The sequence below is a fragment of the Oncorhynchus mykiss genome, chromosome 16, assembly GCF_057628025.1.
Source record: "Oncorhynchus mykiss isolate SJ-2025 chromosome 16, ASM5762802v1, whole genome shotgun sequence".
Classification (NCBI taxonomy): Eukaryota; Metazoa; Chordata; class Actinopteri; order Salmoniformes; family Salmonidae; genus Oncorhynchus; species Oncorhynchus mykiss.
In genome coordinates, this window is record NC_143037.1 from 77,418,043 (window position 1) to 77,490,131 (window position 72,089).

The 72,089-nt window shown below is 49.8% G+C and overlaps 1 protein-coding gene across 1 annotated transcript; it reads left to right on the forward strand.

The window, feature by feature from the left end:
* The first annotated feature begins 25,158 nt into the window (after positions 1 to 25,158).
* On the forward strand, positions 25,159 to 43,270 carry LOC110492699 (transcription elongation factor A (SII), 2). Its single transcript, XM_036947820.2, has 10 exons — positions 25,159 to 25,673; positions 26,453 to 26,515; positions 29,356 to 29,461; positions 30,198 to 30,294; positions 32,822 to 32,970; positions 33,210 to 33,266; positions 33,417 to 33,571; positions 35,343 to 35,489; positions 38,373 to 38,444; positions 42,319 to 43,270. Exons 1-10 carry the CDS (start codon positions 25,485 to 25,487, stop codon positions 42,325 to 42,327), a joined length of 1,044 nt encoding a protein of 347 aa, XP_036803715.2. The 5' UTR covers positions 25,159 to 25,484; the 3' UTR covers positions 42,328 to 43,270.
* The last annotated feature ends 28,819 nt before the right edge of the window (positions 43,271 to 72,089 follow it).

The following is a 72,089-nucleotide window of genomic DNA, read 5'->3' on the forward strand; positions in this document are numbered from 1 at the left end:
TGATGATGATGGTGGTGGTAGTAGTGGTAATGATGATGGTGGTGGTGGTAATAGTGGTAATGATGGTGGTGGTGGTAGTAGTGGTAATGATGGTGATGGTGGTGGTAGTAGTGGTAATGATGATGGTGGTGGTGGTAGTGGTAATGATGATGGTGGTGGTGGTAGTAGTGGTAATGATGGTGGTGGTGGTAGTAGTGGTAATGATGGTGGTGGTAGTAGTGGTAATGATGATGGTGGTGGTGGTAGCAGTGGTAATGATGGTGGTGGTGGTGGTAGTGGTAATGGTGGTCGTGATGGTGGTAGTAGTAGTGGTAATGATGGTGGTGGTGGTGGTAGTAGTGGTAATGATGATGGTGGTGGTGGTAGTAGTGGTAATGATGATGGTGGTGGTGGTAGTAGTGGTAATGATGGTGGTGGTGGTAGTAGTGGTAATGATGGTGGTGGTGGTAGTAGTGGTAATGATGGTGGTGGTGGTGGTAGTAGTGGTAATGATGGTGATGGTGGTGGTAGTAGTGGTAATGATGGTGGTGGTGGTGGTAGTAGTGGTAATGATGGTGGTGGTGGCAGTAGTGGTAATGATGGTGGTGGTGGTAGTAGTGGTAATGATGGTGGTGGTGGTGGCAGTAGTGGTAATGATGGTGGTGGTGGTAGTAGTGGTAATGATGGTGGTGGTGGTGGTATTAGTGGTAATGATGGTGGTGGTGGTAGTAGTAGTGGTAATGATGGTGGTGGTGGTAGTAGTAGTGGTAATGATGGTGGTGGTGGTGGTAGTAGTGGTAATGATGGTGGTGGTGGTAGTAGTAGGATGTTAATGTTGTCATGTTCTCAGAATGTAAGATGTTAATGTTGCCATGTACTCCGTTCTTCCCTCTACACCACCATGACCATCCCGGTACTCCGTTCTTCCCGCTACACCACCATGACCATCCCGGTACTCTGTTCTTCCCTCTACACCACTGTGACCATCCCGGTACCCTGTTCTTCCCGCTACACCACTGTGACCATCCCGGTACTCCGTTCTTCCCGCTACACCACCGTGACCATCCCGGTACCCCGTTCTTCCTGCTTCACCACTGTGACCATCCCGGTACTCCGTTCTTCCCGCTACACCACCGTGACCATCCCGGTACCCCGTTCTTCCTGCTTCACCACTGTGACCATCCCGGTACTCCGTTCTTCCCGCTACACCACTGTGACCATCCCGGTACGCCGTTCTTCCCGCTACACCACTGTGACCATCCCGGTACTCCGTTCTTCCCGCTACATCACTGTGACCATCCCGGTACTCCGTTGTTTCCGCTACACCATTGACCTGTTTTAATGATTCTCCTGAATCACTATGATCAATTCAATATTTTCTTGAGTAGAGATGACATTTTCTTCAAATGTGCATTCAGCTTGTTTCTTACACCTATCAAGTTGTTTCAGAATTCCACAAGTGCCTAGGAGGGAGGGGTTAGGGTGTCTTCAGGACAGGGCCTAACTATACTGGGGAGGAAGGGATAGGGTTTCTTCAGGACAGTGCCTAACTATATTGGGGAGGAGGAGATAGGGTTTCCTCTGGACAGGGCCTAACTATACTGGGTCGGAGACCTGGCAGTGTGGTGCCAGAATAACAACCTCTCCCTAATAAAAATCCAAATCAAATCCCTCAATGTGAGCAAGACAAAGGATATAATCATGGACTACAGGAAAGGGAGGGTTGAACACACCCCCCATTAACACAACGGGGCTGTATGAAACGGGTCGAGAGTTTCAAGTTCCTTCGTGTCCACATCACCAACAAACTATTTTTTAATTACCTTTATTTAACTAGGCAAGTCAGGTAAGAATAAATTCTTATTTTCAATGACGGCCTAGGGGATAGATTAACTGGGGGGTAGTGGGTTAACTGCCTGTTCAGGACAGAACGACAGATTTGTACCTTGTCAGCTGGGGGATTTGAACTTGCAACCTTTTAGTTACTAGTCCAACGCTCTAACCACAAGGCTACCCTGCCGCCCCAATATTTATCGCTGATGTTCCTTCGTGTCCACATCACCAACAAACTATCATGGTTCAAACACACCAAAGAGGGCACGACAACACCTTTTCCCCCTCAGGAGACTGAAAAGATTTGGCATGGGTCCCCAGATCCTCAAAAAGTTATTCAGTAGCACCATCGAGAGCACTGGTTGCATCACCACCTGGTATGTTATCTGCTCAACATCTGAGAGTTAGGTGCTACAGAGGGTAATGACTACTGATCAGTAGATCACTGGGGCCAAGCTTCCTGCCATCCAGGACCTCTATACTAGGTGGTGTCAGAGGAAGGCCCCCAAAAAATTGTCAACAACTCCAGTCACCCGAGTCGTAGACTGTTCTCTCTGCTACTGCACGGCAAGCGGTACCGGAGCACCACATCTAGGTCCACAAGGCTCTTTAACAGCTTCTACCCCCCAAGCTATAAGACTGCTGAACAATTAATCCAACGGCCACCGGACTATTTACAATGATACCCTTCCCTTTGTTTTTACACTGCTGCTACTGGCTGTTTATTATATATGCATATTAACTTTACCCCTACCTACATGAACAAATTATATCAATTACCCTGTATCCCTGAAAATTGACTTGGTACCGGTACCCCCTGAATCTAGCCTCGCCATTGTTATTTTATTGACCAACAATGTTGTTCAAGAAATAGTTAAGAAAATATTCACTAAATAAACCTGATTGAGAACCATACTTAGGTAGCCCTTTTTCCCACCTGTGTTTGTGGGAAGTTGACTTTGTTTAGGGCACATAGCCTTTAGCTTCACGGTTAGTTTTTGTAGTGTTTGTTGTTTTGTTCGGCGTCATTTTTCCAAATAAAGAGAAAATGTACACTCACCACGCTGCACCTTGGTCCTCTTCTTTCAACGGCCGTGACAGAGAAGAGGACCAAGGTGCAGCGTGGTTGGCGTACATTTTCACGGTCACGGTGGTGTAGACAACGATAGACAGCTGCCTCTGATTGAGAACCACAACCGGCCAAACACAAAGAAATAGAAAACATAGAAATAAAGAAACTAGAATGCCCACCCTAGGCAGAGTGCCTGGCCTAACCAAAATAGAGACTAAAAACCTCTCTATGGCCAGGGAGTGCCAGATGATGTATCAATACAACCAGTCACTGCAAAGATACAGGCGTCCTTCCTAACTCGACTCCCAGAGAGGAAGGAAACCACTCAGTGAAAAAGTATTTGCCCCCTTACACTCTATAACTGGTTGTGCCACCTTTAGCTGCAACGACTGCAAACAAACACTTCCTGTATATGTTGATCAGTCCACCTTTAGCTGCAATGACTCCAACCAAACACTTCCTGTAGTTTTTAATCAGTCCACCTTTAGCTGCAATGACTCCAACCAAACACTTCCTTTAGTTATTGACCAACCAACCACTTCCTGTAGTTGTTGATCAGTCTCTCACGTCGCTGTGGAGGAATTTTGACCCACTCTTCTATGCAGAGCTACTTTAACTCAGCGACATTTTAGGGTTTTCAAGCATCAACTGCTCTTTTCAAGTCCTGCAACAACATCTCAATTGGGATTAGATCTGGACTTTGACTAGGCCATTCCAACACTTTACATGTGTTGCTTTTTAGCCATTTTCTGGTAGACTTGATTGTGTGTTTTGGATCATTGTTGTTCTGCCAGAGAGGGAGGCTGAAGAAAGGAGACTGGGTAGAGTGGGAGGCTGAAGATAGGAGACTGGGATGGTGGGAGGTTGAAGATAGGAGACTGGGTAGAGTGGGAGGCTGAAGATAGGAGACTGGGTGGAGTGGGAGGCTGAAGATAGGAGACTGGGTGGAGTGGGAGGCTGAATGTAGGAGACTGGGTAGAGTGGGAGGCTGAAGATAGGAGACTGGGTAGAGTGGGAGGTTGAAGATAGGAGACTGGGTAGAGTGGGAGGCTGAAGATAGGAGACTGGGTAGAGTGGGAGGCTGAAGATAGGAGACTGGGTAGAGTGGGAGGCTGAAGATAGGAGACTGGGTAGAGTGGGAGGCTGAAGGTAGGAGACTGGATAGAGTGGGAGGCTGAAGATAGGAGACTGGGTAGAGTGGGAGGCTGAAGATAGGAGACTGGGTGGAGTGGGAGGCTGAAGATAGGAGACTGGGTAGAGTGGGAGGCTGAAGATAGGACACTGGGTAGAGTGGGAGGCTGAAGATAGGAGACTGGGTAGAGTGGGAGGCTGAAGATAGGAGACTGGGTAGAGTGGGAGGCTGAAGATAGGAGACTGGGTAGAGTGGGAGGCTGAAGATAGGAGACTGGGTAGAGTGGGAGGCTGAAGATAGGAGACTGGGTAGAGTGGGAGGCTGAAGGTAGGAGACTGGGTAGAGTGGGAGGCTGAAGATAGGAGACTGGGTAGAGTGGGAGGCTGAAGATAGGAGACTGGGTGGAGTGGGAGGCTGAAGATAGGAGACTGGGTAGAGTGGGAGGCTGAAGATAGGACACTGGGTAGAGTGGGAGGCTGAAGATAGGAGACTGGGTAGAGTGGGAGGCTGAAGATAGGAGACTGGGTAGAGTGGGAGGCTGAAGATAGGAGACTGGGTAGAGTGGGAGGCTGAAGATAGGAGACTGGGTAGAGTGGGAGGCTGAAGATAGGAGACTGGGTAGAGTGGGAGGCTGAAGATAGGAGACTGGGAGGTGGGAGGCTGAAGAAAGGAGACTGGAAGGTGGGAGGATGATTTTCACTTGACATGGATGAGATTAAAATGCCATTGTGTCTGCTGTGTGACCGCCAGGCCTTTCAGCACTCCGTCCTATACACACAGACACACACACGCAAACACACACACCCACAGCGCACTAGACAACAATGACATGGCACCAGTCTAGGACAATGAGGCATTCTGAAAGAAATATGTATTTCAAGTTTTTTTCTGGTACACTGCTATATACTAGTCTAAATAAAACAGACTTAACACTACGCTAGCAAGATCATCAGGAAGCAGAAGTGCTGAAACGTCCTTGATAAACCCAGCTAACAATTCTCGGGAGAGAGAACCTTTTTTTTATGTTACCTGTAGGGGAGAGTAGGGTAAGTTATTTCTAGGAAACCTACACAAAATTATTACATTTTACTAAATATTTAGGAAGAGGTCATTATTTCATGGAGTGTGTGAAGGAAGAAACCACATGGAAAAAGTGGTAAGCAAGTTTAAGTCCCAAAAAAACAGATTTTCACCAAGTCAAATAAATGTATTATGTTGGAGGTTTCATAGGTTGAGTCTATGGACATGGGGTAGGTTGAGGCTATGGACATGGGGTAGGTTGAGCCTATGGACATGGGGTAGGTTGAGTCTATGGACATGGGGTAGGTTGAGCCTATGGACATGGGGTAGGTTGAGCCTATGGACATGGGGTAGGTTGAGCCTATGGACATGGGGTAGGTTGAGTCTATGGACATGGGGTAGGTTGAGCCTATGGACATGGGGTAGGTTGAGCCTATGGACATGGGGTAGGTTGAGTCTATGGACATGGGGTAGGTTGAGCCTATGGACATGGGGTAGGTTGAGCCTATGGACATGGGGTAGGTTGAGCCTATGGACATGGGGTAGGTTGAGTCTATGGACATGGGGTAGGTTGAGCCTATGGACATGGGGTAGGTTGAGCCTATGGACATGGGGTAGGTTGAGCCTATGGACATGGGGTAGGTTGAGCCTATGGACATGGGGTAGGTTGAGCCTATGGACATGGGGTAGGTTGAGCCTATGGACATGGGGTAGGTTGGGCCTATGGACATGGGGTAGGTTGAGCCTATGGACATGGGGTAGGTTGAGCCTATGGACATGGGGTAGGTTGAGCCTATGGACATGGGGTAGGTTGAGTCTATGGACATGGGGTAGGTTGAGTCTATGGACATGGGGTAGGTTGAGTCTATGGACATGGGGTAGGTTGAGCCTATGGACATGGGGTAGGTTGAGCCTATGGACATGGGGTAGGTTGAGCCTATGGACATGGGGTAGGTTGAGCCTATGGACATGGGGTAGGTTGAGTCTATGGACATGGGGTAGGTTGAGCCTATGGACATGGGGTAGGTTGAGCCTATGGACATGGGGTAGGTTGAGTCTATGGACATGGGGTAGGTTGAGCCTATGGACATGGGGTAGGTTGAGCCTATGGACATGGGGTAGGTTGAGCCTATGGACATGGGGTAGGTTGAGTCTATGGACATGGGGTAGGTTGAGCCTATGGACATGGGGTAGGTTGAGCCTATGGACATGGGGTAGGTTGAGCCTATGGACATGGGGTAGGTTGAGCCTATGGACATGGGGTAGGTTGAGCCTATGGACATGGGGTAGGTTGAGCCTATGGACATGGGGTAGGTTGAGCCTATGGACATGGGGTAGGTTGAGCCTATGGACATGGGGTAGGTTGAGCCTATGGACATGGGGTATGTTGAGTCTATGGACATGGGGTAGGTTGAGCCTATGGACATGGGGTAGGTTGAGCCTATGGACATGGGGTAGGTTGAGTCTATGGACATGGGGTAGGTTGAGCCTATGGACATGGGGTAGGTTGTGCCTATGGACATGGGGTAGGTTGAGCCTATGGACATGGGGTAGGTTGAGCCTATGGACATGGGGTAGGTTGAGCCTATGGACATGGGGTAGGTTGAGCCTATGGACATGGGGTAAGTTGAGCCTATGGACATGGGGTATGTTGAGTCTATGGACATGGGGTAGGTTGAGCCTATGGACATGGGGTAGGTTGAGCCTATGGACATGGGGTAGGTTGAGCCTATGGACATGGGGTAGGTTGGGCCTATGGACATGGGGTAGGTTGAGCCTATGGACATGGGGTAGGTTGAGCCTATGGACATGGGGTAGGTTGAGCCTATGGACATGGGGTAGGTTGAGCCTATGGACATGGGGTAGGTTGAGTCTATGGACATGGGGTAGGTTGAGTCTATGGACATGGGGTAGGTTGAGCCTATGGACATGGGGTAGGTTGAGCCTATGGACATGGGGTAGGTTGAGCCTATGGACATGGGGTAGGTTGAGCCTATGGACATGGGGTAGGTTGAGTCTATGGACATGGGGTAGGTTGAGCCTATGGACATGGGGTAGGTTGAGCCTATGGACATGGGGTAGGTTGAGTCTATGGACATGGGGTAGGTTGAGCCTATGGACATGGGGTAGGTTGAGCCTATGGACATGGGGTAGGTTGAGCCTATGGACATGGGGTAGGTTGAGTCTATGGACATGGGGTAGGTTGAGCCTATGGACATGGGGTAGGTTGAGCCTATGGACATGGGGTAGGTTGAGCCTATGGACATGGGGTAGGTTGAGCCTATGGACATGGGGTAGGTTGAGCCTATGGACATGGGGTAGGTTGAGCCTATGGACATGGGGTAGGTTGAGCCTATGGACATGGGGTAGGTTGAGCCTATGGACATGGGGTATGTTGAGTCTATGGACATGGGGTAGGTTGAGCCTATGGACATGGGGTAGGTTGAGTCTATGGACATGGGGTAGGTTGAGCCTATGGACATGGGGTAGGTTGAGCCTATGGACATGGGGTAGGTTGAGCCTATGGACATGGGGTAGGTTGAGCCTATGGACATGGGGTAGGTTGAGCCTATGGACATGGGGTAGGTTGAGCCTATGGACATGGGGTAAGTTGAGCCTATGGACATGGGGTAGGTGGAGCCTATGGGCATGGGGTAGGTTGAGCCAATGGACATGGGGTAGGTGGAGCCTATGGACATGGGGTAGGTGGAGCCTATGGACATGGGGTAAGTTGAGCCTATGGACATGGGGTAGGTGGAGCCTATGGACATGGGGTAGGTGGAGCCTATGGGCATGGGGTAGGTTGAGCCTATGGACATGGGGTAGGTTGAGCCTATGGACATGGGGTAGGTGGAGCCTATGGACATGGGGTAGGTGGAGCCTATGGACATGGGGTAAGTTGAGCCTATGGACATGGGGTAGGTGGAGCCTATGGACATGGGGTAGGTGGAGCCTATGGGCATGGGGTAGGTTGAGCCTATGGACATGGGGTAGGTGGAGCCTATGGACATGGGGTAAGTTGAGCCTATGGACATGGGGTAGGTGGAGCCTATGGGCATGGGGTAGGTTGAGCCTATGGACATGGGGTAAGTTGAGCCTATGGACATGGGGTAGGTTGAGCCTATGGACATGGGGTAAGTTGAGCCTATGGACATGGGGTAGGTGGAGCCTATGGGCATGGGGTAGGTTGAGCCCATGGCAAGTTGGTGAAAATGTAAATGTTTTCTTCCCAGGTGTAATGCAAGGCATTATCTTTGCGATATGAGGTAACAACAGGGTTTATGTCAAAAAAGAAAAAAAAGAAGTACAAAGTGTTTATAAGGTGTAAAGCCTGTGTAAAAATATACTTAAAATGATTAAAATAAAAGGCATAAACTCACCCAGATCTAAACATGTTTTATAGAGGTGCTGACTATAAAACTATAAAAAGAAAGGAAGTCTCACACTAATTACGATCCAAAACATTTGATGGTATAGCAACCAACCCTTCTTAATTAAGGATTACATGGTTAAATGCTTGAACCAGGTTATGTAGACAAACAGTGAAATTAATGCAGCCAATGAACACAGTTGACGGGTGTGTGATAGTAATTAAGGTAACGAGTGATGAAAAAGTGGAACTGTAAAAAAAAAATTGCTATATATTTTACAGCATGTCAAGATGTAAATAACTGCCCCTTGTAATTCAACATCATCTTACATCAACATGATGAGACATAATAGAATACATAATGAAAAATAACATCAACCAATCACTAGACAATAAGTAGGCAATTCTTACTCATTGGTCAACTAGTGGGGTGGAGCCTGGAGACCAGCTAGCGGGGTGGAGCCTGGAGGACAGCTAGCGGGGTGGAGCCTGGAGACCAGCTAGCGGGGTGGAGCCTGGAGACCAGCTAGCGGGGTGGAGCCTGGAGGACAGCTAGCGGGGTGGAGCCTGGAGACCAGCTAGCGGGGTGGAGCCTGGAGACCAGCTAGCGGGGTAGAGTCTGGAGACCAGCTAGCGGGGTGGAGTCTGGAGACCAGCTAGCGGGGTGGAGTCTGGAGACCAGCTAGTGGGGTGGAGCCTGGAGACCAGCTAGCGGGGTGGAGCCTGGAGACCAGCTAGCGGGGTGGAGCCTGGAGGACAGCTAGCGGGGTGGAGCCTGGAGACCAGCTAGTGGGGTAGAGCCTGGAGACCAGCTAGCGGGGTAGAGCCTGGAGACCAGCTAGCGGGGTGGAGCCTGGAGGACAGCTAGCGGGGTGGAGCCTGGAGGACAGCTAGCGGGGTGGAGCCTGGAGACCAGCTAGCAGGGTGAACCCTGGAGAACAGCTAGCGGGGTGGAGTCTGGAGACCAGCTAGCAGGGTGAAGCCTGGAGACCAGCTAGCGGGGTGGAGCCTGGAGACCAGCTAGCGGGGTGGAGTCTGGAGACCAGCTAGCAGGGTGAAGCCTGGAGACCAGCTAGCGGGGTGGAGTCTGGAGACCAGCTAGTGGGGTGGAGCCTGGAGACCAGCTAGCGGGGTGGAGCCTGGAGACCAGCTAGCGGGGTGGAGCCTGGAGGACAGCTAGCGGGGTGGTCCGGAAGTGCTCAGGCCAAAGAGGAAGTGCTGCAGTCCCCAGCTGAGCCAGGTCAAGGTTGGAGAGAGGGATAGGAAGGGAAGAGGAGAGGAGAGGAGAGGAGAGGAGAGGAGAGGAGAGGAGAGGAGAGGAGAGGAGAGGAGAGGAGAGGAGAGGAGAGGGGTTAGGGAACATGGTCTGAGACTGCTGAGGAGAGAGGTGAGTGAAGAAAGGAGTGAGAGAATGATGTGCTGTGGAGCTAAAGAAAGAAAAGTGTGAGAAATGTGATAAAGGGAGATGAATGTTGTAGGAAGAGAGTTGAGGACTGTGTCCAACAGTATATCAAGTGAAAACCCTGTGCTCTCACAGCAGTGCGTCTTGTTCCAGATACTGGTTCTGGCAGTAACAACTCAACGACATCAACTCCATCATCAAGTTTGCTGACGACACCACGGCTGTAGGCCTCATAACCAACAACGATGATCCAGGGAGGAGGGAAGTGAACTGGCATTGTGGTACCTCTAGTTCCTAAGGAGGCTGAAGAAATTCATAGCTGACCAAAGTCGTAATGTTTGTATTCTTATCTTTTATTTTTTCTAATTGTTGTTGTCGAGAAGGAACCTGCACATAAGCATTTAATGGACTGGGTATCCTGTATACTGTCTATGCAACTTGAAACTTGAATGTTCAAAACGCTTTGATATTTTCTAGTGTGCAATTGGTTTTCTTTTACAATTACTCAAGACATTTAGAAGATGAGGATATGGGGCGTAACACTGATCGACCAAGGCAAGAGGAGAGGCTTTCTGGCGGCAGGGTAGCCAGCTACATAGGAGAGGATCAGTCTGAGGTGCGGTGGATATATACAGTGGCTTGTGAAAATATTCACCCCCCTTGGCATTTTTCTTATTTTGTTACCTTACAACCTAGAATTACAATTGATTTTTGGGGGGGTTGTATCATATGATTTACACAGCATGCCTACCACTTTGAAGATGCAACATATTTTATATTGAGAATCAAACAAGAAATAAGACAAAAAAAACAGAACTTGAGCGTGCATAACTATTCACTTCCCCAAAGTCAATAGTTTGTAGAGCCACCTTTTGCAGTAATTACAGTTTCTTGTGGTATGTCTCTATAAGCTTGGCACATCTAGCCGCTGGGATTTTTGCCCATTCTTCAAGGCAAAACTGCTCCAGATCCTTCAAGTTGTATGGGTTCTGCTGGTGTACAGCAATCTTTAGGTCATACCACAGATTCTCAATTCGATTGAGGTCTGGGCTTTGACTAGACCTGTCAGGGGTGCGTACTGGCGGCAGAGAAGTCAGATGCAGAAGAGCGAACCTGTGTTTCCAACGGCTAAGTTCAATTATCAAAACCCACCGGATACAGAATAATAAAATACATGGGTACATAACCCGACGCTCACCAGAACATAACGTGCACAAGCACTGACAACAAACAATTACAGACAAGGACATGGGGGGGACAGAGGGTTAAATACACAACATTTAATTGATGGAATTGAAACCAGGTGTGATGGAAGACAAGACAAAACCAATGGGAAATTAAAAGTGGATCGGCGATGGCTAGAAGGTCGGTGACGGCGACTGCCGAACGCCGCCCGAACAAGGAGAGGGACCGACTTCGGCAGAAGTTGTGACAAGGCCATTCCAAGACATTTAAATGTTTCCCCTTAAACCACTCAAGTGTTGCTTTATCAGTATGCTTAGGGTCATTGTCCTGCTGGAAGGTGAACCTCCGCCTCAGTCTCAAATCTCTGGAAGACTGAAACAGGTTTCCCTCAAGAATTTCCCTGTATTTAGCGCCATCCATCACTCCCTCAATTCTGACCAGTTTCCCAGTCCCTGCTGATGAAAAACATCCCCACAGGATGATGCTGCCACCACCGTGCTTCACTGTGAGGATGGTGTTCTTGGGGTGATGAGAGGTGTTGGGTTTTGCACCAGACATAGCAATTTCTTTGATGGCGAAAAAAGCTCAATTTTAGTCTCATTTAACGTAAGTACCTTCTGCCATATGTTTGGGGAGTCTCCCACATGCCTTTATGACGAACAACAAACGTGTTTGCTTATGTTTTTCTTTAATCAATGGCTTTTTTTTCTGGCCACTCTTCTGTAAAGCTCAGCTCTGTGGAGTGTACAGCTTAAAGTGGTCCTATTGACAGATACTCGTCTCTTTGTTGCCTCTCTGATGAAGTATCGGGATCGGCGTCCCGTCAACGGCACAGTTGTAAATCATGCAGCGGCTTTTGTCATCATTGCAGATCTTAAAGAAACAACAAATGTTGGTAAATTGAATTGTCTTATATCGGCTGAAAGCTTAAGTTCTTGTTAATATAACAGTAGCTATTACGGTAGCTATTACTGAAAAAAAATGCCATGCTATTGTTTGAGGAGAGCTCCTAACAACAAAACACTTTTTTTCACCGCGATATGTTTGATAAATTCACCTCTGAAGGTGAAATGTGTACTTACATTCTGAAATCTTGCTCTGATTTATCATCCAAAGGGTCCCAGAGATAACATGAAGTGTCGTTTTGATAAAATACTTTTTCATATCCTAAAAAGGTCCATATAGCATGATCAACTTTGTATTTCCACTCGTTCAATTATGTGACTTCTGAAGGTAATTGGTTGCACCAGATCTAATTTAGAGGCTTCATCGTAAAGGGGGTGAATACATATGCACGCACCACTTGTCGTTTGAATATTTTTTGAATTTTTGGAAAGAAGTTATTTTTTTCATTTTGCTTCACAAATTTGTAGTATTTTGTGTCCATTACATGAAATCCAAATAGAAATCAATTTAAATTACAGATTGTAATGCAACAAATTAGGAAAAACACCAAGGGGGGTGAATACTTTTGCAAGGCACTGTATACTTCCTTAGATTAGCATTCATAGATAAATATACTTCCTTAGTCCACTGACTTTCTGACCTCTGATTGGAAGTTATAGCTAGTCATTCCTTCCTCGTTATGTTACTGTCATTACCAGTCATTAACTTCCCATGAACTATTAGGAAAGATTGGAATGATATCCAGGAAGTAGCCAATGTTGACTCAGTGCTTTCTTCTGTAGTGCAACTCAACTAAATCCTGGACACAACATAAAAAAACATGTCTTGTCTTGTCTGATGTCTCTCCTGGCCTGTGGTCAGATGCTTCTCCTGGCCTGTGGTCTGATGTCTCTCCTGGCCTGTGGTCAGATGTGTCTCCTGGCCTGTGGTCTGCTGTGTCTCCCGGTCTGTGGTCTGCTGTGTCTCCTGGCCTGTGGTCCGCAGTGTCTCCTGGCCTGTGGTCTGCTGTGTCTCCTGGCCTGTGGTCTGCTGTGTCTCCTGGCCTGTGGTCAGATGTGTCTCCTGGCCTGTGGTCCGCTGTGTCTCCTGGCCTGTGGTCTGCTGTGTCTCCTGCTGTGTCACCTGGCCTGTGGTCTGCTGTGTCTCCTGGCCTGTGGTCTGATGTGTCTCCTGGCCTGTGGTCTGATGTGTCTCCTGGCCTGTGGTCAGATATTTCTCCTGGCCTGTGGTCTGATGTGTCTCCTGGCCTGTGGTTTGCTGTGTCTCCTGGCCTGTGGTCAGATGTGTCCCTGGCCTGTGGTCAGATGTGTCTCCTGGCCTGTGGTCAGCGTGATTGTTTTTACTTGTGTGTGTGTGTGTGTGTGTGTGTGTGTGTGTGTGTGTGTGTGTGTGTGTGTGTGTGTGTGTGTGTGTGTGTGTGTGTGTGTGTGTACCAGTACATGTGTTAGGAATCATGCTCTCCTCTCCTCTTCTCAGACATAGTTGACTCTAGACAGAGGAGAGGCAGGGAGGATAATGTCTCTTTGTTTCTCAAATCAGCTTGGATGTCTCCCAGTCCCTTTTAAATAATTCATGTAAAATCTCAGCTGAGTCCATTTACTGTACTGTTCTGTGCTCACATTTTAATCTACCGTACTGTTTCCACTGTATCAGGGATTAGAGAGCGGGAAAGAGAGAGAGAGAGAGTATTGTTTCCACTGTATCAGGGATTAGAGAGCGGAAAAGAGAGAGAGAGAACTGTGCAGATCCTTGTCAGTAAAAGCAGGAATGGTGAAAACAGAGCTAATAGAGCTTCTCCAAACCGCTGATTTAGGTGAGAAACCACCACTACGTAGCTTAAAACAGAAACAATTTTAGACAACTAAATCAATGACTAAATAGAAGACTTATCATCAGATACTCCACGATGATACTGGCCCATGATGGCAGTACTGGAGACTTGGTTGTGCGGGACACTATTTGTACAGTGAAGCTGTATGCCTGACCGGCATACTAATCTACAGCACCATACACTTTGTACGTCTATGTGAATGAGTTCAGTTCAGAACATGTTTTCTTTTCTTTTGGGAGACAGTTAAGCCCTCTATCCCTATAAAAAAAAGAAGCTTCAAGCTCCCTTATATATTTTGTTTTGGTTTTATGAGAGGGGGCTGCGGACATCGAATGTATTCTGTGAAACATGAACGCTCTCTAAAGAAAAAAGACTGGTCTGATTTCAATTTATCCGCCCCTGACTGTCTTTTTTTTGACAGAGAGCTTTGTTCATTCTCAGTGTAAAATCTGTCCTTGTACAGTAAAGGGGGGGGGGTGATCCCCTGCTGATTTTGTACGTTTGCCCACTGACAAAGAAATGACCAGTCTATAATTTTAATGGTAAGTTTATTTGAACAGTGAGAGACAGAATAACGACAACAAAAAAAAAACAGAAAAACAAATGTAAAAAAAAAATTTTATAAATTGATTTGCATTTGAATGAGTAGCAACTCTTTATCATATTCTATAAACTACACTGTCTTTTACAATAGCCTGAAGGTTAAGCACAACAACAACAAAATCACACACGTGATCAAGGGCAACATTGATGAGGGTGGTGGTGGCCACAAAAAAAAAAAAAGATGAACTCATCACGAGGCCGCAGTGTCTCGTGGGTCTGTATTACCCACGTCCAAACTTCTGAACCTTTTCTAATCACGTGTAACACCGTGTGGATCAGTGCGCGTATGTGTTCGAAATTGTCACACGAAAATAAAAAATAAAATAATTTGTCATGAAGAATCTGAAAACACTACCATCTAGTGGCGGAATGCAGTAACTGCCACTGGAGACCGTTCTGAAAGGACTGCTTGTAATTATTCCCAAGCATTCTGTGACATGTTTAAATGCCCCACAGTAAAAGTTGGCATAATAAAAAATGTCAACGTGCCAATAACTGTTCACGTAACAATTGATCGACCAGATCGTTTGATGGAGTCCAATACATTTAGATAAATGTATTACAATTTAGTCTACTGTAGGGCTTGTATTTATTTTTTACTTTTTTTTTAACAAGGCAAGTCAATTAAGAACAAATTTTCTTATTTACAATAACGACCTACATGGGAACAGTGGGTTAACTGGTCTAGGAACGGTGGGTTAAGTGGTCTAGGAACGGTGGGTTAACTGGTCTAGGAACGGTGGGTTAACTGGTCTAGGAACAGTGGGTTAACTGGTCTAGGAACGGTGGGTTAACTGGTCTAGGAACAGTGGGTTAACTGGTCTAGGAACAGTGGGTTAACTGGTCTAGGAACAGTGGGTTAACTGGTCTAGGAACAGTGGGTTAACTGGTCTAGGAACAGTGGGTTAACTGGTCTAGGAGCAGTGGGTTAACTGGTCTAGGAACAGTGGGTTAACTGGTCTAGGAACAGTGGGTTAACTGGTCTAGGAACGGTGGGTTAACTGGTCTAGGAACAGTGGGTTAACTGGTCTAGGAACACTATAGGCCTGAGTTGGCTTTTCATAGACGATCATTCAGAGTATCTCTACCGCTCCTGCTGTCTCTAGAGAGTTGAAAACAGCGGGTTTGGGACAGGTAGCACGTCCGGTGAACAGGTCAGGATTCCATAGCCGCAGGCAGAACAGTTGAAACTGGAGCAGCAGCACTGCCAGGTGGACTGGGGACAGCAAGGAGTCATCATGCCAGGTAGTCCTGAGGCATGGTCCTAGGGCTCAGGTCCTCCGAGAGAGAGAAACAATTAGAGGGAGCATACTTAAATTCACACAGGACAGCGGATAAGACAGGAGAAGTACTCCAGATATAACAGACTGACCCTAGCCCCCCGACACATAAACTACTGCAGCATAAATACTGGAGGCTGAGACTGGAGGGGTCAGGAGACACTGTGGCCCCATCCGACGACACCCCCGAACAGGGCCAAACATGCAGGATATAACCCCACTAACTTTGCCAAAGCACAGCCCCCACACCACTAGATTGATATCTTCAACCACCAACTTACCATCCTGAGACAAGGCTGAGTATAGCCCACAAAGATCTCCGCCACAGCACATCCCAAGGGGGGGCGCCAACCCAGACAGGAAGATCACGTCAGTGACTCAGAGTTGTGCAGACTCAGGACAACTGAGCTTTGGAGGAATACGCAGATTTAGGTCCGATACGAATGCAGGGAACTCAGTGAGGAACGCTGTATATGGCCCAGGAGGCATGTGAACAGTAGCTATAAAAAGTGATTGAGTTGGCGGCATAGATTCCATGACTAGAAGCTCAAAAGACGACAACGTCGTTTTTGGGTGGGTAAATTGAAATTTGCTATCATAAATGTTAGCAACACCTCCGCCTTTGCGGGATGCACGGGGGATATGGTCACTAGTGTAGCCAGGAGGTGAGGCCTCATTTAACACAGTAAATTCATCAGGCTTAAGCCATGTTTCAGTCAGGCCAATCACATCAAGATTATGATCAGTGATTAGTTCATTGACTATAACTGCCTTTGAAGTGAGGGATCTAACATTAAGTAGTCCTATTTTGAGATGTGAGGTATCACGATCTCTTTCAATAATGGTAGGAATGGAGGAGGTCTTTATTCCAGTGAGATTGCTAAGGCGAACACCGCCATGTTTAGTTTTGCCCAACCCAGGTCGAGGCCCAGACACGGTCTCAATGGGGATATCTGAGCTGACTACACTGACTGTGCTAGTGGCAGACTCCACTATGCTGGCAGGCTGGCTAACAGCCTGCTGCCTGGCCTGCACCCTAATTTCATTGTGGCGCTGGCGGAGTTAGATCCTTGTCTATGTTTGTAGATAAGATGAGAGCACCCCTCCAGCTAGGATGGAGTCCGTCACTCCTCAGCAGGCCAGGGTTGGTCCTGTTAGTGGGTGAGTCCCAGAAAGAGGGCAAATTATCTACAAATTCTATCTTTTGGGAGGGGCAGAAAACAGTTTTCAACCAGCGATTGAGTTGTGAGAATCTGCTGTAGAGCTCACCACTCCTCCTAACTGGGAGGGGAGCCAGAGACACCTCATACCAGTCTCAAATACATTATCTCACTGGCATCATGGGAGAGCTTCCTCCCAATGTGTTTGTGTGTGTGAGTAGCCTGAACAGCGGCAGAGAGGGACTTCCACTAGGGAGAGGTGGAGTTTCCTTACAAAGTATAAACACACACACACCTCATACCATTCCATGTGATTAGAGGCCCACACACCCCCACCATGCCCATTCCGACAGCCTATCCTATCACAGGAAACAAAATGACGGTGAAAAGACGTTGGCATGACATGTATTTCTGGTGCTGAATGAGAGAGTCAGAGTACATACTGGATGTCAAAAATATGTATTTTTTGGGTCATTGATTCTATGTAACCAAAATATCAACACAACATGTAAAGTATTTAATAAAATGAACTAAAATAATCCAGAAATGTGTTCACATCCCTGTTATCAAATCAAATCAAATGTTATTGGTCACATACACATGGTTAGCAGATGGTATTGGTCACATGGTTAGCAGATGGTATTGGTCACATACACATGGTTAGCAGATGTTATTGGTCACATACACATGGTTAGCAGATGTTATTGGTCACGTACACATGGTTAGCAGATGTTAATGGTCACATACACATGGTTAGCAGATGTTCATGTAAGTGTAGCGAAATGCTTGTGCTTCTAGTTTCCGACAGCGCAGTAATATCTAACATCTAATCTAACAAAACAACTACCTATTACTCATAAATCTAAGTAAAGGGATGGAATAAGAATATGTACAGTTGAAGTCGGAAGTTTACACACACACACACACACACACACACACACACACACACACACACACACAGATTCACAAAAAAACACATCTGACCACAGGCCAGGAGACACATCTGACCACAGGCCAGGAGACACAGCAGACCACAGGCCAGGAGACACATCTGACCACAGGCCAGGAGACACAGCAGACGTCCGTTAAGACATGTGCATGACACAAGTCGTTTTTTTAGATTATTTCACTTGTAATTCACTATATCACAATTCCAGAGGGTCAGAACTTTACATACACTAAGTTGACTGTGCCTTTAAACAGCTTGGAAAATTCCAGAAAATGATGTCATGGCTTTAGAAGCTTCTGATAGGCTAATTGACGTCAATTGGAGGTGTAGCTGTGGATGTATTTCAAGGCCTGCCTTCAAACTCAGTGCCACTTTGCTTGACATCATGGGAAAACCAAAATAAATCAGCCCCAGAAAAAAAATTGTAGACCTCCACAAGTCTGGTTCATACTTGGGAGCAATTTTCAAACGCCTGAAGGTACCACGTTCATCTGTACAAACAATAGTACGCAAGTATGAATAGAATGAATAGTACGCAAGTATAAACACCATGGGACCACGCAGCCGTCATACAGTCACATTAACCATTCCAATCATTCCTACATGTACATACTACCTCAATAATCCTGACTAACCAGTGTCTGTATATAGCCTTGCTACTGTTCCAAATGTCTTTTTACTGTTGTTTTATATCATTACTTACCCACACACACACACACACACACACACACACACACACACACACACACACACACACACACACACACACACACACGCACAATTTTTGGGGGGGTTAGAGCCTGTAAGTATGCATTTAACTGTGCGCGTGACAAATAAACTTTGATTTGACAGCCGTCATACCACTCATGAAGGAGACGCGTTCTGTCTCCTAGAGATGAACGTACTTTGGTGCGAAAAGTGCAAATCAATCCCAGAACAACAGCAAAGGACCTTGTGAAGATGCTGGAGGAAACAGGTACAAAAGTATCTATATCCACAGTAAAACGAGTCCTATATCGACATAACCTGAAAGAAAGTTCAGCAAGGAAGAAGCCACTGCTCTAAAACAGCCTTAAAAAAGCCAGACTAAGGTTTGCAAATGCACATTGGGAAAAATATCGTACTTTTTGGAGAAATGTCCTCTGGTCTGATGAAACAATAATATATCTGTTTGACTATAATGACCATCGTTATGGTTGGAGGAAAAAGGGGGAGGCTTGCAAGCCGAAGAATACCATCCCAACCGTGAAGCACGGGGGTGGCAGCATCATGTTGTGAGGGTGTTTTGCTGCAGGAGGGACTGGTGCACTTCACAAAATAGATGACATCATGAGGGAGGAAAAGCTTGGTCGCAAATGGGTCTTCCAAATGGACAATGACCCCAAGCATACTTCCAAAGTTGTGGCAAAATGGCTTAAGGACAACAAAGTCAAGGTATTGGAGTGGCCCTCACAAAGCCCTGACCTCAATCCTATAGACAATTTGTGGGCAGAACTGAAAGAGTGTGCGAGCAAGGAGGCCTACAAACCTGCCTCAGTTACACCTGCTCTGTAATGAGGAATGGGACAAAATTCACCAAACTTTTTTGTGGGAAGCTTGTGGAAGGCTACCAGAAACGTTTGACCAAAGTTAAATAATTTAAAGGCAATGCTACCAAATACTAATTGAGTGTATGTAAACTTCTGACCCACTGGGAATGTGATTTAAGAAATCAAAACTGAAATAAATCATTCTCTCTACTATTATTCTGACATTTTACATTCTTAAAATAAAGTGCTGATCCTAACTGACCTAATATGGTCAATGTCTAATATTAAGGTTGTCTCGAGGTATTGCTCGCCTGAGGTAGAGTATCTCATGATAAGCTGTAGACCACACTATCTACCAAGAGATTTTTATTCTGTATTTTTTCGTAGCCGTATATTTACCACCACAAACCGCCGCTGGCACTAAGACCAGCACTCAACCAGCTGTATATGTATAAGGCCCAAAGCAAACAATACAATTCTCATCCAGAAGTGGCGCTCCTAGTGGCCGGGGACGTTAATACAGTCAAATTGAAATCCATTTTATCACATTTCTACCAGCATGTCACATGTGCAAAAAAAAACATGAGAAAAAAACTCTAGACCACCTTTACTCCACACACAGAGACTCGTACAAAGCTCTGCCTCTCCCTCCATTTGGGAAATCTGATCATAATATCTATCCTCCTGATTCCTGCTTACAAGGTAAAACTAAAGCAGGAAGTACCAATGACACATTCACATGTACACATGACACGCTCAATACGGAAGTGGTCTGATGACGCAGATGCAACTTTACAGCACGGTTTTGCAACACGGACTGGAATAAGTTCCAGGATTTATCCAATGGCACTGAGGACCACTTCAGTCACCGGCTTCATCAATAAGTACATTGACGACGCCCCCCCCCTACCCCCATCTGCACTGAGACAAAGAGTAGAGCTCTTTCCTCTTTCAAGGAGCGGGACACTAATCTGGACGCTTATAAAAAAATCCCAATACACTCTCAGACGAACCATCAAACAGGCAAAGCGTCAATACAGGACTAAGATTGAATCCAACTACACGGGCTCTGACGCTCGTCGGATGTGGCAGGACTCGCAAACTATTACTGACTACGTAGGGAAACCCAGCCGTGAGCTGCCCAGTGACACGAGCCTACCAGACGGGCTAAATGCCTTTTGTGCTCGCTTCGAGGCAAGCAACACTGAAGCATGCATGAGAGCACCAACTGTTCCAGACAACTGTGTGATCACACTCTCCGTAGCCGATGTGAGCAAGACCTTTAAACAGGTCAACATTCACAAGTGTACTCCAAGCATTTGGGGCGGCAGGTAGCCTAGTGGTTAGAGCATTTGGCATGTAACCGAATGGTTGCTAGATCGAATCTCCGAGCTGACAAGGTAAAAATCTGTCGTTCTGCCACTGAACAAGGCAGTGTTCCTAGGCTGTCATTGAAAATAAGAATTTGTTCTTAACCGACTTGCCTAGTTAAATAAAGGTAAAATAAAAAAAATATTAATAAATAAAATGACCAACGTGTCATGACCAATGTCTTCACTGACATTTTCAACCTCTCCCTGACCGAGTCATGTTTTAAGCAGACCACCATAGACCCTGTGCCAAGAAATCTCAGGTAAACTGCCTAAATGACTACTGTGCACGTCTGTATCCTTGAAGTGTTTTGAAAGGTTGGTCATGGCTCACATCAACACCATTATCCCGGAAACCCTAGACACACTCCAATTCGCATACCGCCCCAACAGATCCGCAGGTGACTCAATCTCTATTACACTCCACACTCTCCATTTCCATCTGAACAAAAGGAACACCTATGTGAGAATGCTGTTTATTCACGACAGCTTAGCGTTCAACACCATAGTGCCCAAAAAGATCATCACCAAGCTAAGGACCCTGGGACTAAACACCTCCCTCTGCAACTGGATCCTGTACTTCCTCACGGGCCAAGAGAACGTGGATCTCTACTGCCTCTGGGCTGGTGGATTCACTAAACATCAATGATTCCTTTGTAAATTATGTCTGAGTGTTGGAGCCTAGCTGTCAAAAAAAAGTAATAAAAAGGAAATTGTGCCGTCTGGTTTGATGTAATGTAATTTACTTTTACGTTGTACTTTTACTCACAATTGAGTACTTTTTTCCACCACTGTTCTTAAGTATATTTAAAAATCTGATACTTTTAGACTTTTACTCAAGTAGTATTTTACTGGGTTACTTTCACTTTTACTTGTGTCGTTTTCTATTAAGGTATCTTTACTTTTACTCAAGTTTGACAATTAATTACTTTTTCCTTCTCTGCTGACTTATTATTTTTCTATTTTTTTTCTTCTATTTCTCTTTTTTCTCTCTTTTTTCTCTCTTTTTTCTCTCTCTGCATTGTTGGGAAAGGCCAGCAAGTCAGCATTTCACTGTTAGTCTCCACATGTTGTTTACGAAGCATGTGACAAATACAATTGGATTTGATTTGTTTTTGAGCCCCACGCAGTTCACTGGGTGCCAAAGTGGTGTTAGCTTGTGTAGGGATGTAGACAGCCGCGATAATTGTGGATGAGAATTCTCTTGGTAGATAAAAAGTTACTCAGCTTACCATTTATATACAGTATATATACTGACATTCCTGTATTGCAGTGAATCACACACAGAACGAGCAGTATGGCTGGTGGCATTGTCAGGCTGGAGGGTCATGTCAGGATGAGCCTGCAGGAAGGGTACCTCATGAGCGATGAAGATGTCTTCCCTGAAACGCAGTGTTGAGATTGCCTGCAATAACAACACGCTTAGTCTGATGATGCTGTGACACAGACCCCCCAGACCACGACAGACCCTCCACCTCCAAATCGATCACGCTTCAGAGTACAGGCCTCTGTGTTACGCTCATTCCTTCGACGATAAACGCCAATCCGACCGTCACCCCTGGTGAGACAAAACCGTGACTTGTCAGTGAAGAGCACTTTTTGCCAGTCCTGTCTGGTCCTTCGGCGGTGGATTTGTGCCCATAGGCAACATTGTTGCCGGTGATGTCTGGTGAGGACCTGCCTTACAACAGGCCTATGTAACAGTACTCGTCTTGCGTTGTGTACAATCAGTCATCGACACGGAACTCCAACATGTAGCACCAGTCATGTAGCTTTATTCTGATAAGAACGACACAAAATTGCACGTCATGCAATGCACGTCTCACCATCCAACTCTGCACTCACGCACTGTACAAAATATATGAACCCCCCCACCAGACACAGTAAGTTGCTAGCTAATACTGGCGGGAATTCTCTACAACAAAATGCACAACAAATATTCTCCAAAAACCGCTGTATCTTATCGAATAACATTTACAAACAATTTGATATAAATTGTACATTTAAATTATCACTTGAGAGTATAAAAATAACTTTTGATGTACAGTGCTTTGCAACCAACAACTTACCGCTGGTTTGGTGCTTGTTCACTGGGACGATTCTAACTGGAACATCCCCCCTCGTAAGCAAGCTACGCAAACCAGCCAATAAGATGCCATGTTGAGTAGGTGAAGGCAAAACAAACTCAAACCAAAAACCCATTGGCTTAACAATAAAGTGGCAAGTGGAATCACCAATATAACCCTGTTACACCTACAAACCCTCAGTCCAGCCTCTCTCAGCCTATTGTGGACAGTCTAAGCACTGATGGAGGGATTGTGCGTTCCTGGTGCAACCCGGGCAGTTGTTGTTGCCATCCTGTACCTGTCCCGCAGGTGTGATGTTCAGCTGTACCGATCCTGTGCAGGTGTTGTTACATGTGGTTTGCCACTGCGAGGACGATCAGCTGTACGTCCTGTCTCCTTGTAGTGCTGTCTTAGGCGTATCACAGTGCGGACATTGCCCTGGCCACATCTGCAGTAGTCATGCCTCCTTTGCAGCATGCCTAAAGCACATTCACGCAGATGAGCAGGGACCCCAGGCATCTTTCTTTTGGTGTTTTTCAGAGTCAGTAGAAAGGCCTCTTTAGTGGCCTAAGTTTACCTAACTGTGACCTTAATTGCCTACCGTCTGTAAGCTGTTAGTGTCTTAACGACCGTTCCACAGGTGCATGTTCGTTAATTGTTTATGGTTCATTGAACAAGCATTGGGAAACAGTGTTTAAACCCTTTAACAATGAAGATCTGTGAAGTTATTCGGATTGTTACGAATTCTCTTTGAAAGACGGGGTCCTGAAAAAGGGGAGGTTTCTTTTTTTGCCGAGTTTATATTAGGTGAGCAAAACCTCAATGTTTACTTCACACTGGAAGCGTTGTACTAGTTGATGCACTGGAACCAACCCTGAACGTTTTTTCTATTCTTTTTTTTTTAGGAGTTTTTGTATGGAGGTCATGAGTGTCGAAATTGGTTAACAATGCATGTAATTACTTATTTTCTACGTGTGGATTATTTGAAGTGTTTAAAGTGCTGTAATGAATATAAGTGCTGTAATGATTGAGTGTACTGTTATAAGTAGGACACGTGACATCTCGGTAACTTTGAGAAAAAAAACACTTTTTCGGGAGTTGTGCCTGATCGTCCCTAGTTACCACAGCCACAAAGTCAACCCCCCCCCCCTCCCTTTCCTACAATTTATATACATTTAAAACTAGCCTTAATCACACTGCTAACTGTATGCCTAATAATAACCTGAAATTAAGACTAAAAACCATTTTTATAATATTTTTTTTAAGCTATAGAGCCTATTGTGACTTTGTGGCTGTGGTAACTAGAGGACATTGTTGCGCCTCACACATATCTGCCCTCTCATTGGCTAGAATGGTCCCACCTGATCTTGCCTCCTCTCTGCTGTCTTCCATTTTTGAAAACATTTATTTTCATTGTTAAAACGGCCACTAGAGAATGTGGTCAATATAATCTATAAAATGTACATCCGGTTTTCAAAGGAAATTGAAAGAGACAATGACGCCTCTTACACTTTCGGACGTTAACCACAGATGATTTATTATATTGACAAGATATACTGCTTGACAATGGTTGAAGGAATGCGAGAATGCCATTCTAGCCAATGAGAGGGCAGTATGTGCACAAAAACCACAACTAAATCGTTTTTCTCAAAGTTGCCGGAATACCGCGTTCATCCACTTATATATTATATATTACATTTGTAACAGCCTAAATATTACAAAACTTATATTTGATCAAATAAGCCTGACGTATTTCGACACTCTCTCATAGACCTCCTTACAAACAAACGGGCTTGTCTCACTCGGACAAAATTTTGGACGGAGTAAATCCTCTCGCTTCGCCTCTTCCTCTCTGGGTTAACAAAGGTGACATCAGAGAGGAAGAGGCGAAGCCTGGCGACACTCCATTTTAAACTCTTTTTGCACGTTTACAGGATTGGATGAACAGTGCAGATGATAACCTCCCTCGACAGTTTTTTTTTTCTCTCGTCAGGCCCCCCCAAAAAGAAATAAATGGCAGAGTTTCTAAATCCAGAGGCGAGATTGCCAAACCAGTCAATGAGACAAGTGAAAAGATTCTTCCTTAATTAAGTAGGCTAAAGACACAACCTAGATTCGAGCCAATATCATATGTAGTTAAACATTGTATTACTCAGACCTCGTGAAAGTAACAAATTGACACGTTTTTATATTCATGAAAAAAAACTACTTTATATCGAAGGAATGAATGCCTTTGATTTTGACGGCATGCACATGCGCAGTTATACCGAACGAGGAAACCATCCAACGTCACAATGCCGTCATCTACAAGCGCGATCGGCGATTTATTTTTATTATTGGAAAATCCGTTTTTGTCTATCTTCATACTGTACTACTTAATGTCTTTGGAAAATAATCCACTAGACGTTTCTTTTTCAACCTACTATTTTAAGGTTGGCCCGCCTCTAGTCAACCCCAAAAAGAATGGAAACAGCGACACCTACTGGCTGATGAAAGAAAGGTGTTATTATTCGAGGTCAGGGAGGTGAGTTCAACAGAGAGGTAGATGAGTAAAACGGATTACAGTTTCATGCTGTTTATAAAAAAAATCACAACTATCCAACTAATAGAACGTGATTAGACAGATGTTTGCACACGTTTGGACAGCATTTGGTGAGGTAATGGTTGGGTGAAAGATTCGAGAAATGAACACGCGTCAAACAGCAGATTTTCTGTAGTCCACAAACTACAAATCCCAACCTCTCTCGCCTTGGAACAGAAAAGCAAAGCCACACTTGCGCCGTAGGGAAAGAAGTGGATGCGTTGGGGACACAGTAGGGGAAGGGAAAGAGACGAGGTTTTTCAACATAAATGGAGGCTCATCCGTAGCGGTGAGAGAAGAGCAGCTGCAAAAAAAATAAAAAAAATACAAGTCAAAATGGCGAAAGAGCAGGAGGTCGAACGCATTGCTAAAACGCTGGACAAAATGGTGCACAAGAAAAACACGGTAAGTTTGAGTTTGCTCGGTGGCAGAAGTCAGGTAGGCTTGGCAGAGCAGGGGGGGTGTTGTGGTGGTCGTGTGATGCCTCTTTGTAGACATCGAACATTCTGGCAAGCTACAGAAATGTTGGCTATTTGTTTTTCAGGGGTTCTGAACTTTAAAACAAACAAAATAAATAACTAGTTGATTGCGCTGTCGACTTGACGTGAAAGTGAATTGTTGCACTTCACTACTACTATGTGTCAGCGTAGGTTGTAATGGCAACATATTGAAACATTGTTGCATTCACGCTGTGTTTTGTTATGAACGGGTGTCCACGCCATTGACACGAAAAGCTGGTTCCGCCCCTCCGTTCTCCTAGTTAAGTACAAGCATGGCTACTCCGGTTTATCAACTGGGATCGTTTTGATATCTGTGTAGGTTCAACTTCAACGTAGATAATGACTTTTGTCGGCATTTCCACCTACTACCTATTCTGTTTTCCCTTGCCCGGAGGCGGAACCGAAATATTTAACCTGGAGATAAACTCCCTAAATCCATATGCCACACGGATGACCAGCCATTACAATTGACCATTAAGGCCTCTGCTGTGCCCACATTCTTTTCCATATCACCATAGGCCAACACAATCCAGTTTTGATGTGTCTTATCATCTAGATTCTAGCCCACTATTTTGTCGGAATAATAACACATGCATAATGTTTGGTAACTAAAAATAGATTTGTATACAGCATCCATTCAATTCAACAGGTGTCAATAATTTTCGCTGTCTCCTTTCTTCACAGGATGGTGCCATCTATCTGCTGAGGGAACTGAAGAGCATGAAGATGTCTCTGGAGACTCTACAGGTAGACCCTGTAGGCCTCTCTGTCTGTACCACCTGAGGAAAATAGTATAGTATTGACCATGGTTTATACAATATAATGTCTATACAATGTGTCAGTCCAGGATCGTTGTCAGTTGGTGGAGGGTCAGACCATAGCTCAAGATGTAAAGTAGGCTACAAAAAAAGTACATTCAGTTATTCCAACTCTCCCCTTTAAAAAAATAAAAATAAAAATGCAATGGCTGTTCACTTAACGTAGGCTGGCTTTAGGACCATGCGGCGCGTCGCTTGGAAGGCAGTTTGCTTTTCCGGGTCATCCGTTTTAGGCAGTTTGCTTTGAATTTGATGTCAGCGTCTGAACTCACCGGGTACTTTCACATCGGTGTCGGTATAGGCGGCGCATCCAATGGGCAAGGGGGAAAATAAGCCAAAATAAACTATATAATTGCTTTTATACATAAATAAATAGTTGTAAATACCACACCGGAGAGAATGATTTGGCCACAGAAGACCATTGACTATTCTTTATTTATTTTAAATCTGTGGATTGATTTAAGTGTGACATTTGGGCAGTGAGTTGCAAATAGCCTAGTGATTGTTGAGTTGCAGCTGTCGGTGAAAAGCAGTTCAACATCCTGTATTCCAAAATACAACCATAGGAAAAACAGTCAAAACAATAAATAAAACGCAAATGGCTATTGCTGAGAAGATGATGAAGAAAAGACTAATCGATCTCTAGTTTTATTTTTAATTTTCAACTCTGAATTGACACCAGCTGAGAGCATCGGCCATATTGGGGCGACAGGGTAGCCTAGTGGTTAGAGCGTTGGGCTACAAATCTTTCGTTCTGCCCCTGAACAAGGCAGTTAACCCACTGTTCCCCTGAACAAGGCAGTTAACCCACTGTTCCCCTGAACAAGGCAGTTAACCCACTGTTCCCCTGAACAAGGCAGTTAACCCACTGTTCCCCTGAACAAGGCAGTTATCCCACTGTTCCCCTGAACAAGGCAGTTAACCCACTGTTCCCCTGAACGAGGCAGTTAACCCACTGTTCCCCTGAGCGAGGCAGTTAACCCACTGTTCCCCTGAACGAGGCAGTTAACCCACTGTTCCCCTGAACGAGGCAGTTAACCCACTGTTCCCCTGAGCGAGGCAGTTAACCCACTGTTCCTCTGAACGAGGCAGTTAACCCACTGTTCCCCTGAACGAGGCAGTTAACCCACTGTTCCCCTGAACGAGGCAGTTAACCCACTGTTCCCCTGAACGAGGCAGTTAACCCACTGTTCCCCTGAACGAGGCAGTTAACCCACTGTTCCCCTGAACGAGGCAGTTAACCCACTGTTCCCCTGAACGAGGCAGTTAACCCACTGTTCCCCTGAACGAGGCAGTTAACCCACTGTTCCCCTGAACGAGGCAGTTAACCCACTGTTCCCCTGAACGAGGCAGTTAACCCACTGTTCCCCTGAACGAGGCAGTTAACCCACTGTTCCTAGGCCGTCATTGAAAATAAGAATTTGTTCTTTAACTGACTTGCCTAGTTAAATAAAGGTTAATAAATAAATATCCCTGGTGAGTGAACATATTCAGAGTTTTTGGATCATTGGATCAGTACCACTGGAAACATATATGTTGTTGGGGAAATCATTTCCTCCTCCAGGTTAGATGGATATCATATTGTACAATTTGTATCCCCTTTTCCCATAAATTAGAGGGTTGCATTTAAGACGAGGTGGTTTTCATTGATCTCTGTTTGTCAGGGTCAGCAGGCTACTAATTTGTTGGTCCAACGGGCTCAGAGACGGTCACTTGAACTGGACTGAACACCCGCTTTGATAAAAAAATAGATTCCCTCCTAGAACTTGGCACATATCCACTCACCCACACAAACACTCACATCACAACTGCTGCTACCAGACTCTTATTATACTGGTCAGTTTATACACTGCCCCCCCCCCCCTTCATCCCCACCTTCCCTAAAACACGTGTAAATATTAGGCTATAAAATGTACCTTCCTGTATTATACTGATGCTAAAACATTTATTCTACTGAGACATTTACTTTATGTTTGTTTTCTTAAATTATTTCTTATTGTTGCATTGTCCAGAAGAAACCTGCAAGGAAGCGTTTCATTGGACGATATATAACGTGCTTATCCCGTAGGACTAAGCGTTTCATTGGACGATATATAACGTGCTTATCCCGTAGGACTAAGCGTTTCATTGGACGATATATAACGTGCTTATCCCGTAGGACTAAGCGTTTCATTGGACGATATATAACGTGCTTATCCCGTAGGACTAAGCATTTCATTGGACGATATATAACGTGCTTATCCCGTAGGACTAAGCATTTCATTGGACGATATATAACGTGCTTATCCCGTAGGACTAAGCATTTCATTGGACGATATATATAACGTGCTTATCCCGTAGGACTAAGCATTTCATTGGACGATATATATAACGTGCTTATCCCGTAGGACTAAGCATTTCATTGGACGATGTATAACGTGCTTATCCCGTAGGACTAAGCGTTTCATTGGACGATATATAACGTGCTTATCCCGTAGGACTAAGCATTTCATTGGACGATATATATAACGTGCTTATCCCGTAGGACTAATAAAACTTGAAACCAAATGCAACCCTTTTTAAAAAAAAAATGTAATAGCAACAATTTTATTGTGAAAAAAAAGTGCTTCCCAAAAACTGAATTCGCGCTCCGCCTATGGATGTCAGCGTTTTTTGTTTTTGTTTCCCAAATTGTTTTTTTAATATGTAATGTAAAAATGCAGTAAATGAGGTAAAACTTCCCAAACAATCGCTGACCGTAATGATTACAGCTAAGATGCTGTCTGTTAGTCCACCAGGATCGGCATGTCGGTGAACGCTGTGAGGAAGCAGAGTTCAGAGGAAGAGGTCCAGACTCTGGCCAAGTCACTCATCAAGTCCTGGAAGAAACTACTGGGTATGTCTGCTACAGGTCTGCCTCGTACCGCTGTCTTGTCTGACCTGCAGGTCTGCCTCGTACCGCTGTCTTGTCTGACCTGCAGGTCTGCCTCGTACCGCTGTCTTGTCTGACCTGCAGGTCTGCCTCGTACTGCTGTCTTGTCTGACCTGCAGGTCTGCCTCGTACCGCTGCCTTGTCTGACCTGCAGGTCTGCCTCGTACCGCTGTCTTGTCTGACCTGCAGGTCTGCCTCGTACCGCTATCTTGTCTGACCTGCAGGTCTGCCTCGTACCGCTGCCTTGTCTGACCTGCAGGTCTGCCTCGTACCGCTGTCTTGTCTGACCTGCAGGTCTGCCTCGTACCGCTGTCTTGTCTGACCTGCAGGTCTGCCTCGTACCGCTGTCTTGTCTGACCTGCAGGTCTGCCTCGTACCGCTGTCTTGTCTGACCTGCAGGTCTGCCTCGTACCGCTGCCTTGTCTGACCTGCAGGTCTGCCTCGTACCGCTGCCTTGTCTGACCTGCAGGTCTGCCTCGTACCGCTGCCTTGTCTGACCTGCAGGTCTGCCTCGTACCGCTGTCTTGTCTGACCTGCAGGTGCGATCCACATGTCTGCTCTAGAGAGACCGGAACATTATTATAATAATACAAACTTGAATACAGTAATGAGTTCACTATATAGTTTTAAGACTAAACAGAAAGCGTATTTCTAAAGAGATAAACACCTGAATGGGAATAATGATATGTTCTCTCTACAGATGGTGCTGAGGGGAAGGCTGCGGAGGAGAAGAGGAGGGAGGGCTCTCCCCTGAGGTCATCAACGTCCAAGGACAGTCCTGGATCCAGCGACCAGAGGTGAGACGTCGTGTCAGTCCTATACCAGAGGTAGTTCAGTGAATAACCTTGTCTGACCTCTGAAGACTTGTGTGAGCTCCCTGAACTAATGCCTAGGCGTTTAGCTCAGCAGGCTAATGTGTAGTCCATGTAGCAGAGGCAGTTCAATGAACTACTCTTGGGTGATGCGTAATCTAGCTTGAGCCCAAAAGACATGGGTTTGACTCACTCACTCACTCACTCACATCAAATATGACTTGACAGGTGAACACAAGGGCTACATCTCTCCACATGTCATCAAAGCGTAACATATATGTTGAACGCTGAACGAGTGACCCTCAGTTTGTTTTTTGGCAAGTTGTGACGGCGTTTCCTTGCAAAGTTTGATTTTCTGTACGTTTCAATTTGGATCCTGCTACGGGGTTAGCCTGAGTTACTGTGACCTCTACTATCTGTCACGGGATCCTGCCAGACCAAAATGTCTGAAGTTGGTTTTCTAAGCTAGCTACTAGCCTAGCTGGTGGTGATCCGTATCAAACTGGCAGGGTTTTCCACAAACAGCCCGTGACGCGGTTAGCCCCTGTGGGCGCAGAGGAATCCCACTCTATTTGTGTTTCCTGTTGCTTTTTCAAAAGCACAATCGTTGCATGAACGTGGCTAACCATAAACATCAATGCCTTTCTTAAAATCAATGTACAGAAGTGTATATATATATTTTTAAACCTGCATATTTAGTTAAAAGAAATGAATGTTAGCAGTCAATATTCACTAGGGAAATTGCGTCACTTCTCTTGCATTCATTGTACGCAGAGTCAGGGTATATGCAACAGTTTTGGGCTGCCTGGTTCGTTGTGAACTAATTTGCCAGAACTTTACATAATTATGACATAACATTGAAGGTTACAGCATTATTTAGACTTAGGGTTGCCACCCGTTCAATAAAATATGGAACAAATCCATATTTCCCTGAGAAATTGTTTTTCTCTCAATTATAGTTTCCGGATTTGACCATATTAACCTCTGCTAGTGTCCCACCACGACAACAGCCAGTGAAATTGCAGGGCGCCAAATTCAAAACAACAGAAATGCCATAATTAAAATAGATAAAAATAGAGAGAAAATTAATCACTAACCTTTGAAGAATAGCTGCTGCCTTGACAGGAACTAATGGGGATCCATAATAAACCCCAGGAAGAGTAGTTGCTGCCTTGGCAGGAACTAATGGGGATCCATAATAAACCCCAGGAAGAGTAGCTGCTGCCTTGGCAGGAACTAATGGGGATCCATAATAAACCCCAGGAAGAGTAGCTGCTGCCTTGGCAGGAACTAATGGGGATCCATAATAAACCCCAGGAAGAGTAGCTGCTGCCTTGACAGGAACTAATGGGGATCCATAATAAACCCCAGGAAGAGTAGCTGCTGCCTTGGCAGGAAATAATGGGGATCCATAGTAAACCCCAGGAAGAGTAGCTGCTGCCTTGGTAGGAACTAATGGGGATCCATAATAAACCCCAGGAAGAGTAGCTGCTGCCTTGGTAGGAACTAATGAGGATCCATAATAAACCCCAGGAAGAGTAGCTGCTGCCTTGGTAGGAACTAATGAGGATCCATAATAAACCCCAGGAAGAGTAGCTGCTGCCTTGACAGGAACTAATGGGGATCCATAATAAACCCCAGGAAGAGTAGCTGCTGCCTTGGCAGGAAATAATGGGGATCCATAATAAACCCCAGGAAGAGTAGCTGCTGCCTTGGCAGGAACTAATGGGGATCCATAATAAACCCCAGGAAGAGTAGCTGCTGCCTTGGCAGGAACTAATGGGGATCCATAATAAACCCCAGGAAGAGTAGCTGCTGCCTTGGCAGGAACTAATGGGGATCCATAATAAACCCCAGGAAGAGTAGCTGCTGCCTTGACAGGAACTAATGGGGATCCATAATAAACACCAGGAAGAGTAGCTGCTGCTGGGGATCCATAATAAACCCCAGGAAGAGTAGCTGCTGCCTTGGCAGGAACTAATGGGGATCCATAATAAACCCCAGGAAGAGTAGCTGCTGCCTTGGCAGGAACAAATGGGGATCTATAATAAACCCCAGGAAGAGTAGCTGCTGCCTTGGCAGGAACTAATGGGGATCCATAATAAACCCCAGGAAGAGTAGCTGCTGCCTTGACAGGAACTAATGGGGATCCATAATAAACACCAGGAAGAGTAGCTGCTGCTGGGGATCCATAATAAACCCCAGGAAGAGTAGCTGCTGCCTTGGCAGGAACTAATGGGGATCCATAATAAACCCCAGGAAGAGTAGCTGCTGCCTTGGCAGGAACAAATGGGGATCTATAATAAACCCCAGGAAGAGTAGCTGCTGCCTTGGCAGGAACTAATGGGGATCCATAATAAACCCCAGGAAGAGTAGCTGCTGCCTTGACAGGAACTAATGGGGATCCATAATAAATCGAAGAGAAAAATAAGCACACTTATGTTACTGTTTAGAATAAATGGATCAGGGTCACTCCTAACATGATGTAACATTTTCTTCTCGTCTACCCCAGCAAGAAACTGCCTGAGCCCCCTACGACCCCCACCACCCCTACGACCCCCACCTCTCCGAAGTTCACCTCCTTCCCCCCTGCCCCCGTCACCACTGACAGCGTACGCACCAAGTGCCGAGAGCTGCTGGTGGCTGCCCTGCAGACCGACGGTGAGACAGACCCTACCAAGATGGCCGCCATTATCGGCACATTCTACAGCTGTATAGGTTGATGACTTCAGCAACTCTAGTATTATACATCTCTGGGTGAGACGGAGCCCAATCACAAGGAGGGATCTAAGATATGGGGTGGCAGGAGGGACATATTTTTTTTAAGTACATTATTTGGATGTGTAATTTTTGTTTAAAAAACAAACAAACCGAATGACCACTCTGTTTTCGTATGTCAGATGACCACAAGACCATTGGAGCAGACACTGACAACTTGGCTGCTCAGATTGAGGATTATATCCTTTCGCCTGTAGGCTTGTCGCTGTCTGTGTCTGGTGATGAGGACCAGACAGTGGTGTGGTATCTTTATAGGACTCTGCATGTCTAAGACTGTCTTACCGTGTGTGTGCGTGCAGCGTCGTTCTCCTTCACTCTCCCTGCTTCACGTATCTACCAGGAGTTTAAGTCTACAGACCAGAAGTACAAGTCCAGACTGAGGAGCCGTATCTCCAACCTGAAGGACCAGAAGAACCCGGACCTCCGACGCAACGTCCTCGCTGGAAACATCTCTGCTGACCGCATCGCTAACATGGCTGCTGAGGTACGATGCGGGGGGGGGGGTGCATCGCTAACATGGCTGCTGAGGTACGATGGGGGGGGGGGGGGGGGGGCATCGCTAACATGGCTGCTGAGGTACGATGGGGGGGGGCATCGCTAACATGGCTGCTGAGGTACGATGGGGGGGGGGGGGGGGGCATCGCTAACATGGCTGCTGAGGTACGATGGGGGGGGGCATCGCTAACATGGCTGCTGAGGTACGATGGGGGGGGCGCATCGCTAACATGGCTGCTGAGGTACGATGGTGGGGGCGCATCGCTAACATGGCTGCTGAGGTACGATGGGGGGGGGCGCATCGCTAACATGGCTGCTGAGGTACGATGGGGGGGGCGCATCGCTAACATGGCTGCTGAGGTACGATGGGGGGGGGGGGCGCATCGCTAACATGGCTGCTGAGGTACGATGGGGGGGGGGGGCGCATCGCTAACATGGCTGCTGAGGTACGATGGGGGGGGCGCGCATCGCTAACATGGCTGCTGAGGTACGATGGGGGGGGCGCATCGCTAACATGGCTGCTGAGGTACGATGCGGGGGGGGGGGGGGGGGAGGCGCATCGCTAACATGGCTGCTGAGGTACGATGGGGGGGGGGCGCATCGCTAACATGGCTGCTGAGGTACGATGGGGGGGGGGGCGCATCGCTAACATGGCTGCTGAGGTACGATGGGGGGGGGGTGCATCGCTAAAATGGCTGCTGAGGTACGATGGGGGGGGGGTGGAGGCGCATCGCTAACATGGCTGCTGAGGTACGATGGGGGGGGGGGGAGGCGCATCGCTAACATGGCTGCTGAGGTACGATGGGGGGGGGGTGGAGGCGCATCGCTAACATGGCTGCTGAGGTACGATGGGGGGGGGGGGAGGCGCATCGCTAACATGGCTGCTGAGGTACGATGGGGGGGGGGGGGGGGGTCATATCGCTAACATGGCTGCTGAGGTATGATGCGGGGTGGCGCATCGCTAACATGGCTGCTGAGGTGGGGGGCGCATCGCTAACATGGCTGCTGAGTTACGATGCGGGGGGGGGGGGGGGCATCGCTAACATGGCTGCTGAGGTACGATGGGGGGGGGCGCATCACTAACATAGCTGCTGAGGTACGATGGGGGGCACATCGCTAACATGGCTGCTGAGGTGGGGGGCGCATCGCTAACATGGCTGCTGAGTTACGATGCGGGGGGGGGGGGGGCATCGCTAACATGGCTGCTGAGGTACGATGGGGGGCACATCGCTAACATGGCTGCTAAGGTACGATAGGGGGGGGGGAGGCGCATCGCTAACATGGCTGCTGAGGTACGATGGGGGGGGGCGCATCGCTAACATGGCTGCTGAGGTACGATGGGGGGGGTGCATCGCTAACATGGCTGCTGAGGTACGATGGGGGGGGGGGGGCGCATTGCTAACATGGCTGCTGAGGTACGATGCGGGGGGGGGGGGGGGGGCGTCGCTAACATGGCTGCTGAGGTACGGGGGGGGGGCGGGGGGGCGTATCGCTAACATGGCTGCTGAGGTACGATGCGGGGGGGTGCATCGCTAACATGGCTGCTGAGGTACGATGCGGGGGGGCGCATCGCTAACATGGCTGCTGAGGTACGATGCGGGGGGGGGGGGGGGGGGTCTGTGTGTTTCATGTTTTGACCATGAACTCCATACAGTTGAAATATGTCCCAAGGTTGACTCTAAAAATAGCATGTTTGTGCGCGCTTCACATCTGACACCGAGACGATTCTGTAAGGTCAATTCTCTGTGTGTACCAACCAGGAGATGGCGAGCGCGGAGCTGAAAGAGATGAGGAAGGCTTTGACCAAGGATGCCATCAGAGAGCACCAGCTGTCTAAAGTGGGCGGGACCGAGACGGACATGTTTCAATGTGGCAAATGCAGGGGCAAGAACTGCACCTATACACAGGTACCGACATAGTGAACTGCACCTACACACAGGTACCGACATAGTGAACTGCACCTACACACAGGTACTGACATAGTGAACTGCACCTATACACAGGTACCAACATAGTGAACTGCACCTACACACAGGTACCGACATAGTGAACTGCACCTACACACAGGTACTGACATAGTGAACTGCACCTATACACAGGTACCAACATAGTGAACTGCACCTACACACAGGTACCGACATAGTGAACTGCACCTACACACAGGTACTGACATAGTGAACTGCACCTATACACAGGTACTGACATAGTGAACTGCACCTACACACAGGTACTGACATAGTGAACTGCACCTATACACAGGTACTGACATAGTGAACTGCACCTATACACACAGGTACCGACATAGTGAACTGCACCTACACACACAGGTACTGACATAGTGAACTGCACCTACACACAGGTACTGACATAGTGAACTGGACCTCTACACAGGTACTGACATGGTGAACGGGACACAGGTACTGACATAGTGAACTGCACCTATACACAGGTACTGACATAGTGAACTGCACCTATACACACAGGTACCGACATAGTGAACTGCACCTACACACACAGGTACTGACATAGTGAACTGCACCTATACACAGGTACTGACATAGTGAACTGGACCTCTACACAGGTACTGACATGGTGAACTGGACACAGGTACTGACATAGTGAACTCTAGTCAGTTCAGTGTAGTTTCCCCCTGGGGTAAAATCCCATGTTGTCAGTGCAGTGTAGTTTCCCCCTGGGGTAAAATCCCATGTTGTCAGTGCAGTGTAGTTTCCCCCTGGGGTAAAATCCCATGTCAGTGCAGTATAGTTTCCCCCTGGGGTAAAATCCCATGTCAGTGCAGTGTAGTTTCCCCCTGGGGTAAAATCCCATGTTGTCAGTGCAGTGTAGTTTCCCCCTGGGGTAAAATCCCATGTTGTCAGTGCAGTGTAGTTTCCCCCTGGGGTAAAATCCCATGTTGTCAGTGCAGTGTAGTTTCCCCCTGGGGTAAAATCCCATGTCAGTGCAGTGTAGTTTCCCCCTGGGGTAAAATCCCATGTTGTCAGTGCAGTGTAGTTTCCCCCTGGGGTAAAATCCCATGTTGTCAGTGCAGTGTAGTTTCCCCTGGGGTAAAATCCCATGTTGTCAGTGCAGTGTAGTTTCCCCCTGGGGTAAAATCCCATGTTGTCAGTGCAGTGTAGTTTCCCCCTGGGGTAAAATCCCATGTTGTCAGTGCAGTGTAGTTTCCCCCTGGGGTAAAATCCCATGTTGTCAGTGCAGTGTAGTTTCCCCCTGGGGTAAAATCCCATGTTGTCAGTGCAGTGTAGTTTCCCCCTGGGGTAAAATCCCATGTTGTCAGTGCAGTGTAGTTTCCCCCTGGGGTAAAATCCCATGTTGTCAGTGCAGTGTAGTTTCCCCCTGGGGTAAAATCCCATGTTGTCAGTGCAGTGTAGTTTCCCCCTGGGGTAAAATCCGAGAGAGAGAGAGACTTAGGTTGGACCATTAAAACTCGTTTTTCAACCTCTCCAGTCGGTTAGGACATCTACTTTGTGCATGACACAAGTAATTGGAGGTGTACCTGTGGATCTATTTCAAGGCCTACCTTCAAACTCAGTGCCAAGACCTCAGAAAACAAATCGTAGACCTCCATAAGTCCGGTTCATCCTTGGGAGCAATTTCCAAACGCCTGAAGGTACCACGTTCATCTGTACAAACAATAGTACTCAAGTATAAACACAATGGGACCACGCAGCCGTCATACCGGTCAGGAAGGAGACACGTTCTGTCTCCTAGAGATGAACGTACTTTGGTGCGAAAAGTGCAAATCAATCCCAGAACAACAGCAAAGGACCTAGTGAAGATGCTGGAGGAAACAGGTACAAAAGTATCTATATTCACAGTAAAACGAGTCCTCTATCGACATAACCTGAAAGGCTGTTCAGCAAGGAAGAAGCCACCGCTCCAAAACCACCATTAAAAATGCCAGACTACGGTTTACAACTTTACATGGGGACAAAGATTGTACTTTTTGGGGAAATGTCCTCTGGTCTGATGAAACAAAAGTAGAACTGTTTGGCCATAATGCCCATCGTTATGTTTGGAGGAAAAAGGGGAGGCTTGCAAGCCGAAGAACACTATCCCAACCGTGAAGCACGGGGGTGGCAGCATCATGTTGTGGGGGTGTTTTGCTGCAGGAGGGACTGGTGCACTTCACAAAGTAGATGGCATCATGAGGACGGAACATTATGTGGATATATTGAAACAACATCTCAAGACATCAGCCAGGAAGTGAAAGCTTGGTCGCAAATGGGTCTTCCAAATGGACAATGACCCCAAGCATACTTCCAAGGTTGTGGCAAAATGGCTTAAGGATGACAAAGTCAAAGTATTGGAGTGGCCATCACAAAGCCCTGACCTCAATCCTATAGAAAATTTGTGCGAGCAAGGAGGCCTACAAACCTGACTCAGTTACACCAGCTCTGTCAGGAGGAATGGGACAAAATTCACCAAACTTATTGTGGGAAGCTTGTGGAAGGCTACCTGAAACCTTTGACCCAAGTTAAACAATTTAAAGGCAATGCTACCAAATACTAATTGAGTGTATGTAAACTCCTTACCCACTGGGAATGTGATGAAAGAAAATAAAAGCTGAAATAAATCATTCTCTCTACTATTATTCTGACATTTCAGATTCTTAAAATAAAGTGGTGGTCCTAACTGACCTGAGACGGGGAATATTTACTAGGATTTAACGTCAGGAATTGTGAAAAACTGAGTTTTTAAATGTATTTGGCTAAGGTGTATGTAAACTTCTGACTTCAACTGTACATACTGTCTCTCCCTGTGTGTTGTAGGTGCAGACGCGCAGTGCTGATGAGCCCATGACCACCTTTGTACTGTGCAACGGCTGTGGCAACCGTTGGAAGGTAGGCTGTGTACCCAGATCACTGTCTGGTAACATTCCTGGGATAATTCGTTTTTATCTATGCTTCATTTGAATATCAAAGAAAATAGTTAGCAACTATATTAGACTACCGCGAGCCCAGGTTTGATGCCCTGCTCCCTAGCATGGTGGGCCCCGCTCCCTAGCTTGGTGGGCCCGGCTCCCTAGCTTGGTGGGCCCGGCTCCCTAGCTTGGTGGGCCCGGCTCCCTAGCTTGGTGGGCCCGGCTCCCTAGCTTGGTGGGCCCGGCTCCCTAGCTTGGTGGGCCCGGCTCCCTAGCTTGGTGGGCCCGGCTCCCTAGCCTGGTGGGCCAGGCCCCCTAGCTTGGTGGGCCCGGCTCCCTAGCTTGGTGGGCCCGGCTCCCTAGCTTGGTGGGCCCGGCTCCCTAGCTTGGTGGGCCCGGCTCCCTAGCCTGGTGGGCCAGGCTCCCTAGCCTGGTGGGCCAGGCCCCCTAGCTTGGTGGGCCCGGCTCCCTAGCCTGGTGGGCCAGGCCCCCTAGCTTGGTGGGCCCGGCTCCCTAGCTTGGTGGGCCCGGCTCCCTAGCTTGGTGGGCCCGGCTCCCTAGCTTGGTGGGCTGCCTCCCTAGCCTGGTGGGCCCGGCTCCCTAGCCTGGTGGGCCCCGCTCCCTAGCTTGGTGGGCCCGGCTCCCTAGCTTGGTGGGCCCGGCTCCCTAGCCTGGTGGGCCCGGCTCCCTAGCTTGGTGGGCCCGGCTCCCTAGCTTGGTGGGCCCGGCTCCCTAGCTTGGTGGGCCCGGCTCCCTAGCTTGGTGGGCTGCCTCCCTAGCCTGGTGGGCCCGGCTCCCTAGCTTGGTGGGCCCGGCTCCCTAGCCTGGTGGGCCCCGCTCCCTAGCTTGGTGGGCCCGGCTCCCTAGCTTGGTGGGCCCGGCTCCCTAGCTTGGTGGGCCCCGCTCCCTAGCTTGGTGGGCCCGGCTCCCTAGCTTGGTGGGCTGCCTCCCTAGCCTGGTGGGCCCGGCTCCCTAGCTTGGTGGGCTGCCTCCCTAGCTTGGTGGGCCCGGCTCCCTAGCTTGGTGGGCTGCCTCCCTAGCCTGGTGGGCCCGGCTCCCTAGCTTGGTGGGCTGCCTCCCTACCCTGGTGGGCCCTGCTCCCTACCCTGGTGGGCCCTGCTCCCTACCCTGGTGGGCCCTGCTCCCTACCCTGGTGGGCCCCGCTCCCTAGCTTGGTGGGCCCCGCTCCCTAGCTTGGTGGGCCCCGCTCCCTAGCTTGGTGGGCCCGGCTCCCTAGCTTGGTGGGCTGCCTCCCTAGCCTGGTGGGCCCGGCTCCCTAGCTTGGTGGGCTGCCTCCCTAGCCTGGTGGGCCCGGCTCCCTAGCTTGGTGGGCTGCCTCCCTAGCCTGGTGGGCCCGGCTCCCTAGCTTGGTGGGCTGCCTCCCTAGCCTGGTGGGCCCGGCTCCCTAGCTTGGTGGGCTGCCTCCCTAGCCTGGTGGGCCCGGCTCCCTAGCTTGGTGGGCTGCCTCCCTAGCCTGGTGGGCCCGGCTCCCTAGCTTGGTGGGCTGCCTCCCTAGCCTGGTGGGCCCCGCTCCCTAGCTTGGTGGGCCCGGCTCCCTAGCTTGGTGGGCCCGGCTCCCTAGCTTGGTGGGCCCGGCTCCCTAGCCTGGTGGGCCCCGCTCCCTAGCTTGGTGGGCTGCCTCCCTAGCCTGGTGGGCCCCGCTCCCTAGCTTGGTGGGCTGCCTCCCTAGCCTGGTGGGCCCGGCTCCCTAGCCTGGTGGGCCCCGCTCCCTAGCTTGGTGGGCCCGGCTCCCTAGCTTGGTGGGCCCGGCTCCCTAGCCTGGTGGGCCCGGCTCCCTAGCTTGGTGGGCCCGGCTCCCTAGCTTGGTGGGCCCGGCTCCCTAGCTTGGTGGGCCCGGCTCCCTAGCTTGGTGGGCTGCCTCCCTAGCCTGGTGGGCCCGGCTCCCTAGCTTGGTGGGCCCGGCTCCCTAGCCTGGTGGGCCCCGCTCCCTAGCTTGGTGGGCCCGGCTCCCTAGCTTGGTGGGCCCGGCTCCCTAGCTTGGTGGGCCCCGCTCCCTAGCTTGGTGGGCCCGGCTCCCTAGCTTGGTGGGCTGCCTCCCTAGCCTGGTGGGCCCGGCTCCCTAGCTTGGTGGGCTGCCTCCCTAGCTTGGTGGGCCCGGCTCCCTAGCTTGGTGGGCTGCCTCCCTAGCCTGGTGGGCCCGGCTCCCTAGCTTGGTGGGCTGCCTCCCTACCCTGGTGGGCCCTGCTCCCTACCCTGGTGGGCCCTGCTCCCTACCCTGGTGGGCCCTGCTCCCTACCCTGGTGGGCCCTGCTCCCTACCCTGGTGGGCCCTGCTCCCTACCCTGGTGGGCCCCGCTCCCTAGCTTGGTGGGCCCCGCTCCCTAGCTTGGTGGGCCCCGCTCCCTAGCTTGGTGGGCCCGGCTCCCTAGCTTGGTGGGCTGCCTCCCTAGCCTGGTGGGCCCGGCTCCCTAGCTTGGTGGGCTGCCTCCCTAGCCTGGTGGGCCCGGCTCCCTAGCTTGGTGGGCTGCCTCCCTAGCCTGGTGGGCCCGGCTCCCTAGCTTGGTGGGCTGCCTCCCTAGCCTGGTGGGCCCGGCTCCCTAGCTTGGTGGGCTGCCTCCCTAGCCTGGTGGGCCCGGCTCCCTAGCTTGGTGGGCTGCCTCCCTAGCCTGGTGGGCCCGGCTCCCTAGCTTGGTGGGCTGCCTCCCTAGCCTGGTGGGCCCCGCTCCCTAGCTTGGTGGGCCCGGCTCCCTAGCTTGGTGGGCCCGGCTCCCTAGCTTGGTGGGCCCGGCTCCCTAGCCTGGTGGGCCCCGCTCCCTAGCTTGGTGGGCTGCCTCCCTAGCCTGGTGGGCCCCGCTCCCTAGCTTGGTGGGCTGCCTCCCTAGCCTGGTGGGCCCGGCTCCCTAGCCTGGTGGGCTGCCTCCCTAGCTTGGTGGGCTGCCTCCCTAGCTTGGTGGGCCCGGCTCCCTAGCCTGGTGGGCCCCGCTCCCTAGCTTGGTGGGCTGCCTCCCTAGCCTGGTGGGCCCCGCTCCCTAGCTTGGTGGGCTGCCTCCCTAGCCTGGTGGGCCCGGCTCCCTAGCCTGGTGGGCTGCCTCCCTAGCCTGGTGGGCCCGGCTCCCTAGCTTGGTGGGCCCGGCTCCCTAGCCTGGTGGGCTGCCTCCCTAGCCTGGTGGGCCCGGCTCCCTAGCTTGGTGGGCCCGGCTCCCTAGCCTGGTGGGCTGCCTCCCTAGCTTGGTGGGCCCGGCTCCCTAGCCTGGTGGGCTGCCTCCCTAGCCTGGTGGGCCCGGCTCCCTAGCTTGGTGGGCTGCCTCCCTAGCTTCTATGTACTTCTGTAGATCTTAAATGATTTGAACGGTATAAGTAGTATACTGGTTCACCTTTCTGATTTGGTGAGGTGGAGAATTGCACCATAGTGCTTCCGCTTGTCCAGTCCTGTCAGATCTGCAGCCACGTGTATAAGGGTAGAGACCAGTGGTTTGCCTGATCAGAAGTTACCTAACCCTGACTTGGTTGTGAGATGTAAATACGGGCTAGAAGGTAAGGGAACATGGTGCGCTTTTTATGGCTTGGCTGCTCAGTACTCCTGCAGTACCACAGTGTCACCACCAGATGGCAGCAGACATTGTCAAGCACTTGCTGACTTTACTGGTGCTACTGTGGTGGTAACCATGCCGACTTCTTCTAATGATGTTATACGTTCTCTCACATCCAGTATAATACAACACACCTACCAGACACGTTTGTTGTTGTTGTCATGTACCCTCCATATTTGAGTTATTTTAACAGACACTCTTACTCAGAGTGACTTTCAATCAGTGTATTGAACTAAAGAAAATCAACCACATGCCATGATCATTGCAAGTCAAATCTTTACCACTTTGTCTCCCTCCTCCCCAGTTCTGTTGAGGAGAAGATATTCTGGATTTGCTAGTAGAAGAGCTGACCTGGATGAAGAAATAAACCTGGACCTAATTTTGTTACAACTGCAGACTGGTTTTTGTGCTTATTTTTTTTTTTTTTGATACCTTGTTTTTACATTTAACTCATAAATCTGTAGAAAATATTTTGCCATTTTGATTTAATATCCTTTTTTTTTTTAAATATTAAATCACACTAGCCTGGGTGCCTTTTCTGGTTCTGTTCACGTGCCTCAACCTCTTATGGAATGTCATGTTTGGTTTGACAACAGGTTGGCAAGAGCACAAACTGTTCTGGGACCAGGCCGAAGTTGAACACTTGCTCTTAAAACAACATTTTGGTTTGCTGTTCATTAGTTGAAAGCGCTATCTTACTAAAAAAAACAATCTTAATTTTGGGGGGGGGGGGTGCCTTTCTTTGCCCCTCTGTGCCACAAATGATCATTTTACTGTTAGTTTTATACACTTGCTGTATTTAGAGTGTTTATACACTCTTAGCATAAGTCCCAAATGCCACCCTATTCCCTGTAGTGCACTATAAAGGGAATGAGGTACCATTTGGATACGTACTTGCTGTATATAGAACAAGCCGTTGTTTCACTTTATTCTGAATCTACAGTCTTACTAATTCAGTACCACTCAAACTCTGAAATGGACGAATATGGAATCATGTAGTAACCAAAAAAATAAAGTGTTCAACAAATCAAAATAGTTTTTTTTTTTTTTTAGATTCTTCAAAGTAGCCACCCGTTGCCTTGATGACAGCTTTTGCACACTCTTGGCATTCTCTCAACCAGCTTCATGAGGTAGTCACCTGGAATGCATATTCAATTAACAGGTGTGCCTTGTTAATTTGGTTAAAAAACCCTTGAATGAGTAGGAGTGTTCAATCTTTTGACTGGTACTGTATAAATAAAATACACAGGTTCTTAGTTCTGTTTTGATTCTTCCATAAACAAATGAGAGAAACAGGAGGATCTGCTAGAAGATCTAGAATGAGAAAGGTTTAAGGAGGACAGTCTCTCCTCTTTTCCTTCTCTGCTTGAACGTTACTAAAAGGTTAGCGGAGTACTAGAGAAGTAGCCTGTTATCCAAATCGAGTTTGCTACTTTTTTCTCCTTTCTGTTAAAACAATTATAAAATGTAGTTCAGACTACTGGAGGAAAAGAGCCTCCTGACAAACTATCGACTGGTTTGAAAATTTTTGTCATGCAAGTGATTCATTTTGTATTGTTAACATTTTGTCCTCCCAATGGGAACTTGAATTAAAAACGGATGTAAGGAGTGTGGAAAGAGACTGGGGGTGGGGTCCTGGTGAGTTCTTGTTAGCACTGGGCTTATCAACCCGCTCAGTTCACTAGCCAAACATGGTTTTTAACGTTACAAATACAGATGTCATGAATAGAGCAGACCATGATTCCTTGTTGTTCCTTGTTGTAAAACATGTTTGTTCTACAACTTGTCCTGCTGAACACCCCCCCCTTATGCACAACAGGTGAAAGACCCATTTTAAAGTTCTATCGTCATGGGGGGGGGGGGGGGGACTTCTTAATGGCTGAGAACACACCCTCCATATAAACTATTTGGGAGAACTAGAGATATACTTTCCAAAAGTTGATGTACATTTCCCATCACGTCACACTGGATCAACTGAAAGTTTGCTGTGGAGAAGAGAAAAAAACCCACAAAGAGGAACAAACCGCTAGCCAATTCACCTGCCTTGTTATCCATTACTTCTCAGCTCCTTTCCATGACACTTACTAGGTTCTCCTAAAAGTCTCTTCTGTTGATCTCATCATTGATGAAAACTAACTGTAATGAACATCTATAAATGACTAAACGCTGTAGAGATCATTATGAGGTAGTCCTACCGTAATGTAACGGGTACAGAGCCATCTCTCCTCAGCCGAGACCCGGGTTCACGATGTAGGAAACCGACCAAAACTGTTCGATAGACGGTGAAAACGGGGAGGTGGCCTAATATCTAGACTTGTTCAATAAGAAACGCTTGTTTCCCATTGCAAATGGTTTTGCTACAATGTGCAGTAATGAGCCCGATTCTCGGTCTAGCGTCCTGCTCAGGAATATGAGTGTGTGGTGCTGGTGTCTGTGGAGCTCTGTGGTGTTTGTGGGTGTCTGTGGAGCTCTGTGGTTTTTGTGGAGCTCTTTATTTCAGCACTAGCAGGGTATTTCCATACCTGCGAATGCAGAGTAGGATCAGATCAGCCTGTTAAATCTCTGTCGTACAGACACACAGAGGCACAAGCTGATTTAAGTCTAAAGAGCTGCAAGACTAGATGCTTAATTACTGTAGTCGGATTATGGGTCAGTGGATATATTCAGACTGACCATGTCTCTGTGGTGAAGTATTCAGCCCATTTATCTCTCTGGCAGGTAACATTTTAACCCCCTCTCTCTGGCAGGTAACATATTAACCCCCTCTCGGTCCTATTCAGCCCCTCTCTCCATCTGTCTCCCTCCCTCAGTCTCTCTCAATTCAATTCAAAGGGCTTTATTGTCATGGGAACCATATGTTAACATTTTTTAATCAAGTGAAATAGATAATAGACAATAAAAATGAACAGTAAATATTACACTCACAGAAGTGCCAAAAGAATAAAGACATTACAAATATCATATTATGTATATTTACAGTGTTGTAATGATATGCAAATGATATGCAAAAGTTAAAGTACAAAAGGAAAAATAAATCAACATAAATATGGGTTGCATTTACAATGGTGTTTGTTCTTCACTGGTTGCCCTACGTTGTACAACGATGATTTTTTTGCAGAATTCTGCGTGCAGAGTCTCAATTTGGTGTTTGTCCCATTTTGTGAATTCTTGGTTGGTGAGCAGGACCCCAGACCTCACAACCATAAAGGGCAATGGGTTCTATAACTGATTCAAGTATTTTTAGCCAAATCCTAACTGATATTTCAAATGTTATGTTCCTTTTGATGGCATTGAAGGCCTTCTTGCCTCGTCTCTCAAATTGTTCACAGCTTTGTGGAAGTTACCTGTGGCGCTGATGTTTAGGCCAAGGTACTGTATGTATAGTTTTTTGTGTGCTCTAGGGCAACCGTATCTAGATGGAATTTGTTTTCGTGGTCCTGGTGACTGGACCTTTTTTAGAACACCATTATTTTTGTCTTGGTGAGATTTACTGTCAGGGCCCAGGTCTGTCAGAATCTGTGCAGAAGATCTTGGTGCTGCTGTAGGCCCTCCTTGGTTGGGGACAGAAGCACCAGATCATCAGTAGATATTTGACTTCAGATTCTAGTAGGGTGAGGCTGGGTGCTGCAGTCTGTTCTAGTGCCCTCGATAATATGTTGATATGTATGTTGAAGAAGGTGGGGCTTAAGCTGCATCCCTGTCTCAACCCCGGCCCCGTGGGAAGAAATTCGTTTTTTTTTTGTTGCCAATTTTAACCACACACTTGTTGTTTGTTTCAGTTGTGTAGCAGGTCCTGATAGCTTTTTTTGAAATCAACAAAGCATGAGAAGGCTTTGCTTTTGTTTTGTCTTGTTTGTTTGTCAATTAGGGTGTGCAGGGTGAATACGTGGTCTGTCGTATGGTAATTTGGTAAAAAGCCAATTTGACATTTGCTCAGTACATTGTTTTCGCTGAGGAAATGTACGAGTCTGCTGTTAATGATAATGCAGAGGATTTTGCTAAGGTTGCTGTTGACGCATATCCCACGGTAGTTATTGGGGTCAAATTTGTCTCCACTTTTGTGGATTGGGGTGATCAGTCCTTTGTTCCAAATACTGGGGAAGATGCCAGAGCTAAGGATGATGTTAAAGAGTTTAAGTATAGCCAATTGGAATTTGTGGTCTGTATATTTTATGATTTAATTTAGGATACCATCAACCCCACAAGCCTTTTTGGGTTGGAGGGTGTGTATTTTGTTCTGCAGTTCATCCAATGTAATTGGAGAATCCAGTAGGTTCTGGTAGTCTTTAATTATTGATTCAAATGTTTGTATTTGATGTAAACTCTTCAAAATAAGAAACGTCCTGTGAGATGTTACCCCACTCTTCCACCAAGGCACCTGCAAGTTCCCAGACATTTCTGGGGGAATGGCCCTAGCCCTCTCCCTCCAATCCAACAGGTCCCAGACGAGCTCAATGGGATTCCGATCCGGGCTCTTCGCTGGCCATAGCAGGACACTGACATTCCTTGCAGGAAATCACACACAGGACGAGCAGTATGGCGGGTGGCATTGTCATGCTGGAGGGTTATTTAAGAATGGGTCTGCAGGAAGGGTACCACATGAGGGAGGAGGATGTCTTCCCTGTAACGCATAGCGTTGAGATTGTCTGCAATGACAACAAGCTCAGTCCGATGATGCTGTGACACACCGCCCCAGACCATGACGGACCCTCCAAATCGATCCCGCTCCAGAGTACAGGCCTCGTGTAACTCTCATCCCTTTGACGATAAACGCGAATCCGACCATCACCCCTGGTGAGACAAAACCGCGACTCGTCAGAGAAGAGCACTCTTTGCCAGTCCTGTCTGATCCGGCGACGGTGAGTTTGCGACCATAGGTGACGTTGTTGCCAGTGGTGTCTGGTGAGGACCTGCCTTACAACAGGCCTACAAGCCCTCAATCCAGCCTCTCTCAGCTTATTGCGGACAGTCTGAGTACTGATGGAGGGATTATGTGTTCCTGGTGTAACTTGGGCAGTTGTCACCATCCTGTACCTGTCTGTCCATCCTGTCTCCCTGTAGCGCTGTCTTATGCATCTCACAGTACGGACATTGCAATTTATTGCTGTCCTCATTTATCCGCTGTCCTCATGCCTCCTTGCAACATGCCTAAGGCACGTTCACGCAGATGAGCAGGGACCCTGGGCATCTTTCTTTTGGTGTTTTTCAGTCAGTTGAAAGTTCTCTTTAGTGTCCTAAGTTTTCATAACTGTGACCTTAATTGCCTACCGTCTGTAAGCTGTTAGTGTCTTAACGACCGTTCCACAGGTGCATGTTCGTTAATTGTTTATGGTTCATTGAACAAGCATTGGGAAACAGTGTTCAAACCCTTTACAAAGAAGATCTGTGAAGTTATTTGGATTTTTACGAATTATCTTTGAAAGACAGGGTCCTGAAAAAGGTATGTTTATTATTTTGCTGAGCTTACATGTTTTTGCCGTTTCTTTGTTTAGGGCCAAAAAGTGATTTATCCATACATATCGTTTTGAGCAGATCATTCTTTGTGTTGTTTGTTTAGAGTTTTAACATTTTTCCAGAAGTGGTTATATTCTATGGATTCTTCAATTACAATGTAATTGGAGAATCCAGTGGGTTCTGGAATCCAGTGTGTTCTGGAATCCAGTGGGTTCTGGAATCCAGTGGGTTCTGGAATCCAGTGGGTTCTGGTCGTCTTTAATAGTTGATTCTAAGATTTGTATTTGATCATGTATATGTTTGATGCTGTTTATTCTTTGTTATAGAGCCAAAAAGATTGGAGAAGTGGGTTATCCATACATCTCCATTTTGGATAGATAATTCTTTGTGTTGTTGTTTGTTTAGTGTTTTCCAATTTTCCCAGAAGTGGTTAGAGTCTATGGATTCTTCAATTACATTGAGCTGATTTCTGACATGCTGTTCCTTCTTTTTCCGTAGTGTATTTCTGTATTGTTTTAGTGATTCACCATAGTGAAGGCGTAGACTCAGGTTTTCTGGGTCTCTACGTTTTTGGTTAGACAGGTTTCTCAATTTCTTTCTTAGGTTTTTATGTTTTGCATTCTTCATCAAACCATTTGTCATTCTTGTTAATTTTCTTAGATTGTCTGCTTGAAATGTTTAGATTTGATAGGGAAGCTGAGAGGTCAAATATACTGTAGGTTTTCTACTGCCAAGTTTACACCTTCACTATTACAGTGGAACATTTTGTACAGGAAGTTGTCTAAAAGAGATTGAATTTGATGTTGCCTAATAGCTTTTTGATCGATTCTCTCTCCATCTCGCACTCCCACAGCCCCTCTCTCCCTCTCTCTTGTGACAGGCAACCTCTATCTGTTGAGATCACTACTGAATGTGAGGTCCATGCTATAGGTTACTGTATGATGAGGTCACTATTGAATGAGGCCCATGCTATAGATTACTGTATGATGAGGTCACTATTGAATGAGGCCCATGCTATAGATTACTGTATGTTGAGGTCACTATTGTATGAGGTCCATGCTATAGGTTACTGTATGTTGAGGTCACTATTGAATGAGGCCCATGCTATAGGTTATTGTATGATGAGCAAACCAGATGGGATGGTGTATCGCTGCAGAATGCTTTGGAATCCATGCCTTCAATTCTAAATAAATCACTGACAGTGTCCCCAGCAAAGCACCCGGCAGGGTAGCCTAGTGGTTAGAGAGTTGGACTAGGAACCGGAAGGTTGCAAGTTCAAACCCCCGAGCTGACAAGGTATAAATCTGTCGTTCTGCCCCTGAACAGGCAGTTAACCCACTGTTCCCAGGCCGTCATTGAAAATAAGAATTTGTTCTTAACTGACTTGCCTGGTTAAATAAAGGTAAAATTAAAATAAAAAAAACACCTCCTCCTTGCTTCACGGTGGGAACCACACATGCGGAGATCATCCGTTCTGCATCTCACAAAGACTTGGCGGTTGGAACCAAAAATCTCAAATTTGGACTCATCAGACTAAATCACCAGGAGCAAACGACCTGCCCTCCAGGACACCTACACCACCCGATGTCACAGGAAGGCCAAAAAGATCATCAAGGACAACAACCACCCGGGCCACTGCCTGTTCACCCCGCTACCATCCAGATGGCGAGGTCAGTACAGGTGCATCAAAGCTGGAACCGAGAGACTGAAAAACAGCTTCAAGGCCATCAGACCGTAAACAGCCGTCACTAACACAGAGAGGCGGCTGCCTACATACAGACTTGAAATCATTGGCCACTTTAATAAATGGAACACTTGTCACTTTAATAATGTTTACATATCTTGCATTACTCATCTCATACTGTATTATCTACTGTATCTTAGCCTATGCTGCTCTGACATTGCTCGTCCATATATTATATATTCCTAATTCCTTTACTTAGATTTGTGTGTTGGGTATATGTTGTGAAATTGTTAGATATTAATTGTTAGATACTACTGCACTGTTGGAGCGAGAAGCACAAGCATTTCGCTACACCTGCAATAACATCTGCTAACCATGTGACCAATAACATCTGCTAACCATGTGACCAATAACATCTGCTAACCATGTGACCAATAATTGTTGATTTGAACAGTTGATGTTGATGTGTCTTTTACTTGAACTCTGTGAAGAATTTATTTGTGCTGCAATCTAAGGTGCAATTAGATTTATCTTCTTAAACTTATCTTCTGCAGCAGAGGTAACTCTGGGTCTTCCTTTCCTGTGCCGGTCCTCATGAGAGCCAGTTTCATCATAGCGCTTGATGGTTTTTGCGACTGCACTTGAAGAAACTTACAAAGTTCTTGACATTTTCTGGATTGACTGACCTTCATGTCTTAAAGTAATGATGGACTGTCTGTCGTCTCTCTTTGCTTATTTGAGCTGTTCTTGCCATAATATGGACTTGGTCTTTTACCAAATAGGGCCGTCTTCTGTATATCCCCCCTACCTTGTCACAACAAAACGGATTGGTTCAAATACATTAAGAAGGAAAGAAATTCCACAAATGATCTTTTAACAAGGCTCACCTGTTAATTTAAATGCATTCCAGGTGACTACATCATGAAGCTGGTTGAGAGAATGCCAAGAGTGTGCAATGCTGTCATCAATGCAAATATAAAATGATTTGATTTGTTTAACACTTTTTTGGTTACTACATGATTCCATATGTGTTATTTCATAGTTTTGATGTCTTCACTATTATTCTACAACGTAGAAAATAGTAAAAAATAAAGAAAAACCCTTGAATGAGTAGGTGTGTCCAAACTTTTGACTGGTACTGTGTAGTGCCCAGTGTCTTGAGAACAGGGACATCAGCTGCAGGCATCATCTTTCACCAACCTGCTCCTTCAATGCCACATTTTCTTGCAGCTCAATCAAGTCCATCTGCAGTGATGCAACATCTACCCATCTAAAGATCCGTTTTGTGTCTTCTTCTCCTTATTTGGGGGTTTCTGAGCAGCAGCAGTTCTCTTCTAACAGTGATGTCATCAAAGCGAGCCTTGACGTTATTCATCAGCTTCTGGATGTAATGAACATCTTTGTCTCCCTGCTTTGCACCAGAAGAAGAAGATCGGGGAAGTGGGCAACTTCTCTCTAGAGATTATTCTTGAAAAGCTCCCAATTTCTTCTGGAAAGCCCAGACTGCTGTTATCGTATCACTGTTGTCCCGTCCCTGCAGCTCAACGTTCAGTTGATTTAAGATGTGATGTAATGTCTGTCAAAAAATCCAACTGTTTCCATCTTCTCCTCATCTTCCAAAAACTCAGAAGACTGGAGTTACTTTGTGACTCTTTTGTCCTGAATATCCCAGAAGCATTCCAAAACCCTTTGCTGAGCCATTAAATGACTACTACTGTACGACAATGTCAGATGTCATTAAAACTAGCATTGGCCTCGGTCAGAAAGCCTCGTAGCAGGCGGTGTTGTAGGGATGATGATGCCCTCAAAAAAAGTTGATCAGTTTCATCATCGTTGTCATGACCTCAGAATACTCTTTTCCCCAGACCGACACACAGGACAGATTGATGTCAAGTCAGGGTGGTCCTCTTTCAAACGTGCAGCCAGCCCTCTTCCTGTCATGTCTGGACTTCCATCTGTGGTGATGGAGAACACTGACTTCAGATCTCTCCCCCTTTTTGTCAGCATCTTTGATGTCCTCATGGATATCCTGTCCCCTGTGTGTGTGTGTGTTTCTAGATGTGTTAAGCCCAACAGGTCCTCACAGAATCTAAGGGGTCAAATACTTATTTCCCTCATTAAAATGCAAATCAATTTATATCATTTTTGACATGTTTTTTTTTTCTGGATTTTTTTGTTGTTAATCTGTCTCTCACTGATCAAATAAACCAACGATTAAAATTATAGACGGATCATTTCTTTGTCAGTGGGAAAACGTACAAAATCAGCAGGGGATCAAATACTATTTCCCCCTCGCTGTATCTGAACCCCATCCATTTCTATTTGACATATATGTTTTAACTGTGCTGTGATGTTTCACAAGACTGAACCTTTCTATTCTCACAGTTTCTACAGATTGTAAATTAAAGATGAAATGTTTTGCTAAAATTACTATTATATTATTGATAGATTGACTATGACATTTCAAATCACCCACTATTGTTGTAGCTTGCCGAGTTAGCTCCAGGTAAATGTTGCAATTCTTCAGACATTCCTGGACCGGTGACCAAAAACAAGCTACATATGGACAGTACCAAAATAAATGATCTAATGATTCTCTTTGCAGGAAAATGTGCAAAGCTGGTAAGGTTGTATCCCCCATATATATATATATATAAACACCCCCCTTCCACTTGCCTCTTCCATTTTTGCAGTACTCCTGCAATTAATTGGTTGTATTTTTTGTTATCTGGATGTGTGACAACTTCACAAGTCCTATTTATGATATAATTTACAAAGATTATACTTTTTATTTTATTATTATTTTATGTAGAAAAATGATCAATTAGTGTATTTGAGTTTAACCACAACACTAGGAAGAGTCTTGGTGGCTCCAAACTTCTTTGATTTAAGAATGATGGAGGCCCCTGTGTTCTTGGGAACCTTCAATGCTGCAGAAATGTTTCGGTACCCTTCCCCAGATCTGTGCCTCGACACAATCCTGTCTCGGAGCTCTACGGACAATTCCTTCGACCTCATGTCTTGGTTTTTGCTCTGACATGCACTGTCAACTGTGGGGCCTTCATATAGACAGGTGTGTGCCTTTCCAAATCATGTCCAATCAATTGAATTTACCACAGGTTGGACTCCAATCAAGTTGTAGAAACATCTCAAGGATGATCAATGGAAACAGGATGCACCTGAGCTCAATATCGAGTCTCATAGCAAAGTGTCTGAAGACTTATGTAAATGAGGTATTACATATTTTTTTTATATACATTTGCAAACATTTCTAAAAAACCTATGTTAGCTTAGTCATTGTGGGGTGTTGTGTGTAAATTTATGAGGGATAAATGAATGTAATCCATTTTAGTATAAGGCTGTAACGTAACAAAATGTGGAAAAAAAGGGGAAGGGGTCTGAAAACTGTACGTATTATGTATAAATATGTACTGTTCCATTTGTACTTACAAACATTTTGTAGTTTTTTAAGGAACAATGCAATTTGTGGCCTGATGGACATCCTGTCTGAAAATAAAGGTCATTATGAATAAACCTCTACGGTTGGTTTCCCGGACATGGAACAAGTCTAGTCCTTGACTAAAATTTACATTTTGATAGAGAGTTTATATTCAGCATTCGTTTTAGTCCAGGACAAGGCTAAATCTGTGTGTTGGACACTCTACAGTATTGACTACATTAAGAGTGGCTGAGATAGTAAAGGGACCAGACAGTATGAAGGGGACTTGGCTTGGGACAGGAAGGGGACCAGACAGTGTGAAGGGGACTTGGCTTGGGACAGGAAGGGGACCAGACAGTGTGAAGGGACTTGGCTTGGGACAGGAAGGGGATCAGACAGTGTGAAGGGGACTTGGCTTGGGACAGGAAGGGGACCAGACAGTGTGAAGGGGACTTGACTTGGGACAGGAAGGGGACCAGACAGTGTGAAGGGACTTGGCTTGGGACAGGAAGGGGATCAGACAGTGTGAAGGGGACTTGGCTTGGGACAGGAAGGGGACCAGACAGTGTGAAGGGGACTTGGCCTGGGACAGGAAGGGGACCAGACAGTGTGAAGGGGACTTGGCTTGGGACAGGAAGGGGACCAGACAGTGTGAAGGGGACTTGGCTTGGGACAGGAAGGGGACCAGACAGTGTGAAGGGGACTTGGCTTGGGACAGGAAGGGGACCAGACAGTGTGAAGGGGACTTGGCTTGGGACAGGAAGGGGACCAGACAGTGTGAAGGGGACTTGGCTTGGGACATGAAGGGGACCAGACAGTGTGAAGGGGACTTGGCTTGGGACAGGAAGGGGACCAGACAGTGTGAGGGGACTTGGCTTGGGACAGGAAGGGGACCAGACAGTGTGAAGGGACTTGGCTTGGGACAGGAAGGGGACCAGACAGTGTGAAGGGACTTGGCTTGGGAAAGGAAGGGGACCAGACAGTGTGAAGGGACAGGAAGGGGACCAGACAGCGTGAAGGGACAGGAAGGAGACCAGACAGCGTGAAGGGACAGGAAGGGGACCAGACAGTGTGAAGGGACTTGGCTTGGGACAGGAAGGGGACCAGACAGTGTGAAGGGACTTGGCTTGGGACAGGAAGGGGATCAGACGGTGTGACGGGACAGGAAGGGGACCAGACAGTGTGAAGGGACTTGGCTTGGGACAGGAAGGGGACCAGACAGTGTGAAGGGACAGGAAGGGGACCAGACAACGAGAAGGGACCGAAAGTGGACCAGACAGTGTGAAGGGACTTGGCTTGGGACAGGAAGAAGACCAGACAGTGTGACGGGACAGGAAGGGGACCAGACAGTGTGAAGGGGACTTGGCTTGGGACAGGAAGGGGACCAGACAGTGTAAAGGGACTTGGCTTGGGACAGGAAGGGGATCAGACGGTGTGCAGGGACAGGAAGGGGATCAGACAGTGTGAAGGGGACTTGGCTTGGGACAGGAAGGGGACCAGACAGTGTGAAGGGGACTTGGCTTGGGACATGAAGGGGACCAGACAGTGTGAAGGGGACTTGGCTTGGGACAGGAAGGGGACCAGACAGTGTGAGGGGACTTGGCTTGGGACAGGAAGGGGACCAGACAGTGTGAAGGGACTTGGCTTGGGACAGGAAGGGGACCAGACAGTGTGAAGGGACTTGGCTTGGGAAAGGAAGGGGACCAGACAGTGTGAAGGGACAGGAAGGGGACCAGACAGCGTGAAGGGACAGGAAGGAGACCAGACAGCGTGAAGGGACAGGAAGGGGACCAGACAGTGTGAAGGGACTTGGCTTGGGACAGGAAGGGGACCAGACAGTGTGAAGGGACTTGGCTTGGGACAGGAAGGGGATCAGACGGTGTGACGGGACAGGAAGGGGACCAGACAGTGTGAAGGGACTTGGCTTGGGACAGGAAGGGGACCAGACAGTGTGAAGGGACAGGAAGGGGACCAGACAACGAGAAGGGACCGAAAGTGGACCAGACAGTGTGAAGGGACTTGGCTTGGGACAGGAAGAAGACCAGACAGTGTGACGGGACAGGAAGGGGACCAGACAGTGTGAAGGGGACTTGGCTTGGGACAGGAAGGGGACCAGACAGTGTAAAGGGACTTGGCTTGGGACAGGAAGGGGATCAGACGGTGTGCAGGGACAGGAAGGGGATCAGACAGTGTGAAGGGGACTTGGCTTGGGACAGGAAGGGGACCAGACAGTGTGAAGGGGACTTGGCTTGGGACAGGAAGGGGACCAGACAGTGTGAAGGGACTTGGCTTGGGACAGGAAGGGGACCAGACAGTGTGAAGGGACAGGAAGAGGACCAGACAGTGTGAAGGGACTTGGCTTGGGACAGGAAGGCGACCAGACAGTGTGAAGGGACTTGGCTTGGGACAGGAAGGGGACCAGACAGTGTGAAGGGACAGGAAGAGGACCAGACAGTGTGAAGGGACTTGGCTTGGGACAGGAAGGCGACCAGACAGTGTGAAGGGACAGGAAGGGGACCAGAGAGTGTGAAGGGGACTTGGCTTGGGACAGGAAGGGGACCAGACAGTGTGAAGGGACTTGGCTTCGGACAGGAAGGGGACCAGACAGTGTGAAGGGACAGGATGGGGACCAGACAGTGTGAAGGGACTTGGCTTGGGACAGGAAGGAGACCAGACAGTTTGAAGGGGACTTGGCTTGGGACAGGAAGGGGACCAGACAGTGTGAAGGGACTTGGCTTGGGACAGGAAGGGGACCAGACAGTGTGAAGGGACAGGAAGGGGATCAGACAGTGTGAAGGGACTTAGCTTGGGACAGGAAGGGGACCAGACAGTGTGAAGGGACAGGAAGGGGACCAGCCAATGTGAAGGGACTTGGATTGGGACAGGAAGGGGACCAGACAGTGTGAAGGGACTTGGATTGGGACAGGAAGGAAACCAGACAGTGTGAAGGGACTTGGCTTGGGACAGGAAGGGGACCAGACAGTGTGAAGGGACTTGACTTGGGACAGGAAGTGGACCAGACAGTGTGAAGGGACTTGGCTTGGGACAGGAAGGGGACCAGACAGTGTGAAGGGACAGGAAGAGGACCAGACAGTGTGAAGGGACTTGGCTTGGGACAGGAAGACGACCAGACAGTGTGAAGGGACAGGAAGGGGACCAGAGAGTGTGAAGGGGACTTGGCTTTGGACAGGAAGGGGACCAGACAGTGTGAAGGGACTTGGCTTGGGACAGGAAGGGGACCAGACAGTGTGACGGGACAGGATGGGGACCAGACAGTGTGAAGGGACTTGGCTTGGGACAGGAAGGGGACCAGACAGTGTGACGGGACAAGAAGGGGACCAGACAGTGGGAAGGGGACTTGGCTTGGGACAGGAAGGGGACCAGACAGTGTGAAGCGGACTTGGCTTGGGACAGGAAGGGGACCAGACAGTGTGAAGGGGACTTGGCTTGGGACAGGAAGGGGACCAGACAGTGTGAAGGGACTTGGCTTGGGACAGGAAGGGGACCAGACAGTGTGAAGGGACAGGAAGGGGACCAGACAGTGTGAAGAGACAGGAAGGGGACCAGAGAGTGTGAAGGGACTTGGATTGGGACAGGAAGGGGACCAGACAGTGTGAAGGGACAGGAAGGGGACCAGACAGTGTGAAGGGACTTGGATTGGGACAGGAAGGGGACCAGACAGTGTGAAGGGACTTGGCTTGGGACAGGAAGGGGACCAGACAGTGTGAAGGGACAGGAAGAGGACCAGACAGTGTGAAGGGACTTGGCTTGGGACAGGAAGGCGACCAGACAGTGTGAAGGGACAGGAAGGGGACCAGAGAGTGTGAAGGGGACTTGGCTTGGGACAGGAAGGGGACCAGACAGTGTGAAGGGACTTGGCTTCGGACAGGAAGGGGACCAGACAGTGTGAAGGGACAGGATGGGGACCAGACAGTGTGAAGGGACTTGGCTTGGGACAGGAAGGGGACCAGACAGTTTGAAGGGGACTTGGCTTGGGACAGGAAGGGGACCAGACAGTGTGAAGGGACTTGGCTTGGGACAGGAAGGGGACCAGACAGTGTGAAGGGACAGGAAGGGGATCAGACAGTGTGAAGGGACTTAGCTTGGGACAGGAAGGGGACCAGACAGTGTGAAGGGACAGGAAGGGGACCAGCCAATGTGAAGGGACTTGGATTGGGACAGGAAGGGGACCAGACAGTGTGAAGGGACTTGGATTGGGACAGGAAGGAAACCAGACAGTGTGAAGGGACTTGGCTTGGGACAGGAAGGGGACCAGACAGTGTGAAGGGACTTGACTTGGGACAGGAAGTGGACCAGACAGTGTGAAGGGACTTGGCTTGGGACAGGAAGGGGACCAGACAGTGTGAAGGGACAGGAAGAGGACCAGACAGTGTGAAGGGACTTGGCTTGGGACAGGAAGACGACCAGACAGTGTGAAGGGACAGGAAGGGGACCAGAGAGTGTGAAGGGGACTTGGCTTTGGACAGGAAGGGGACCAGACAGTGTGAAGGGACTTGGCTTGGGACAGGAAGGGGACCAGACAGTGTGACGGGACAGGATGGGGACCAGACAGTGTGAAGGGACTTGGCTTGGGACAGGAAGGGGACCAGACAGTGTGACGGGACAAGAAGGGGACCAGACAGTGGGAAGGGGACTTGGCTTGGGACAGGAAGGGGACCAGACAGTGTGAAGCGGACTTGGCTTGGGACAGGAAGTGGACCAGACAGTGTGAAGGGACTTGGCTTGGGACAGGAAGGGGACCAGACAGTGTGAAGGGACAGGAAGAGGACCAGACAGTGTGAAGGGACTTGGCTTGGGACAGGAAGACGACCAGACAGTGTGAAGGGACAGGAAGGGGACCAGAGAGTGTGAAGGGGACTTGGCTTTGGACAGGAAGGGGACCAGACAGTGTGAAGGGACTTGGCTTGGGACAGGAAGGGGACCAGACAGTGTGACGGGACAGGATGGGGACCAGACAGTGTGAAGGGACTTGGCTTGGGACAGGAAGGGGACCAGACAGTGTGACGGGACAAGAAGGGGACCAGACAGTGGGAAGGGGACTTGGCTTGGGACAGGAAGGGGACCAGACAATGTGAAGGGGACTTGGCTTGGGACAGGAAGGGGACCAGACAGTGTGAAGGGGACTTGGCTTGGGACAGGAAGGGGACCAGACAGTGTGAAGGGACTTGGCTTGGGACAGGAAGGGGACCAGACAGTGTGAAGGGACAGGAAGGGGATCAGACAGTGTGAAGGGACTTAGCTTGGGACAGGAAGGGGACCAGACAGTGTGAAGGGACAGGAAGGGGACCAGACAGTGTGAAGGGACTTGGATTGGGACAGGAAGGGGACCAGACAGTGTGAAGGGACAGGAAGGGGACCAGACAGTGTGAAGGGACTTGGATTGGGACAGGAAGGGGACCAGACAGTGTGAAGGGCCAGGAAGGGGACCAGACAGTGTGAAGGGACTTGGCTTGGGACAGGAAGGGGACCAGACAGTGTGAAGGGACAGGAAGGGGACCAGACAGTGTGAAGGGACTTGGATTGGGACAGGAAGGGGACCAGACAGTGTGAAGGGACAGGAAGGGGACCAGACAGTGTGAAGGGACAGGAAGGGGATCAGACAGTGTGAAGGGACTTAGCTTGGGACAGGAAGGGGACCAGACAGTGTGAAGGGACAGGAAGGGGACCAGACAGTGTGAAGGGACTTGGATTGGGACAGGAAGGGGACCAGACAGTGTGAAGGGACAGGAAGGGGACCAGACAGTGTGAAGGGACTTGGATTGGGACAGGAAGGGGACCAGACAGTGTGAAGGGCCAGGAAGGGGACCAGACAGTGTGAAGGGACTTGGCTTGGGACAGGAAGGAGACCAGACAGTGTGAAGGGACTTGGCTTGGGACAGGAAGGGGACCAGACAGTGTGAAGGGGACAGGAAGTGGACCAGACAGTGTGAAGGGACTTGGCTTGGGACAGGAAGGGGACCAGACAGTTTGAAGGGGACTTGGCTTGGGACAGGAAGGGGACCAGCCAATGTGAAGGGACTTGGATTGGGACAGGAAGGGGACCAGACAGTGTGAAGGGACTTGGATTGGGACAGGAAGGGGACCAGACAGTGTGAAGGGACTTGGCTTGGGACAGGAAGGGGACAGACAGTGTGAAGGGACTTGGCTTGGGACAGGAAGGGGACCAGACAGTGTGAAGGGACAGGAAGAGGACCAGACAGTGTGAAGGGACTTGGCTTGGGACAGGAAGACGACCAGACAGTGTGAAGGGACAGGAAGGGGACCAGAGAGTGTGAAGGGGACTTGGCTTTGGACAGGAAGGGGACCAGACAGTGTGAAGGGACTTGGCTTGGGACAGGAAGGGGACCAGACAGTGTGACGGGACAGGATGGGGACCAGACAGTGTGAAGGGACTTGGCTTGGGACAGGAAGGGGACCAGACAGTGTGACGGGACAAGAAGGGGACCAGACAGTGGGAAGGGGACTTGGCTTGGGACAGGAAGGGGACCAGACAGTGTGAAGGGGACTTGGCTTGGGACAGGAAGGGGACCAGACAGTGTGAAGGGGACTTGGCTTGGGACAGGAAGGGGACCAGACAGTGTGAAGGGACTTGGCTTGGGACAGGAAGGGGACCAGACAGTGTGAAGGGACAGGAAGGGGATCAGACAGTGTGAAGGGACTTGGCTTGGGACAGGAAGGGGACCAGACAGTGTGAAGGGGACTTGGCTTGGGACAGGAAGGGGACCAGACAGTGTGAAGGGACTTGGCTTGGGACAGGAAGGGGACCAGACAGTGTGAAGGGACAGGAAGGGGATCAGACAGTGTGAAGGGACTTAGCTTGGGACAGGAAGGGGACCAGACAGTGTGAAGGGACAGGAAGGGGACCAGACAGTGTGAAGGGACTTGGATTGGGACAGGAAGGGGACCAGACAGTGTGAAGGGACAGGAAGGGGACCAGACAGTGTGAAGGGACTTGGATTGGGACAGGAAGGGGACCAGACAGTGTGAAGGGACTTGGCTTGGGACAGGAAGGGGACCAGACAGTGTGAAGGGACAGGAAGGGGACCAGACAGTGTGAAGGGACTTGGATTGGGACAGGAAGGGGACCAGACAGTGTGAAGGGACAGGAAGGGGACCAGACAGTGTGAAGGGACTTGACTTGGGACAGGAAGGGGACCAGACAGTGTGAAGGGGACAGGAAGTGGACCAGACAGTGTGAAGGGACTTGGCTTGGGACAGGAAGGGGACCAGACAGTGAGAAGGGACTTGGCTTGGGACAGGAAGTGGACCAGACAGTTTGAAGGGACTTGACTTGGGACAGGAAGTGGACCAGACAGTGTGAAGGGACTTGGCTTGGGACAGGAAGGGGACCAGACAGTGTGAAGGGACAGGAAGAGGACCAGACAGTGTGAAGGGACTTGACTTGGGACAGGAAGTGGACCAGACAGTGTGAAGGGACTTGGCTTGGGACAGGAAGGGGACCAGCCAATGTGAAGGGACTTGGCTTGGGACAGGAAGGGGACCAGACAGTGTGAAGGGACTTGGCTTGGGAAAGGAAGGGGACCAGACAGTGTGAAGGGACAGGAAGGGGACCAGACAGCGTGAAGGGACAGGAAGGAGACCAGACAGCGTGAAGGGACAGGAAGGGGCCAGACAGTGTGAAGGGACTTGGCTTGGGACAGGAAGGGGACCAGACAGTGTGAAGGGACTTGGCTTGGGACAGGAAGGGGATCAGACGGTGTGACGGGACAGGAAGGGGACCAGACAGTGTGAAGGGACTTGGCTTGGGACAGGAAGGGGACCAGACAGTGTGAAGGGACAGGAAGGGGACCAGACAACGAGAAGGGACAGAAAGTGGACCAGACAGTGTGAAGGGACTTGGCTTGGGACAGGAAGAGGACCAGACAGTGTGACGGGACAGGAAGGGGACCAGACAGTGTGAAGGGGACTTGGCTTGGGACAGGAAGGGGACCAGACAGTGTAAAGGGACTTGGCTTGGGACAGGAAGGGGATCAGACGGTGTGCAGGGACAGGAAGGGGATCAGACAGTGTGAAGGGGACTTGGCTTGGGACAGGAAGGGGACCAGACAGTGTGAAGGGGACTTGGCTTGGGACAGGAAGGGGACCAGACAGTGTGACGGGACAGGATGGGGACCAGACAGTGTGAAGGGACTTGGCTTGGGACAGGAAGGGGACCAGACAGTGTGACGGGACAAGAAGGGGACCAGACAGTGGGAAGGGGACTTGGCTTGGGACAGGAAGGGGACCAGACAGTGTGAAGCGGACTTGGCTTGGGACAGGAAGTGGACCAGACAGTGTGAAGGGACTTGGCTTGGGACAGGAAGGGGACCAGACAGTGTGAAGGGACAGGAAGAGGACCAGACAGTGTGAAGGGACTTGGCTTGGGACAGGAAGACGACCAGACAGTGTGAAGGGACAGGAAGGGGACCAGAGAGTGTGAAGGGGACTTGGCTTTGGACAGGAAGGGGACCAGACAGTGTGAAGGGACTTGGCTTGGGACAGGAAGGGGACCAGACAGTGTGACGGGACAGGATGGGGACCAGACAGTGTGAAGGGACTTGGCTTGGGACAGGAAGGGGACCAGACAGTGTGACGGGACAAGAAGGGGACCAGACAGTGGGAAGGGGACTTGGCTTGGGACAGGAAGGGGACCAGACAATGTGAAGGGGACTTGGCTTGGGACAGGAAGGGGACCAGACAGTGTGAAGGGGACTTGGCTTGGGACAGGAAGGGGACCAGACAGTGTGAAGGGACTTGGCTTGGGACAGGAAGGGGACCAGACAGTGTGAAGGGACAGGAAGGGGATCAGACAGTGTGAAGGGACTTAGCTTGGGACAGGAAGGGGACCAGACAGTGTGAAGGGACAGGAAGGGGACCAGACAGTGTGAAGGGACTTGGATTGGGACAGGAAGGGGACCAGACAGTGTGAAGGGACAGGAAGGGGACCAGACAGTGTGAAGGGACTTGGATTGGGACAGGAAGGGGACCAGACAGTGTGAAGGGCCAGGAAGGGGACCAGACAGTGTGAAGGGACTTGGCTTGGGACAGGAAGGGGACCAGACAGTGTGAAGGGACAGGAAGGGGACCAGACAGTGTGAAGGGACTTGGATTGGGACAGGAAGGGGACCAGACAGTGTGAAGGGACAGGAAGGGGACCAGACAGTGTGAAGGGACAGGAAGGGGATCAGACAGTGTGAAGGGACTTAGCTTGGGACAGGAAGGGGACCAGACAGTGTGAAGGGACAGGAAGGGGACCAGACAGTGTGAAGGGACTTGGATTGGGACAGGAAGGGGACCAGACAGTGTGAAGGGACAGGAAGGGGACCAGACAGTGTGAAGGGACTTGGATTGGGACAGGAAGGGGACCAGACAGTGTGAAGGGCCAGGAAGGGGACCAGACAGTGTGAAGGGACTTGGCTTGGGACAGGAAGGAGACCAGACAGTGTGAAGGGACTTGGCTTGGGACAGGAAGGGGACCAGACAGTGTGAAGGGGACAGGAAGTGGACCAGACAGTGTGAAGGGACTTGGCTTGGGACAGGAAGGGGACCAGACAGTTTGAAGGGGACTTGGCTTGGGACAGGAAGGGGACCAGCCAATGTGAAGGGACTTGGATTGGGACAGGAAGGGGACCAGACAGTGTGAAGGGACTTGGATTGGGACAGGAAGGGGACCAGACAGTGTGAAGGGACTTGGCTTGGGACAGGAAGGGGACAGACAGTGTGAAGGGACTTGGCTTGGGACAGGAAGGGGACCAGACAGTGTGAAGGGACAGGAAGAGGACCAGACAGTGTGAAGGGACTTGGCTTGGGACAGGAAGACGACCAGACAGTGTGAAGGGACAGGAAGGGGACCAGAGAGTGTGAAGGGGACTTGGCTTTGGACAGGAAGGGGACCAGACAGTGTGAAGGGACTTGGCTTGGGACAGGAAGGGGACCAGACAGTGTGACGGGACAGGATGGGGACCAGACAGTGTGAAGGGACTTGGCTTGGGACAGGAAGGGGACCAGACAGTGTGACGGGACAAGAAGGGGACCAGACAGTGGGAAGGGGACTTGGCTTGGGACAGGAAGGGGACCAGACAGTGTGAAGGGGACTTGGCTTGGGACAGGAAGGGGACCAGACAGTGTGAAGGGGACTTGGCTTGGGACAGGAAGGGGACCAGACAGTGTGAAGGGACTTGGCTTGGGACAGGAAGGGGACCAGACAGTGTGAAGGGACAGGAAGGGGATCAGACAGTGTGAAGGGACTTGGCTTGGGACAGGAAGGGGACCAGACAGTGTGAAGGGGACTTGGCTTGGGACAGGAAGGGGACCAGACAGTGTGAAGGGACAGGAAGGGGACCAGACAGTGTGAAGGGACTTGGATTGGGACAGGAAGGGGACCAGACAGTGTGAAGGGACAGGAAGGGGACCAGACAGTGTGAAGGGACTTGGATTGGGACAGGAAGGGGACCAGACAGTGTGAAGGGACTTGGCTTGGGACAGGAAGGGGACCAGACAGTGTGAAGGGACAGGAAGGGGACCAGACAGTGTGAAGGGACTTGGATTGGGACAGGAAGGGGACCAGACAGTGTGAAGGGACAGGAAGGGGACCAGACAGTGTGAAGGGACTTGACTTGGGACAGGAAGGGGACCAGACAGTGTGAAGGGGACAGGAAGTGGACCAGACAGTGTGAAGGGACTTGGCTTGGGACAGGAAGGGGACCAGACAGTGAGAAGGGACTTGGCTTGGGACAGGAAGTGGACCAGACAGTTTGAAGGGACTTGACTTGGGACAGGAAGTGGACCAGACAGTGTGAAGGGACTTGGCTTGGGACAGGAAGGGGACCAGACAGTGTGAAGGGACAGGAAGAGGACCAGACAGTGTGAAGGGACTTGACTTGGGACAGGAAGTGGACCAGACAGTGTGAAGGGACTTGGCTTGGGACAGGAAGGGGACCAGCCAATGTGAAGGGACTTGGCTTGGGACAGGAAGGGGACCAGACAGTGTGAAGGGACTTGGCTTGGGAAAGGAAGGGGACCAGACAGTGTGAAGGGACAGGAAGGGGACCAGACAGCGTGAAGGGACAGGAAGGAGACCAGACAGCGTGAAGGGACAGGAAGGGGCCAGACAGTGTGAAGGGACTTGGCTTGGGACAGGAAGGGGACCAGACAGTGTGAAGGGACTTGGCTTGGGACAGGAAGGGGATCAGACGGTGTGACGGGACAGGAAGGGGACCAGACAGTGTGAAGGGACTTGGCTTGGGACAGGAAGGGGACCAGACAGTGTGAAGGGACAGGAAGGGGACCAGACAACGAGAAGGGACAGAAAGTGGACCAGACAGTGTGAAGGGACTTGGCTTGGGACAGGAAGAGGACCAGACAGTGTGACGGGACAGGAAGGGGACCAGACAGTGTGAAGGGGACTTGGCTTGGGACAGGAAGGGGACCAGACAGTGTAAAGGGACTTGGCTTGGGACAGGAAGGGGATCAGACGGTGTGCAGGGACAGGAAGGGGATCAGACAGTGTGAAGGGGACTTGGCTTGGGACAGGAAGGGGACCAGACAGTGTGAAGGGGACTTGGCTTGGGACAGGAAGGGGACCAGACAGTGTGAAGGGACTTGGCTTGGGACAGGAAGGGGACCAGACAGTGTGAAGGGACAGGAAGAGGACCAGACAGTGTGAAGGGACTTGGCTTGGGACAGGAAGGCGACCAGACAGTGTGAAGGGACTTGGCTTGGGACAGGAAGGGGACCAGACAGTGTGAAGGGACAGGAAGAGGACCAGACAGTGTGAAGGGACTTGGCTTGGGACAGGAAGGCGACCAGACAGTGTGAAGGGACAGGAAGGGGACCAGAGAGTGTGAAGGGGACTTGGCTTGGGACAGGAAGGGGACCAGACAGTGTGAAGGGACTTGGCTTGGGACAGGAAGGGGACCAGACAGTGTGAAGGGACAGGATGGGGACCAGACAGTGTGAAGGGACTTGGCTTGGGACAGGAAGGGGACCAGACAGTTTGAAGGGGACTTGGATTGGGACAGGAAGGGGACCAGACAGTGTGAAGGGCCAGGAAGGGGACCAGACAGTGTGAAGGGACTTGGCTTGGGACAGGAAGGGGACCAGACAGTGTGAAGGGACAGGAAGGGGACCAGACAGTGTGAAGGGACTTGGATTGGGACAGGAAGGGGACCAGACAGTGTGAAGGGCCAGGAAGGGGACCAGACAGTGTGAAGGGACTTGGCTTGGGACAGGAAGGGGACCAGACAGTGTGAAGGGACAGGAAGGGGACCAGACAGTGTGAAGGGACTTGGATTGGGACAGGAAGGGGACCAGACAGTGTGAAGGGACAGGAAGGGGACCAGACAGTGTGAAGGGACTTGACTTGGGACAGGAAGGAGACCAGACAGTGTGAAGGGACTTGGCTTGGGTCAGGAAGGGGACCAGACAGTGTGAAGGGGACAGGAAGTGGACCAGACAGTGTGAAGGGACTTGGCTTGGGACAGGAAGGGGACCAGACAGTGTGAAGGGACTTGGCTTGGGACAGGAAGGGGACCAGACAGTGTGAAGGGACTTGGCTTGGGACAGGAAGGGGACCAGACAGTGTGAAGGGACAGGAAGAGGACCAGACAGTGTGAAGGGACTTGACTTGGGACAGGAAGTGGACCAGACAGTGTGAAGGGACTTGGCTTGGGACAGGAAAGGGACCAGCCAATGTGAAGGGACTTGGCTTGGGACAGGAAGGGGACCAGACAGTGTGAAGGGACTTGGCTTGGGAAAGGAAGGGGACCAGACAGTGTGAAGGGACAGGAAGGGGACCAGACAGCGTGAAGGGACAGGAAGGAGACCAGACAGCGTGAAGGGACAGGAAGGGGACCAGACAGTGTGAAGGGACAGGAAGGGGACCAGACAGTGTGAAGGGACTTGACTTGGGACAGGAAGGAGACCAGACAGTGTGAAGGGACTTGGCTTGGGTCAGGAAGGGGACCAGACAGTGTGAAGGGGACAGGAAGTGGACCAGACAGTGTGAAGGGACTTGGCTTGGGACAGGAAGGGGACCAGACAGTGTGAAGGGACTTGGCTTGGGACAGGAAGGGGACCAGACAGTGTGAAGGGACTTGGCTTGGGACAGGAAGGGGACCAGACAGTGTGAAGGGACAGGAAGAGGACCAGACAGTGTGAAGGGACTTGACTTGGGACAGGAAGTGGACCAGACAGTGTGAAGGGACTTGGCTTGGGACAGGAAAGGGACCAGCCAATGTGAAGGGACTTGGCTTGGGACAGGAAGGGGACCAGACAGTGTGAAGGGACTTGGCTTGGGAAAGGAAGGGGACCAGACAGTGTGAAGGGACAGGAAGGGGACCAGACAGCGTGAAGGGACAGGAAGGAGACCAGACAGCGTGAAGGGACAGGAAGGGGACCAGACAGTGTGAAGGGACTTGGCTTGGGACAGGAAGGGGACCAGACAGTGTGAAGGGACTTGGCTTGGGACAGGAAGGGGATCAGACGGTGTGACGGGACAGGAAGGGGACCAGACAGTGTGAAGGGACTTGGCTTGGGACAGGAAGGGGACCAGACAGTGTGAAGGGACAGGAAGGGGACCAGACAACGAGAAGGGACAGAAAGTGGACCAGACAGTGTGAAGGGACTTGGCTTGGGACAGGAAGAGGACCAGACAGTGTGACGGGACAGGAAGGGGACCAGACAGTGTGAAGGGGACTTGGCTTGGGACAGGAAGGGGACCAGACAGTGTAAAGGGACTTGGCTTGGGACAGGAAGGGGATCAGACGGTGTGCAGGGACAGGAAGGGGATCAGACAGTGTGAAGGGGACTTGGCTTGGGACAGGAAGGGGACCAGACAGTGTGAAGGGGACTTGGCTTGGGACAGGAAGGGGACCAAACAGTGTGAAGGGACTTGGCTTGGGACAGGAAGGGGACCAGACAGTGTGAAGGGACAGGAAGAGGACCAGACAGTGTGAAGGGACTTGGCTTGGGACAGGAAGGCGACCAGACAGTGTGAAGGGACTTGGCTTGGGACAGGAAGGGGACCAGACAGTGTGAAGGGACAGGAAGAGGACCAGAGAGTGTGAAGGGACTTGGCTTGGGACAGGAAGGCGACCAGACAGTGTGAAGGGACAGGAAGGGGACCAGAGAGTGTGAAGGGGACTTGGCTTGGGACAGGAAGGGGACCAGACAGTGTGAAGGGACTTGGCTTGGGACAGGAAGGGGACCAGACAGTGTGAAGGGACAGGATGGGGACCAGACAGTGTGAAGGGACTTGGCTTGGGACAGGAAGGGGACCAGACAGTTTGAAGGGGACTTGGCTTGGGACAGGAAGGGGACCAGACAGTGTGAAGGGACTTGGCTTGGGACAGGAAGGGGACCAGACAGTGTGAAGGGACAGGAAGGGGATCAGACAGTGTGAAGGGACTTAGCTTGGGACAGGAAGGGGACCAGACAGTTTGAAGGGACAGGAAGGGGACCAGCCAATGTGAAGGGACTTGGATTGGGACAGGAAGGGGACCAGACAGTGTGAAGGGACTTGGATTGGGACAGGAAGGAAACCAGACAGTGTGAAGGGACTTGGCTTGGGACAGGAAGGGGACCAGACAGTGTGAAGGGACTTGACTTGGGACAGGAAGTGGACCAGACAGTGTGAAGGGACTTGGCTTGGGACAGGAAGGGGACCAGACAGTGTGAAGGGACAGGAAGAGGACCAGACAGTGTGAAGTGACTTGGCTTGGGACAGGAAGACGACCAGACAGTGTGAAGGGACAGGAAGGGGACCAGAGAGTGTGAAGGGGACTTGGCTTTGGACAGGAAGGGGACCAGACAGTGTGAAGGGACTTGGCTTGGGACAGGAAGGGGACCAGACAGTGTGACGGGACAGGATGGGGACCAGACAGTGTGAAGGGACTTGGCTTGGGACAGGAAGGGGACCAGACAGTGTGACGGGACAAGAAGGGGACCAGACAGTGGGAAGGGGACTTGGCTTGGGACAGGAAGGGGACCAGACAGTGTGAAGGGGACTTGGCTTGGGACAGGAAGGGGACCAGACAGTGTGAAGGGGACTTGGCTTGGGACAGGAAGGGGACCAGACAGTGTGAAGGGACTTGGCTTGGGACAGGAAGGGGACCAGACAGTGTGAAGGGACAGGAAGGGGATCAGACAGTGTGAAGGGACTTAGCTTGGGACAGGAAGGGGACCAGACAGTGTGAAGAGACAGGAAGGGGACCAGAGAGTGTGAAGGGACTTGGATTGGGACAGGAAGGGGACCAGACAGTGTGAAGGGACAGGAAGGGGACCAGACAGTGTGAAGGGACTTGGATTGGGACAGGAAGGGGACCAGACAGTGTGAAGGGACAGGAAGGGGACCAGACAGTGTGAAGGGACTTGGCTTGGGACAGGAAGGGGACCAGACAGTGTGAAGGGACAGGAAGGGGACCAGACAGTGTGAAGGGACTTGGATTGGGACAGGAAGGGGACCAGACAGTGTGAAGGGACAGGAAGGGGACCAGACAGTGTGAAGGGACTTGGCTTGGGACAGGAAGGAGACCAGACAGTGTGAAGGGACTTGGCTTGGGACAGGAAGGGGACCAGACAGTGTGAAGGGGACAGGAAGTGGACCAGAGAGTGTGAAGGGGACTTGGCTTGGGACAGGAAGGGGACCAGACAGTGTGAAGGGACTTGGCTTGGGACAGGAAGGGGACCAGACAGTGTGACGGGACAGGATGGGGACCAGACAGTGTGAAGGGACTTGGCTTGGGACAGGAAGGAGACCAGACAGTGTGAAGGGGACTTGGCTTGGGACAGGAAGGGGACCAGACAGTGTGAAGGGACTTGGCTTGGGACAGGAAGGGGACCAGACAGTGTGAAGGGACAGGAAGGGGATCAGACAGTGTGAAGGGACTTAGCTTGGGACAGGAAGGGGACCAGACAGTGTGAAGGGACAGGAAGGAGACCAGCCAGTGTGAAGGGACTTTGATTGGGACAGGAAGGGGACCAGACAGTGTGAAGGGACTTGGATTGGGACAGGAAGGGGACCAGACAGTGTGAAGGGACAGGAAGGGGACCAGACAGTGTGAAGGGACTTGGCTTGGGACAGGAAGGGGACCAGACAGTGTGAAGGGACTTGACTTGGGACAGGAAGTGGACCAGACAGTGTGAAGGGACTTGGCTTGGGACAGGAAGGGGACCAGACAGTGTGAAGGGACAGGAAGAGGACCAGACAGTGTGAAGGGACTTGGCTTGGGACAGGAAGACGACCAGACAGTGTGAAGGGACAGGAAGGGGACCAGAGAGTGTGAAGGGGACTTGGCTTTGGACAGGAAGGGGACCAGACAGTGTGAAGGGACTTGGCTTGGGACAGGAAGGGGACCAGACAGTGTGACGGGACAGGATGGGGACCAGACAGTGTGAAGGGACTTGGCTTGGGACAGGAAGGGGACCAGACAGTGTGACGGGACAAGAAGGGGACCAGACAGTGGGAAGGGGACTTGGCTTGGGACAGGAAGGGGACCAGACAATGTGAAGGGGACTTGGCTTGGGACAGGAAGGGGACCAGACAGTGTGAAGGGGACTTGGCTTGGGAGAGGAAGGGGACCAGACAGTGTGAAGGGACTTGGCTTGGGACAGGAAGGGGACCAGACAATGTGAAGGGACAGGAAGGGGATCAGACAGTGTGAAGGGACTTAGCTTGGGACAGGAAGGGGACCAGACAGTGTGAAGGGACAGGAAGGGGACCAGACAGTGTGAAAGGACTTGGCTTGGGACAGGAAGGGGACCAGACAGTGTGAAGGGACAGGAAAGGGAACAGACAGTGTGAAGGGACTTGGATTGGGACAGGAAGGGGACCAGACAGTGTGAAGGGACAGGAAGGGGACCAGACAGTGTGAAGGGACTTGGCTTGGGACAGGAAGGAGACCAGACAGTGTGAAGGGACTTGGCTTGGGACAGGAAGGGGACCAGACAGTGTGAAGGGACAGGAAAGGGAACAGACAGTGTGAAGGGACTTGGATTGGGACAGGAAGGGGACCAGACAGTGTGAAGGGACAGGAAGGGGACCAGACAGTGTGAAGGGACTTGGCTTGGGACAGGAAGGAGACCAGACAGTGTGAAGGGACTTGGCTTGGGACAGGAAGGGGACCAGACAGTGTGAAGGGGACAGGAAGTGGACCAGACAGTGTGAAGGGACTTGGCTTGGGACAGGAAGGGGACCAGACAGTTTGAAGGGGACTTGGCTTGGGACAGGAAGGGGACCAGCCAATGTGAAGGGACTTGGATTGGGACAGGAAGGGGACCAGACAGTGTGAAGGGACTTGGATTGGGACAGGAAGGGGACCAGACAGTGTGAAGGGACTTGGCTTGGGACAGGAAGGGGACAGACAGTGTGAAGGGACTTGGCTTGGGACAGGAAGGGGACCAGACAGTGTGAAGGGACAGGAAGAGGACCAGACAGTGTGAAGGGACTTGGCTTGGGACAGGAAGACGACCAGACAGTGTGAAGGGACAGGAAGGGGACCAGAGAGTGTGAAGGGGACTTGGCTTTGGACAGGAAGGGGACCAGACAGTGTGAAGGGACTTGGCTTGGGACAGGAAGGGGACCAGACAGTGTGACGGGACAGGATGGGGACCAGACAGTGTGAAGGGACTTGGCTTGGGACAGGAAGGGGACCAGACAGTGTGACGGGACAAGAAGGGGACCAGACAGTGGGAAGGGGACTTGGCTTGGGACAGGAAGGGGACCAGACAGTGTGAAGGGGACTTGGCTTGGGACAGGAAGGGGACCAGACAGTGTGAAGGGGACTTGGCTTGGGACAGGAAGGGGACCAGACAGTGTGAAGGGACTTGGCTTGGGACAGGAAGACGACCAGACAGTGTGAAGGGACAGGAAGGGGACCAGAGAGTGTGAAGGGGACTTGGCTTTGGACAGGAAGGGGACCAGACAGTGTGAAGGGACTTGGCTTGGGACAGGAAGGGGACCAGACAGTGTGACGGGACAGGATGGGGACCAGACAGTGTGAAGGGACTTGGCTTGGGACAGGAAGGGGACCAGACAGTGTGACGGGACAAGAAGGGGACCAGACAGTGGGAAGGGGACTTGGCTTGGGACAGGAAGGGGACCAGACAGTGTGAAGGGGACTTGGCTTGGGACAGGAAGGGGACCAGACAGTGTGAAGGGGACTTGGCTTGGGACAGGAAGGGGACCAGACAGTGTGAAGGGACTTGGCTTGGGACAGGAAGGGGACCAGACAGTGTGAAGGGACAGGAAGGGGATCAGACAGTGTGAAGGGACTTGGCTTGGGACAGGAAGGGGACCAGACAGTGTGAAGGGGACTTGGCTTGGGACAGGAAGGGGACCAGACAGTGTGAAGGGACTTGGCTTGGGACAGGAAGGGGACCAGCCAATGTGAAGGGACTTGGATTGGGACAGGAAGGGGACCAGACAGTGTGAAGGGACTTGGATTGGGACAGGAAGGGGACCAGACAGTGTGAAGGGACTTGGCTTGGGACAGGAAGGGGACCAGACAGTGTGAAGGGACTTGACTTGGGACAGGAAGTGGACCAGACAGTGTGAAGGGACTTGGCTTGGGACAGGAAGGGGACCAGACAGTGTGAAGGGACAGGAAGAGGACCAGACAGTGTGAAGGGACTTGGCTTGGGACAGGAAGACGACCAGACAGTGTGAAGGGACAGGAAGGCGGCCAGAGAGTGTGAAGGGGACTTGGCTTTGGACAGGAAGGGGACCAGACAGTGTGAAGGGACTTGGCTTGGGACAGGAAGGGGACCAGACAGTGTGACGGGACAGGATGGGGACCAGACAGTGTGAAGGGACTTGGCTTGGGACAGGAAGGGGACCAGACAGTGTGACGGGACAAGAAGGGGACCAGACAGTGGGAAGGGGACTTGGCTTGGGACAGGAAGGGGACCAGACAGTGTGAAGGGGACTTGGCTTGGGACAGGAAGGGGACCAGACAGTGTGAAGGGGACTTGGCTTGGGACAGGAAGGGGACCAGACAGTGTGAAGGGACTTGGCTTGGGACAGGAAGGGGACCAGACAGTGTGAAGGGACAGGAAGGGGATCAGACAGTGTGAAGGGACTTGGCTTGGGACAGGAAGGGGACCAGACAGTGTGAAGGGGACTTGGCTTTGGACAGGAAGGGGACCAGACAGTGTGAAGGGACTTGGCTTGGGACAGGAAGGGGACCAGCCAATGTGAAGGGACTTGGATTGGGACAGGAAGGGGACCAGACAGTGTGAAGGGACTTGGATTGGGACAGGAAGGGGACCAGACAGTGTGAAGGGACTTGGCTTGGGACAGGAAGGGGACCAGACAGTGTGAAGGGACTTGACTTGGGACAGGAAGTGGACCAGACAGTGTGAAGGGACTTGGCTTGGGACAGGAAGGGGACCAGACAGTGTGAAGGGACAGGAAGAGGACCAGACAGTGTGAAGGGACTTGGCTTGGGACAGGAAGACGACCAGACAGTGTGAAGGGACA

Bases quoted from the DNA above. Each gene is read 5' to 3' on its own strand.
- LOC110492699 (XM_036947820.2), top strand. From the start codon at position 25,485: ATGCGTTGGGGACACAGTAGGGGAAGGGAAAGAGACGAGGTTTTTCAA. The intron at 30,295-32,821 runs GTGAGACGTCGT...CGTCTACCCCAG, and splicing joins CCTGGATCCAGCGACCAGAG to CAAGAAACTGCCTGAGCCCC. The intron at 32,971-33,209 runs GTGAGACAGACC...TTCGTATGTCAG, and splicing joins GGCTGCCCTGCAGACCGACG to ATGACCACAAGACCATTGGA.